Below are 72,089 nucleotides of genomic sequence, written 5' to 3'. Positions count from 1 at the left end.
CCCTCCCAAGCACTGGTGTGTGTTCGCATTACAGTGCTTTTCAAACCACTTCTGGCCTTGTGTATTATTTGTGTCCGAGTGCCGAGGGCCTGGAATGCCTGAGACAGTGTGAGGGAGCTGGATGAGCACTGGTACCATGGGGAACAGGACAAACCTGTAACACATGCCAGGCAGGGAAGTGTCCCTTTATTGCGTGTGCTCAGAAGCAATTGCCCATCCTTGTTAGCTCTCTCTGCATGTACCAATTTGTCTCTAAAATGTTGGCCCCTCTTGAAGGCCATCATGGTAGGTCTTGGGAAAAAGTTAATGTAGTGTCGGGTCGTGCTGCAGCATCACTCAATTTTTCCTGATGATATTGCTTAACTGAAAGCTTTGTCTAGTAAACTTAGACACAAATAACAATGGGATATCCATTTTCAGCTGCTGTTTGTTAACCAAGGTTTCTTTCGATACAGTATCTGCTATTCCCTTCCCAGTCTTGAAACTTATGAATAAGGTCAACACATTCCATCTCCAATGTTTTAGGATCAGAGGTCATTCTTTTCACCCGAAGCATCTGGCTATAGGTTAAGCTCTTGACCATGGCCCGTGGGTGATAACTCGAAAAGTGTAACAGACTGTTAGCATCCGTTGGTTTGTTGTACACTGACGTACAAATACTGTTGTCCTTCAAACAAAGGTTTACATCAAGAAAATCTAGAAATGATTCTCCTATGTCTAGGGTGAACTTAATCCGGTCATTGATATGGTTGAGATATTCCAAAAATGTAAGTAGCTTCTGACGTGATCCACACCAAATCCCAAAAATGTCATCTATATATCGTTTCCTGAGGAGGATCTTGTTAGACCATTCTGGTTTGACTAGAATATGTGGTCTCTCAAAAATATAAATAAAGATATTGGCATAGCATGGGGCCATGGCTGAATTACAGCTTCATCTGGTGATTGTCTTCTATTTTGATTGTAAATACACAAGTAGTCAACTTTGTCTTTGCGTGCACCTAATGTCCTTTTGATAAGTCACAGAAAATATGTGTTTAGCATTTGGTTCTTACTTTCTGTTGTAATACAGTTTTGTTTGGCTTTAATCCACAGTATGTATTGCTCTTGAAGAAGGGGTTTTGCCCGAAACACATTGAGCTAGATTGGATTTGTTTCTGGCCTCTGCATGAATATTCATTTTGGAATATTGTTTTGAGTATTCAATGTATTAAACCTTTGTTGGTTCAGGAACATTGGGCCTTATTATGACTCCGGTGGTAGCCATGCCGGTAAATACAGGAGTCATGAATTTACCGGCACCCGGCAATGGGGACTTACCGGGTCATTCCAGCCCCAGTGGACCCGGTAAATCCCCATTGCTTGGTGCCGGTAATGATTACTCCCCATTCCCATATTAGATGTGCACCAAAAGGTGAATTTTCATTCCTTTTGTTTATATACAGCAACAGAGGAGACATATTGGACACTTTTTCAAAACCATATCTGCATAAGACAAAGTGGGCCCATTTACTCAGTTAAAGCGGGCCAGTCCAAGGAGTTACTACACTGTGAAGCTGGTAGTTTGGACAAATGTCACAGACCACATATGCTTTAAAATATACTATTTGCCTTTCAGTTTGACACTAGCCACAGCACTGCATTACACACTCACACACACAATAGACAAACAGACACACACACACACACACATATACACTTATGAAATGACTACTACCATGCAGAAGTACAAGCATGAGTAGTGGCTAAAATGCCTACTCAGCCCTCACGCTACTAAAAACGAACTGTGATCCCACTTATTAAGGTGAAAAAGGCACAGTCAAAGATAGATCTCCTTCAGCTTTTGAAGCAATGTAGGACAAGGGCAGGATGTGGGATATATTGACTCACTCAACGGCATTTCCTTACATCACTGAGTAGCCTTTGCGCAAGAAACAGTAACCTGGCTGTGCTGGCTGCTGTGCGCACCAGGACCTCAAAACTGCTTTGGCAGCAACAACAGAAAAATGGCTGCACCATTTTGCCTCACACACTTCGGGCAAAATGGAACAAGGGGACACACTGAAGAATAGGCCAGTTTGTTCTGAAACATATATGGAATCAAGTGAAAAGGAAAGCCTGCCAATGCTACAAAAGCCAAAATCCGCTTCAAAATGAAACCGTTTTCACCCTTTCAAAATGCTGCTTTGATGCCAATTTCATCTGTCATTCTGAAACCACTGTGAGTAAAAAGGCCCAGTTAAAACCAACTCTCAGAGAAATCAAAAGCAACTTTATTTTCACTCGCACAGGAAACACGCATTTATTTCTTGACAAAATGTATCCAGGTGCAGCAGTTCAAAGAGACTTTTTACCCTCTGAGCCAGGTCAAGGAGAAATGTATCTATACTTTAGATAAGAGTCCTGCTGTAAGGAAAATGACTACAGCTGCCAAGACAGTGGCAATCTGAGGAGCTGCAAACCGAAATCAAAGAAATCAAACAATTTAAAACACATAGGCTGGAGTTGCAAGCTCTGAGAAACCTGTAATTCCAGTTGCTAGCTATCAAACTCCTCCTAGGAAGGAAGTTACACCCTAAATCCAGGACACTTAGGTGCGAAGTACCAGCTTGAAAAACTTTGAATGGGATAGGACAATGACAGTTCACATGCTCATCAGACATTCATCTTTGCTCCAGGCTGGGGCAATAGCAGTCCTGGGACACTCACCTGTCAAGTGTGAAGGGCAATAAAACCTTCAATTAAGAGAGAGGCCCCCCCATCCTGCTTGGAAGAAACTGCCAGTTGGTGTTAGCTGGGAAGAAAAAAATGACAGACAATGACACCCATTTGTCTTAAGACTATTTTAGAAAGAACTTTAAAAAGACTTATATCTCAGCTGTCAGAATTGGTAAAAATGTGGAATTTTCACGTAAAAGTAGAGTTGAGGGCTGTGTTTGAAAACTGGGTAGAATGTTGTGGCACACTCTGGACAGAAATGATGATATATGTTGTATTACCAGAAAAGCATCCATGTTGCAAGTGTCAAATTTTGTACATACATTCCTGGGGACAATTCACATCTGTGCAAAAAAATGGGGAATTGTTTTCCAAATCTTTAATGTATAAAATTACCAAAATGTGTCAGAAAGATGAAACAAGGTCGCACAGACTGGTGGTTTGGACTAAATCATGCTGCACAAAATATGTAACCTGTGTATCTGATTTACTAAGAGGTGGCAACTGCATAAATATCTGTTCTTGGCAAAATTGGATTTTCAGTAAAGAAAATGTGGGAGTTTCTAGATACAGTAAAAATCACCTCATAAACATGACATCACTTTTCTGATATCCTATGAATTGTGAGCAAGGCAGAGACTATGCCCTTGTCCAATTCTATTGTTAGGGGGTGGGTAGTGAATCCTGCCCCTGTCATATACTGCAATTATGTCATCGGGCATTATAAATAAGGGCCCCTGACTAGCACTCGAGACACACACTGATTCCTGATTCCTACGCCAGCGTCCTGTTCCTGTCTGTTCCTGTCTTCATCCTGCATCTATACATCTAAACTCCAGGTCCCAACCACAAGGCCAAGCAATTGCTGATCTTGCTTCAGCTAACTCCAGGTCCCAACCACAAGGCCAAGCAATTGCTGATCTTGCTTCAGCTAGGCTTCAATTCTAAAATAATCCCCATAACCAAGGGAAGCACTGTGGGTTTTGGGGAAGCATCCTGAATTTACCTGGCTTGCTGCCACTCACTGCATCCTGCTATCCTGATGCCCTATAGTATCCAGTAACCAGAACTGCCAGTCCAGAAGAACTATCCTTTGGTATCCAGTCCATGCCTGCTGATGTTGTCCGGCTGTCCTGTGTTAGACCAGATCCGTGTGGTGATCCAGAGTGCTGACTGTCCAAAATCCAAACTAAAAGTGGACTGTGAGTATCAATAGGAACCATAGAAACATGGTAAACCTTGCCTTGCTTTGTTTCATCCCAATCTCTAAATCATCCAATCCTTATCCTGATAACTGTAATATTGTCACAATCATTCTTGAAACCCTGCCTTTGATTCCTTGCACTAGTGATAACTTCTTTAATAATTTTGTCTTGTGAAATCCTAAACCCTTAGTCCTCCCTCGGGTGATCGGACTGGATCCGCCAGGGCAGGCGCGGAGGTGCTAGGGTTGATTCCGCGGATCAACACCGGAGCTTGCTGTGTCTCAAGCTGGTAGCCTAGCCTGAATGCCTTAGCGTAAAGTAAAACTGTCCTTGTCAAAATTGATTTCTGTTCCTTTTTTGCACCTTTATTTTCCCCAAAACGTACCTCATTCTATCTGGCATAACTCACTCAAATTAACAGCTAGATACCTCATTTCACTTTCATATTGTACCTAGAATCCATAGCTACCCCCCAATACAATATGTCACCTGTTTTTATTAAAACCGTTTTGGTAAATTCAGGCGGGATTTGCAAAAGTGTGTAATTTTACAACGTGTCATTTTGGTTATAAACGGTTTTCAATCTTACATTCAATTTCGAATTGTATGCTTTTGCTCAATCCAATTTCAAGAGTTTTAGACACATTCATTGTTTATCCATCCATTTCCGAGTGTCATTTTAGCATTACCAGGGTTGTTAACGGCTTCAATTCAACACTACAGCTAAGTCAATGCCTAGTCTGGGATTGCTCAAGGGAAGCCCTTATTTATATATTTTTATGACAAGTTATAATCTGGATGATGAACCCTTGTATAACGCCCCTCTCTTAGAATCCCCCTGACCCCACTGAGCCAAGAACTAGGTTTGTTTTGCAAATTAAAAAGGTTTATTTGAAAAAATTAAACAATAGATATATATCATGCTTTGATAATACATTAATATTTGATATCACACTTAAGAATATGATGTTGATCAACAATGGATAATCTTACACTATCACACTTATTTTATTACTTAGGAGTTGGTATGGAAAGAGCAAGGTAGCTGGGAATGCTTTATGGTTTCAAGGAGATGCAAAGATGAATAAAAGGCAGTACAGAAATAAACTTGATATGATTTCAGCAAAAGACAATATATATGATTACTTTTTCTCTGACAATTCACTCCCCCCCTATGCAATGTAAGGAGATGGAAGTAACACACACGGTCTTCAGGAATACAATCACAGTACAATCCGAATTCAGTTCCCCCCTAGCAAGCTTAGAGAAACAGGGATGATTTTAAACACAGGCAAAGTACTTTAAATGTGGTATACAAAGAAGGGAAAAATTTGTTAAAAATGATTTTAATTCCCGATAAAAGATTCAGGGTGGGTGATAGCTACTTTAAATTAGTTCAGGATCACTTTAGCAATGCTCTATGAATTATTGTCAGGTTGCAAACGAATTTCAGCAAAGGAAAGCAAGAAGCTGCTATTTTGACAAGTGAAGAAATTTGAACCAAATCGCAAATCGCAGCACTTTTTCCGAGTGCGTCGAGCGCGATTACGGAAAATGTATAATGAATAGAAAGTTTAGAGCTTGTTGCAAAGCTGGGAATCTTAGCTTCCAAATGAAAGTTAAATCTCGTTCCTAGCACAAACGGTTCAAGAGATACGGACAATTTAGTGAAGGTAGTTTTTCAGAAATTAAATAATGATTCAAAATGGCAAAATGACACTTTACAGGTTTAAATCAGAGAGGGAACACACGATTCCTATGATGCAGTTCTGGATACAGGTTCAAATGTTTTGAATCAGATTATTTTAAGCTAAGAGATGGGTTCTGCAGAGTTCTAGCTGGGTACTCACGCTATAAATTTGAAAGGAATGGCCTTGTCATGGATCTGGTCAACACGTTTAGCAGCGGTTCTCTCTGCTCGGCGGGTCAATCAGGCACCGGTTCTGTTCACAGCGGTCTGGTCTGCGGTTCTGGATACACAGGACTCTTAGCGAGCAGCAAACCGCACAGCCCTGCGGTTGAATAGTTTGCAAAAGATTTTGAGGCCTGCTGAAGAGTTCAGCTCTCTGGAGTTTTTGTTCTGGAGTTAGTCTGGATCTCTGGAGTTCTGAGTTCTGGAGTTCTGGATTCTAGAGTTCTCCGTCAGCGTGCTGCGCAGGAATTCAGTTGAAGGTTGGGAAATGAATGTCCCTGTCTGGCTTCCAGTGGCTCTTTTTATGTCTTTTGAAAATGGGTGTGGATGCTAACTTTCTTTGCCCAACCCACTCACGATTTGATAGGTCAAGGATTTCTCTTTGACCTGATTTGAGAAGGGAGCAGTGAGTCAGAGTGAGTCAGAGTCTTACAGTCTATTGAAGAAACGCCCCTTTGCTTTTACTTAGAAAATTATTTTTTCATAACTAACAGGTTTCCTAGATACACACGTCGTTGACATTAATGTACATATCATATATCACATAAGGTAGTCTCTGTTCCAACTCTGATATTTCTAAGAGCCAGGGTTAAAAAATGGCAACTTATTTTCGTTTTTAGTTGGTTTACCAATATTGGATTTTTACCAAAAATTACCCAGATGTACACCATCTCTCTACACATATTCCAGTAAATGTTTATTTTTCTAGTGTGAACCCTGTGTCTGCAATCTCCATAATTCATGGGGTTTTGCCTCAGAACATGATACAGAGTTCTAACACCTCTTAAAATGTGCACAGGGAAATCACAAGAATAATGATATTAATTATATAATTTTGACAAGTCCGTACTATGAATTATCCATCTTTTTAAAATTATGCTCTGGCCCAGAGGGGTGTGGTTTCCCAAAGCACATGGTGGAATTTCTGGTTTGTCCACTTCCTCCAACTCAAGTTGCTCACAGAGGCACTGCCCCTCCCCGTTTCTCTCAAGAGGAAGCCATTTACGACCCCCCTAATTTAACATTTGCCTGAGCCAAGGAAGGCTCATTGTTCAGTTTCTGCAGTCCCCAGCTGCTCCTCCCCTAATCCAATCAGAGAGGTGTCATCTCCCTTTGGTGAGGGCAGGAGAATGCAGGCCAGGCCTGGGAACATTTGTTGAGCAAGTTTCAACTCCAGTCGGGTGTAGTTGTCAGGCAGAATTCAATCTCTTTAAGCCAGGCTTCAGCTAAATGTCACTTTTGTTCCCAGTTTTTCTTCATCCAAATCAAACTTACAATTTTTACACATGCAGCTAGAACGCTGATTCTAAGTTCAAAACTATGACATTTAGACATTTAACAGTTGCAAACTATGTGACACTCAACAGTAGGTCACTCATTTATTTTAAACATTTATATTTTGGCGTCTTCCAGTCCAATTTAACTCAGGCTGCTGACATCCACAGCTCAGCCAGTTTCATTATGAACATTATTTTAGGCTCTTTCTCTTTCCTGATTTTGTATGCACACAAGTCTATCTTCTGCCAAATGTCTGCTGGTGTTCATTGAGATTTTTGAATATCTTGCAATGTTTAAAATAGGATTTTTAGCTTGCATTTCAGAGGAACAAAGGTGATTTCAAAGTGCTTTTTGAGCTAACAGGTACTGCTGTTTTTCCTTTGGCACGCATTCCACTCATGGCACTCCTGGCCCATCACGCTCGCACTGGTGGGTGGTAGGTTAGGTGACCATTTTGGTGTGCGCAAAACTGCACGGATTTCCTGGATCCTGGCGCAAATGTGGGCTTTTCCGCCATCTTGGATTTCCTAAGCCCACAGCACCAAATGTTGCAGCATAATAACTCGAACATGGGTCAAAACCCCTCACAAGCCCCCCCACCTGACTGCACTTTGATTTCGAGTCGAGGGGGAGTTGGGTGCAAAGGATGTTTTGATCCACGCGCTGGTATGTCCGCATTATCTTCTTCCAATTCCGTAGATGGCACAGTTCAGCATCTTTTCCTCCATCCAGTTGGATCGATCGGTTCTCCTCGCCGGTCCTGATGGGAATATTGGGCGGTACCCCGGGCTCCTTGGATCTTTGCTCCCGGTCCCCAGGTTGTTCTCCTTGGCCAGTCTCCATGGTTTCATCTCTCCTAGGATGATAAAGCAAAAGCGGCAATACTTATTCGTAGACATTTCTCCCCCACTATTGATATAGTGGGGTAGCATATACATTTTATAAATCAATAAACATTTACATTCTTATTTTAAAAACAAGATATAACAGGGAACATTGCATTACGTTACTATCTTTTTGATATGTGGGATATTTTAGAGTTGGAACTGACTTACTCTGGAGCGGCCCCCTCTGGTATTGCAGAGGACTCCCCCAGTTGCTGCAGGGTGTGCCTGGGATGGCAACACTTTAACTGATTTATATGGACCCACTTGTCTTCCCCTTCCGCCAAACTACCTTTGGGGATGCGGATCTTGTATGCAACTGGGAAGATCTTGTCTATAATTTCAAACGGTCCCTTCCATGTAGGCAAACATTTTCACTGTTTGGCCTGGTTCCTTTGGAAATTGTATAGATAGACCCGGTCTCCCACATTATATTGCTTCCTGGTTGTCTTCAGGTCGTAATGGGTCTTCATGCTATCAGCTGATCTTTCTAGATTCCGCTGAGCATAGGCAAAAGCATGTTGAAGGTGTTTCCTTAAATTCTCCACATACTCATGAGTGGTGGAGGCATTTATCAATGTCTGCTCTTGGGTCCTGTAGAGCAAATGCTGGGGAAGCACCATCTTGCGTCCAGTCATCAGCTCAAATGGTGACATTTTAGTTGCAGATGAAGGGGTAGATCTGATGGCCATTAGGACCAGAGGTAATCGGATATCTCAAATTGGCCCAGAATCTGCCACAAACTTTTTTTAATATGCTCACAATGGTCCGGTTGTAGCGTTCTACTGCCCCAGAAGGAGCTGGCCGGTAAGCAATATGTAGCTTCCTTTTGACCCCCAGTATCTCCCACATCTTTGTCATTACCTCGCTGGTGAAATGGCTACCTCTGTCTGACTCAATCCTTTGAGGTAGACCAAAACGGGAAAAGATGTGGTTAATCATCAGGGCAGCTGCTGTTTCTGCCTTGCAGTTTGGGGCCGGGAGACATTCCACCCACTTGGTAAACAAGCATGTGACCGTCAACATGTACTTGTTTCCCCTAGACGAGCGAATCACAGGGCCTACGAAGTCGATTTGTAAATCTGACCACGGCAGTGTCATCCCCCTCTTTTGGAGAGGCACCCGGTGTGTGAGGGATGTTGGCTGAAATTGTGCACACACAAGACACCCCTTCAAGTATTGGTCGAGGTCCTGCCCCATGTGTGGCCAGTATGCAACCTCTCTTAAGATCTCAAGTGTTGTATGAAACCCCCTATGACCGGAGGTGGCCGCATCATGGGCGTGACTTAACATCAGGCTCCGGAATGAGGTAGGGACCACCCACTGATCATGGCCAGCTTGGGATTTCCTTACCAACAAACCGTCTTGGATTCGGAACATCTTTGGACATTTCATCAACACTCTGAGGTCCTCTTTCCCAATGTAATCGGTATCCGTCAGGGGAAAGTTCTCAGGGTCCTCAATGTGTTGGTAAAACTTACCAATTATTGGATCCCCCTTCTGAGCCGTAATTAAATCAGCATCAGGGGTCTCCTCACTCCATTGTGCAGTTGAAAGATCATTGTGAGCATTTGTCTGGGACCTAGTGATAGCAGTGACCTGGATTTCCCCCAACAGGGACTCTATTTCTATTAGATCCCCTTGGATGGCCCCGGTTTTGGCCAGCTGATCAGCTAAGTCATTTCCAGTTTTGTCTGGTCCCTCTACTTTGGAATGACCCTTGATCTTTTTCCAGTAGATGGTCATCCCATTCGAGGTGACCAGATCATCAATATTTTGGATTAACTTCCCATGTTTCAGGGGTTTGTTATTAGCACATAACATGCCTATGGTTTTCCAATTAACCAGGTGCTCCACGAACCCGTTACGTACATAATACAAATCTGTGATTATGACCAGTTCGTGGAGTTGATGTTGGACAGCAGTGAGGATGGCCTGATGCACAGCCATCAATTCTGCCACCTGACTACTTCGGGGACTGATTTTGTACCCAGCGGAGGGTTCTGGGGACTCCTTCACCCATGCATTCCCTACGCCGGCCACCAGTTTCCCCGTTGTTGTCAACATGGTAAGAGCATCCATCCACATAGACAGTGGGCATTCCCTCACACTTGTCTTCTTCAAAGACTTTGTGTGGGAATTAAGGTATGCCTCCATGTTGTCCTTGATTTTCAGACATTTGTCCTAGAGACAGTTTTCTCTGGCACAATCATGCAAGTCAGCCAGACCTTGCGCGAGGGGACTCTTTTTGTTTTGGCCATATCTGACCTCCACAGGAAAGCTTTGCATTGACAGAATCCAGGAAGTAATTCGGGAATTACTCACATTTCCGGCCCGGATTCTGTCACTTTGGAGATATTGCAGAGGCTGGTGTGGAGTCTCCACTATGATGCGTTCCCCCTGGATGAACGGGCGGTAATTCTTCAATGCCCACACCGTTGCCAGCAGTGCCATCTCACAATCGTTGAATTTTTCCTCCACAGAGGATAAAGTTTTGCTCGCATAGGAGATTACTTTATTGACCTTGTCATGCTTTTGGTATAATACTGCCGTCAAGCAGGTGTTAGAGAACCCTGTCTCCAGGAAGAACTCCTTGTTTCTGACAGGGTAAGCTAGGCAAGGCTCTTGTCAGAGGCTTCTTTTGAGTTGTCTTACTGCCTTGGATTGTTCTGGACCCCATTCCCACTTGACCCCCCCCTTCAAAAGATGAATCAGGGGTCTTGTGATCTCTGCGTAGCCCTCAATGAACTTTCTGCTGTAATTAGTCAGTCCAAGGAGGCTCCTTAGTTCCCGCAGAGTTGTGGGATCCTTCAGTTTCTGAAGTGCTTCCACTTTCTTTTCTTGGGGACAGAGACCCTGAGGAGTAATATCATGCCCCAAGAAATTAACACAGGTTCTACACCACTGTGCTTTCTGAAAGGAAAGCTTTGCTCCAGCGACCCTCAACTGTGTCAGAACATAATGGATCTCCGCTATGTGTTCTTCCACAGATGAACTTTTGATGAGGACATCATCTACATAAGCCAGGTTACCTCTCGCACCCAGGTCGGGCATGGCCTTATGTAGGAAAATGTTGAACTCATGGCCGGAGTTGAGGTATCCAAAGGGAGTCCGGGTCCATGTGTGCTGCTGGCCCCCAAGGGTAAAAGCCAGTTCGTATTGGTCCTCCCTCCTGTCAGGCATGGTCCAGTATCCATTGGTCAGGTCTATTGCAGTAAATACCTGTGACCCCAGCTGGGTGGAGAAGTCCCTGGTCAGAGTGCTGATTTGGACTGGAGGCTTCAGGTGGGAAAGGCAGCCCTCATGGACCTGAAAAATCACCTCATCCCTTCTGAAGTCACAAGTCACATCTTCCTTACCATAAGGGCAGGAAGTGTACACCAGGAAGTTCCCCCATGCCGGGTAAAGATCCTGTCTGGTGTTGTATTGTCATCACTGTCAAAACAGTCCTTGGGGATTGGTCCTAGCAGTTCATTTCCTAAATCAATGGAGAAATGCCGGTCATCAACCGCCATTCCAATAATGGTGCCTGCGGCTAGAGTAATACTCTTTAAGTCGCTGTTATCCACCTCTATTGGAATGGTGTAATGTTCTATGTTTACTAATGGTGTTGGGTTTACCCCTAACCCTTGCTGTTGGAGGGAAGCATTTAGATGAATATAGGCATCAGGGTTTTTCAATTTTGTCCTCTTTTAACTTTCACTCCCAGGGAGAATGGTTGGGTCCTTTCTGGGATGGTGACTTCCTCCTTAATCTGAATTTCAACTGCATATGGTAGCAATTGAGCTGACCTAAATGTTTTTTCTGGATCATCAAAGCCCATGGGCTTATCCGCTAATCGGGACCAAGCTTTGAAGTTTATTAGGTCCAAACTAATGGCAAAGCGATTGAGAATGTCACTGCCTAAGTAAAAGGCAGCAGTGACGTCTCGCACGACCCAACAATTATGGACTATGCTCTTGTTGCCAATGGAGATTTTGAGCATACACCTGCTTGGCAGGAGATGTTTGGAATTAGGTGCTTCCAGGTCCATTTCCCATTTGTCTATCAGTTTGAATGCAGGAATGGCTGGATCTTTCGGGAGTTGGCGGAACATGGCTTCGCTGATGAAGCTCTTACTGTTGTTCACACTCACTCGGGCGAGAACAGAGTCCTTCCCATCATTTAACTGAACAGGGATGAACAACTGCTCTCCAATTTGCTGAAATTCAGCCAGGCTCTGAGCTGATTTCACATCTTTCTGGACTATCGGAGTGGGAATGTCTGATTGTGGATTAGTAAAGAATTTCAGAGTGTTTCCTTCCACTGTGGAATACCACCTTAAACTGGAGGGAAGGTTGATTTTCAGAAATAGAGAGGACCCCCCATCACCAGTCTGTTGTCCTACTGCTATTACTGTCACATCTGGAATTTGGTTATTCTGAAAGTGAAATTCTACTTGATCAGATTTTTGTTCAACCATGTGGCAGGTGCCGTTTAAACTAACATGGTTGACACTCTGTTTTAATTTTATTGGTCGGCTAGTCTGGGTCCAGAGGACCTTGTTTACGCAATCTATTAGGGGTGACAACCTTCTCGGGAGGTCATTCCCTAGTAAACAAGGGGTGCCCTCTGGAGTCACTACTATGACTGGGTGTTTCACCTTGTGTCGCCCAATTTTGATGTCCAAATCCGCAGTCCCCTCGACAGGAATTTCCTTCCCGTCAAAGTTCTGGAGTTGTCCAGGAAGAGAGGTGAGAGGAATACGGTAATTCTCCCCCCTTCCTGCATTTAGTTCATCAAAGGCCCTTTTGGACAGAAGGGTAGCTTGGGATCCAGTGTCCACCAGTGCCAAAATTGTACCCTGCCCCTGTACTTGAACCGGGGCATAGTATCTTCCCTCCTTCTTTGTAAGGGGGCACAGATAATGCACATTTTTGGACAACTGGTGGGCTAATTTTCTGGTTTTGGACATTGCGGGAGAAGAGATTTGGGCAGAATTTTGTGGAGAGTCATGGGAATCTGCAAGAAAAAGTTGGCAACTTGAAAGAGGATATTCAAGTTCCCCTGGTTACGGTCCTGGGCCGCCCCCCCCTTTTTGGAGGCAGTCACCAGGATGGGTTTGAACCAGGGGTTTTTGGTATTGTTGGTTCTGGGATAGAATGATGGGCGGCGACAGCTCAATCCCCACATCTACCCAGTCTATTGATTCAGTTTTAGGTTCCCCTGGTTCCGGTTCTGGGCCGCCCCCCCCCCTTTTTGGAGGCAGTCACCTGGATGGGTTTGAACCAGGGGTTTTTGGTATTGTTGGTTCTGGGGTAGGATGATGGGCGGCGACAGCTCAATCCCCACATCTACCCAGTCTGGATTGGAATCCCTTGGGACCCATTTTTCCTTGGGAGGAGTTCCCCCATCTCTGAAGGAGAAGATCCTTTCCCCAGGATCCTCTTGGGATCCCTCTCCCTCAGATTGGAAGATCTATACCTCCTCCTCAAAGTGGGTCTGTTTGGGTACTTTGTTTCTCCTACCCCCCCTCTGCTCCTTGGGAGGCAGACTTTCAGGGGAAGGAGATTTTGTTTCCGGTTCCTGGGCTTCCAGGGGCTGTTTACAAGTGGGGAAGGCAGCTTCCTCCAAGGCTGGACACCCCCCTTCCTCTTGTGCCTCCTCCCTGGGGCATCCCTGGGGCATTCTGCGCTGGCGTACCCATCTGAGGGTTCTGTTGAACCCTCAGTATGTGACCCAGATCCCGGGCCATATTTTGGACCTGGCGCTCAAGTTGGGAAACCCGCTCAGGCTGATACAGGGTTCTGTTTTCTCCCCTGCACTGATCCCGGGAAGGGTAGCTATCTCTTCTCTGGTAATACCCTGGGTTGGGAAGATTTGGGTACCCCTCCACCGTTGGCCTCCCCGGTCCCGGATTCGGTGGTCTGGGCTCAGGGAATTGGGGAAAGAAGGATGGATGATTTTGGGGCTGGAAGTTGGGTGGATGCCTGGGGAACAGGTTCTGCCCAGGATTTGGTGAATTTCTGCCCTCCTGGGGGAACTGCGGAGGGAAGTTCCCTGGGTTGGGCGCTTGGTTGGATCCCCCCCTTGGGCAGGAGGAGTCCACACTTAACCCAGGATTGGACTGTTTCCCTATAGCGGGGACTTACATAGTCAGCGGAGCGAGGGACCCCATTTGTGGGACTACCTCATCGACTCCCTGTCTGTGACTGGCCCGAGGGCCTTCTGGGCTTAGAATTATTTGGTGCCGGCAGGTTTTTAGGTCCCCACATCTCCAAATCTAAAACGGGGGAAACCTTCACCTCTGCCACCTTGGCAGCAGCAGGGGTGCTGTTGGTTTTGGGGTTTTTGGGCTGATTCTTATTTTCCACCGGTTTCTGCACCTCATAGATGCGGGTGGCTTGCTCAATGACCCAGTCTAAAGATCTTTTCTCATGAAAGTCTCTCACGTGTTGGGTCATTATGTATTTGGGTAAGGCATGGAAAAACGTATTAACAAATTCTTTACTGTCCGTGCGTACCCTTTTGTAGTCTGCGCAAAAGAACGCTTTAACTCCTGCACAGATTCTTGTGGGGCCTGATCCTCCCCACATTGCAAATTGTAGGCTGCCTTGCGAGCCTCTTGGGGATTTCTGTGAACAGAAAATTTTTTCAAGATGGCCGCCCTGTAGGTGGACCATCTTGAATGATTTTGGTCCTCCAGCCCCGCAAAGAAACTGGAGTATTCTGGGGAGGATGTCCATTTTACATACTGAATGCAGCTACTGCTGTCTTTCAAATGGAAAGTCTCCATCATTTGCTCATAAAGCTCCAAGTGTTCCCAAACAGAATACTTGGCGTTCTTGTGATAAGGGGTGATGACACTCCTTATTGCCTTGATCTGCTTAAAGGGGTCTTTAAGCAAGGCCCTTTTTGCCTTATTGGCCTTTTTGGTTCAGGTAACCCTGGTCCACTCATCCTCTGACTCAGAGGCACTGCTCCCAGAGGTGCCCGTCTGATCTTCCAGGTTTTCCCGGATTCTGCGGGCCTGGGAATGGCTGGCAGAATGTGGGGACCTAGTCTCCTGTGTACTGGGCCGCTCAGAGGAGTCTTCAGATCCCTCCTTGCTGCCAGGATTTGATGGGTACCCCCCCCTCTGACCTAACTGGGCAGAGGTTTTCAGGATGCCCTTAGTGGGCCTAGTCTCCTGGGGTTCTCCACTAAATTGCACTGTGCTTAGGTGCCCATACCCGGATGCCCGCCCATCCATTCCTGGGAGGTACTGGCCTATGAACCCCATACTTTTGGCTGGATAGTAATCTGCCCTCCCTGTGGCCCTGTGCTCATGTGCGCCAGGGGACTTGGGGGTGGCAGAGTCCAAGGACTGGGAGAGATGAAGGCCTCTGGTACTAGGGCTCCTGAGGTTATGCTCAGGTGTTTCCCTTTCCCAGCAAACTTCATCTCTGTCAGCCCCTGCTCCCTGTTGCAATGCAAGAGCCTGCACTTTCAGTTCCTCGTTAAGGCCTTACTAGACTCTATCAGTCTCTCCTGCATGGCTACCTGTTGCTGGAGCCTATCATTGTGCTAACAGAGAGCCTCATTTTCTCTCTGCGCTTCCGGGTTGGTCCTGGAATACTGGGCCAGTCTTTGCTGCAGGAGGGTTACCTCATGAGTCCCATCCCTACTGGCCTGTTCCTTTCTTGCCAGAGCATCTTCCACCATCCTGGTGTGCTTTAACAAGTTCTGATGCTCTTTTTGGAGGTCACAGTCCCTGGAGGGCCAAGTGATTTTCTTAATTTTTTTCTTTTAATTGGCAGACTTCCTGGCCTAGGGCGTCCCTTTCCTGACTAAGAGCCTGCATCTGTGCCGCCAGGTCGTCCCTCTGCCTTTGAAAGGCACTAGTTTTCTGGCGTTCTTGTTCAAACTCTGCCTGGGTATCCAGGTCTTTCAAAATCAGTTTATTGCTCTCTGTCTTCTCCCTATCTAGGTGGCTTTGCAGGGTGACTACCTGCTCTGCGCATGCCCTATTGAAGTCCAGTTGTTGCTCCAGCTTTTTCTGGCTCTGCAGTAGGGCGTCCAAACCTTCTTGGTACTCCTTCTGCAAGGCCAGAAATCTGTTATCCTGGTCAGACTTTTCCTGTTGCAGGATATCCATATCCTCCTTTATTTTAATAATATACTGCTACTATCATTTTCTGACTCCTGGCTCCTCTGCAGCCTCTGCTCAGAAGAGACCAGGTCAGATTGGGCCTTCTCTAATGCCATCAGTTGCCTATTTGCCAGATCTTGGCCTTCAGCATATTTGTCCTGTATGGCTCCCATATGTAAATATAAATATGCCGCTACCCTGGCAATCTTGTTGTGCTCATCCTTAGCCTTAGAGGCCATATATAGTTCACTCAGGGCCACATGCAAAGGACCCCGATCTCTCCATATATCTGACCCTGTTTCATTGATCTGGGGTGCGATTGCCTGCAACCAGACCGCCTGGTCCTGATGAGCCCACTCACCTCTCACAAATAGCTTATGTAAGAGGTGTTCTCTGGCTTTTTTGATATCTACCAAGGTCGTCATTCTGGAACTTGATTTCCTTCCTGACTTACAGAAGTTTGTATTTTATTTTGCAAAACAGACCGTTTCCTTAGAGCGTTCCTTTGAGGGGTGTTTTTACAGTGTAACACGGCGTGGTGATCCAACAGAATTTATATATCCTGTCAATTAGCACACTGTATTAATCTGCACAAGTGATAGATCTAATCCAGAATCCCGGCTACGAGCCCCCACTCTATTAACGGCTTCAATTCAACACTACAGCTAAGTCAATGCCTAGTCTAGGATTGCTCAAGGGAAGCCCTTATTTATATATTTTTATGACAAGTTATAATCTGGATGATGAACCCTTGTATAACGCCCCTCTCTTAGAATCCCCCTGACCCCACTGAGCCAAGAAGTAGGTTTGTTTTGCAAATTAAAAAGGTTTATTTGAAAAATTAAACAATAGATATATATCACACTTTGATAATAAATTCATATTTGATATCACACTTAAGAATATGATGTTGATCAACAATGGATAATCTTACACTAGCACACTTATTCTATTACTTAGGAGTTGGTATGGAAAGAACAAGGTAGCTGGGAATGCTTTATGGTTTCAAGGAGATGCAAAGATGAATAAAAGGCAGTACAGAAATAAACTTGATATGATTTCAGCAAAAGATAATATGATTACTTTTTCTCTGACAATTCACTCCCCCCCTATGCAATGTAAGGAGATGGAAGTAACACACACAGTCTTCAGGAATACAATCACAGTACAATCCGAATTCAGTTCCCCCCTAGCAAGTTTAGAGAAACAGGGATGATTTTAAACACAGGCAAAGTACTTTAAATGTGGTATGCAAAGAAGGGAAAAATATGCTAAAAATGATTTTAATTCCCGATAAGAGATTCAGGGTGGGTGATAGCTACTTTAAATTAGTTCAGGATCACTTTAGCAATGCTCTATGAATGATTGTCATGTTGCAAACGAATTTCAGCAAAGGAAAGCAAGAAGCTGCTATTTTGACAAGTGAAGAAATTTGAGCCAAATCGCAAATCGCGGCACTTTTTCTAAGTGCGTCGAGCGCAATTACGGAAAAAGTATAATGAATAGAAAGTCGGTTTAGAGCTTGTTGGAAAGCTGGGAATCTTAGCTTCCAAATGAAAGTTCCTAGCACAAACGGTTCAAGAGATACGGACGATTTCATGAAGGTAGTTTTTCAGAAATTAAATAATGATTCAAAATGGCAAAATGACACTTTACAGGTTTAAATCGGAGAGGGAACACACGATTCCTATGATGCAGTTCTGGAGACAGGTTCAAATGTTTTGAATCAGATTATTTTAAGCTAAGAGATGGGTTCTGCACAGTTCTAGCTGGGTACTCACACTATAAATTTGAAAGGAATGGCCTTGTCACGGATCTGGTCAATACGTTTAGCTGCGGTTCTCTCTGCTCGGCGGGTCAATCAGGCACCTGTTCTGTTCACAGCGGTCTGGTCTGCGGTTCTGGATACACAGGACTCTTAGTGAGCAGCAAACCACACAGCCCGGTGGTTGAATAGTTTGCAAAAGATTTTGAGGCCTGCTGAAGAGTTCAGCTCTTTGGAGTTTTTGTTCTGGAGTTAGTCTGGATCTCTGGAGTTCTGGATTCTGGTGTTCTGGATTCTGGAGTTCTCCGTCAGCGTTCTGCGCAGGAATTCAGTTGAAGGTTGGAAAATGAATGTCCCTGTCTGCCTTCCAGTGGCTCTTTTTATGTCTTTTGAAAATGGGTGTGGATGCTATCTTTCTTTGCCCAACCCACTCACGATTTGATAGGTCAAGGATTTCTCTTTGACCTGATTTGAAAATGGAGCAGTGAGTCAGAGTGAGTCAGAGTCTTACAGTCTATTGAAGAAATGCCCCTTTGCTTTTACTTAGAAAATTAATTTTTCATAACTAACAAGTTTCCCAGATACACACGTCGTTGACATTACATGTACATATCATATATCACATAGGGTAGTCTCTGTTCCAACTCTGATGTTTCTAATAGCCAGGGTTCAAAAATGGCAACTTATTTTCGTTTTTAGTTGGTTTACCAATATTGGATTTTTACCAAAAATTACCCAGATGTACACCATCTCTCTGCACATATTCCAGTAAATTTTCATTTTTCTAGCCTGAACCCCGTGTCTGCAATCTCCATAATTCATGGGGTTTTGCCTCAGAACATGGTACAGAGTTCTAACACCTCTTAAAATGTGCACAGGAAAATCACAAGAATAATGATATTAATTATATAATTTTGACAAGTCCGTACTATGAATTATCCATCTTTTTAAAATTATGCTACGGCCCAGAGGGGTGTGGGTTCCCAAAGCACATGGTGGAATTTCTGGTTTGTCCACTTCCTCCAACTCAAGTTGCTCACAGAGGCACTGCCCCTCCCCGTTTCTCTCAAGAGGAAGCCATTTACGACCCCCCCTAATTTAACATTTGCCTGAGCCAAGGAAGGCTCATTGTTCAGTTTCCTGCAGTCCCCAGCTGCTCCTCCCCTAATCTAATCAGAGAGGTGTCATCTCCCTTTGGTGAGGGCAGGAGAATGCAGGCCAGACCTGGGAACATTTGTTGAGCAAGTTTCAACTCCCGTCGGGGGTAGTTGTCAGGCAGAATTCAATCTCTTTAAGCCAGGCTTCAGCTAAATGTCACTTTTGTTCCCAGTTTTTCTTCATCCAAATCAAACTTACAATTTTTACACATGCAGCTAGAACGCCGATTCTAAGTTCAAAACTATGACATTTAACAGTTGCAAACTATGTGACACTCAACAGTAGGTCACTCATTTATTTTAAACATTTATATTTTAGCGTCTTCCAGTCCAATTTGACTTAGGCTGTTGACATCCACAGCTCAGCCAGTTTCATTATGAACATTATTTTAGGCTCTTTCTCTTTCCAGATTTTGTATGCACACAGGTCTACCTTCTGCCAAATGTCTGCTGGTGTTCATTGAGATTTTTGAATATCTTGTGATGTTTAAAATAGGCATTTTTAGCTTGCATTTCAGGGAAACAAAGGTGATTTCAAAGCGCTTTTTGAGCTAACAGGCACTGCTGTTTTTCCTTTGGCACGCATTCCACTCAATACACTCCTGGCCCATCACGCTCGCACTGGTGGGTGGTAGGTCACGCGACCATTTTGGTGTGCGCAAAAACTGCACAGTTTTCCTGGATCCTGGGGCAAATGTGGGCTTTTACGCCATCTTGGATTTCCTAAGCCCACAGCACCAAATGTTGCAGCATAATAACTCGAACATGGGTCAAAACCCCTGACAGGGTTTAAATCCGTTTTTCTCTCTTGTTTGGGGAAGGAAAGTCAGATTTCTATTCTGTTTCTTATTCGTCAGTCCTAATTACCTGCTGATTCTGTTTATCCACTTAAAATTGATTATTTATGGGTTGAGGGAACATTGTAGGGGGAGATTGTAACTCCAGTGCTATTTTTTCCAAAAATTCAAAAGTATCTCTATTCTCTGGTGTTTTCTATCTGTGTTGCTAAAGGGTTAATTTAAATGCATTGTTCACATTCCTATGTGTTATTGTCACCAAATTGGTGATTGCTGCCCCATATATTAAAACGTGTATGATTTTCTTGAATTTTAAATACATAAATAAATATTAACTTTACCAACAAGCCTGGTTCCTGGTCCACTGTGACCCGGGGTATTTGAATAAGGGGTGTGATATGAGTGGAGTATCTCTCAAATATTGAACCTATATATAACAAAATAAGCATTTTAGTTGTGTGCTGCATACTAGACCAGGGTGTATCGCCTGATTGAAATCCTTAACAAGGTTATATTCTTAAGAGGGGTGTGAATGTGCTAACAGTAGCAACACAAACAGAAATAGTACAACATTCCAAGTTAAGGAATGTCCTTGTTTATAAAAATATATTTATATTAATTAAACACCCCAATGTTCAATAATAACTGTCTATGAAAACACTATCAAAATTCCACCTCTGTGGAAAGAACATAGAATATGCAGAATGTAGATGATGCTAGAACTCTTGGGTTGAAGCAGAGGGAAAGGCAGGAAACTGCGAACAATGTCACCAAAAAGGATATCTCTTGATTAAAATGGTGCAAATGAGGGGCTTATCAGTTAATAGGGTCCCATTCTGAACCAAGGCAGCTGGAGCCTCTCAACAGTACCTTTATCAGTTCTTGACCGATTTCACAGCATCAAAACAGATTTTGGGATGCTGTCTTTGCTGGTCGATACAGGTTTGAAGGAAGCATGTTTAGCTGTTTTAGGGAGACATCCTGGTAATTTAAAGGTGGCATTTGATTGGTGCAGGTCAGAGGGCTCCAGAGGACCGGTTTGAAGCTCGAGCCGGTTTGATACATCGGTAACAACTGGGTCAAGTTGACACAATGCTTCTAGCGATTTGAGTCGAGGTCTGGGGGGTTCAAAGCTGTGATCTGCATGGTCAAATGCGATGTTCAAAGAGGCAGCATTTTGAAGTCATCCAAAGCAGCAAACTGTTCATTCCAGCCAAACAGGTAACGCTCTCTGCTTGGTACAATGCAGTGTCAAGCCAGTTGGATGAATGCAACACAGCGAGTCGAAGAAGAATACAAGAAATGCCAAAAGCGGCACTACAGGTCCTCGTGGTTACGAAGGCATTCAAACATGTTTGGGTCTTGCTTGAGGATTGTATGAAGCTGCAGAATGCAGGAATCCAGCTGCTTTGTATCTTCTAGTGCTGTGAGACCCAATCCTAAGGGGCCCAGGGACAAGATTTGTCCTTTTTCTCTTCACTTCCACTGGGTGGAGGCTAGCTGGCACCAGCAGGAGTCCTTCACCTCTAGTGAGGAGCCTGGGTACCAGTGTTTCTGGCAAAGATTGTAGGTGTTGGTCCAACAGAAGGTTACTCTAATGGTGGGTAGGGAGCAGAGCTTGCCTCTGCCTGGGAGCAACTGTCTCCACCTCCGGTAGAGGGCTTTGGAGAGGACTTCTCTCCAAAAAGGGTTAAACCAAATTCTTCTGTCCTTTAGAGTCCAAGATGAATCAACAAAGGAGTGGAAAGGCCTTCCTAATAAAGGTAAAAGTCAGCGGGGGATTGGATAAAATCAAGTCTTCTTTAAGTGGTCCAATCACTGTCAATGCGAATAGTGTCCATTGCCTTTTTGCATCATATCCAAAGTGCTTTGCTCTGCAGGAAGTGTAGGGGAAAGAAAACAACAAGAAGTCCACCAAAACCCAAGATGGAGGAATGCTTCCTCCAGTTCTTCTGTTCTGTCTGACTGCCCTACCTCTGACCCCCCTTTCTAAGCCTGCACCTTCAAAGGCCCTTTGATATGAAGCACCCGAGTGTGAGGTTGGTCTTTTGTTATGGGTGTGCCCCTTTGAAACCTGGTTCTCAGGATTCCTCTGATGGGGGTTTCCTGGGCTGGAGAGGTGTTACCCAAACTTTCAAAGGATCAAAGGAGACACAGCCTTCTTGCCTATTGTCCTGCTGGCTTGAACATAGACAGGCAGTCTGACTAGAATCCATATGGTCTTTACATGGCTAGCCTGGGCTCAGTGTTGACATGAGTATGCTACAAATAGGATGTGACTTTAATAATTTTGTAAACTACCAGTCACCATACCAAACCCAGGGGATGGCATACTATTGGAGATTAGCCTGCCACCAGACTATTATTTAGGTGTTTTTTTGGATTTGGGGTGCAGATGTAAATGCCGCCTCTGTCTGCAATGACATTTCTGTCACTGCAACTGTCAAACGGGGCCACTGTGACCTTTGAACTTGCTCTTTTTCAGCGCTGCAGATCAGGAGGCTGATTCAGCAAAGCACAGGTGTACATTATGCTTTCCTTATTAGGGATTTCTGAAAAAGTGCCTGTTCAGAAGAACACCCTTTCTGAGATGGAACCACCTTCATCATCATACAATCCCCTATTCCCCCTCCCCCTCTCTCTTTCTGACAGCCTCTCTCTCTTTCTTTCTCTGTCACACGCACACCCTGCTCCAGCATTGCCATGCTTATACACACACACACGCACGCACGCACGCACGCGCTTCCCGTGGAATCTGGCCATCTGATACTAACTACGGCCGCTGCAATTTGGGCTTACTGTGCTTAATGTGAGCTATAATAGTTAGTTGCTTTACTGTGATAACACAGTGATGGATTGTGACCTTCCAATGCTAAATAATGGGGCATACATGAATTAGACTTTGCTGTGCTAAGGGGACATAATAGTGTTTGGTGTTACTCTGCTAAATGCGCATATTGAAACCTCTCATTGTTCTCCTAACATGCCTCAAAGAATTAATACTAGCTTGGCGTATTTGTTCCTGATACTTCTTTGTTAACTGAACATAATGGTTTCTGGCACTATTTTGATAACTGGGATTAATGGAATCTGGCAATGGTGTGATAACTGGGCATAGATAAACGTGTCTTAGCTGTGCTACCTGCATAACATTGCAATGGTGTCAGTACCTAGGCATACCTTTGTTACCGTTTCATCCTTCCTGTAAACCCCTGGGTGTCAATGCACAACACTATGTTGCTTCCCAGCTAGGTTTTATTTTATGAATCTCATACATAAATACTAACATACATACATACACTGGTTGTTAGCACCATATGTATCTGCAGTCTTGGGAGTTGGGTTGCATCAAGCCAGCTCTAATTTAATTTGAACCTACTTAACTGAGTTTCTATTAATGCAAACCATTTTGAGATGAAGCGTGAAATGATTCAATAGATTCTAAACCTGTTTTGAGCGCTCAAACACATAAGAGTTCTTGTTGGCTTGACCCACCTCAAAGTTGTCTCAAATTAATTTTAAAATCTCAATGGCATCACTGAATATTAGGATAGCTGGGCTAAAAGGATATTTTCTGATACAGCTATAATTTCCCACATCCATCACTTGCATTGCAAAGGATAGAGGGAGATTTCTATGCTACCTACTAGCCTAAATCCTGGTGAATTCACTCAATCTACTATTAAAGTCACTAGAGGAAATATTTTGTGAGCTTGTGCCGATTTGTGTCAAATCAGCTCAAGCTCATATAATAGCCCCTAGGGGACATTCTTTACAATTTCCCAAAGATTCGATACACTGTGTGCCAACTGTTGCTCACTGGCTTAAAGAGAGTCAGGCAGGATAGGCTGGAGCTGGGAATATCAATGGATGATGTTCAAAGAACGATATTATCCATGACTTTAATATCTCCAACCAACTAAACATACATCAAGTCAATTGGTGCCTATTCGCTCAAAGCAGGCTAGATCGGATCAAGCTGTTAATTTCACTGAATGACCTACTCCCACCATGTTTACTTTCTGTATTTGAGTCAAATAAGGCTTTATACAAGTCAAAGCAGGCCTTTTCCAGCTCGCTTCAAATCAGGTCACGAGTCATCCTGACAGTGTCTCAACTGATTCAAGATGATACAAATAATGTTTTAACAAGTCTGACCAAAATACAAGTCCATCACGTTAAGGCGTTGCAACATGCAACCCCTGCACTGCCTCTGAGACCTACTGCCTCTGCGACCCCAATTGAGGGGTCGCAGAGGCAGGGAAATCGTAACCAAAGAGGGCTCGGACAATAGCCCACTTTAACATTCAGCTGAAAGCTCTGCCCTGTCGGTACATGTCGTGGGTGCGGGGTGGGGCACACTTGAAAAAGAAGTAATTTCTTTTTGAAGTCACTCTGACTTCAGACAGAAAGAAATTATTTCCGTTAAGGTTTCCTTAACGGGAATCATTTATTTTTGAAGTCAGTCAGAGTGACTTCCAAAAGAAATTATTTATTTCTGAAATAGGAAACCCCATTCCCAAAGGACATGAAAGGCTGGCACCTCTGTTCGGCGCATGACAGGAGCCAGAGCTGGTTCCTTGCGTACCTGTAGCATGGGAGTCAGAGGCCTACTTGCTGAGGAGTTCCTCAGAGTAATTTAAGGTTTGGGGAAAAGGTAAGGACATGCATTTTATTAAGAGTGTGTGTGTGTGTGTGTGTGTGTTATCAGTGGAAGAAATACCAGTACAATGTGTGTGAACGGGTGAGTGCATTACACATGGGTGGCTCGGTATGTGTGTGCGTGTTTGTGAATGGTGAATGGTTGCAGATGGAAATGAGTAGGTGAATGTGTGTGAATATATGCACTTGTTTTCCGTGCCTGGATTACTTACCAGCAATCTTTATTTCTCCTAGCCCTACTCTTCCTTGTCCCAGTACTTGCCTATGAAGTAACTTGCCTCATACGTCAGTACTGGGATAAGGAAGAGAGATGTGGAGGGAATGCTGGGGCGAAGAGATGATTTTGGGGGTTAGCGAAGGAGAGTGCGAGGGAGAGAAAAGGTGTGGGACTGGGTGGGGCAGGAGGGGGGGTACACTCAAATGTAATGGGCATCCATGCTAGAGCAGGCATGATATATGTTATTAGTGGTTAGACTGGCATTTTGGTACAGTCATTTCTTACTGTGGCATTTTTACTGGGCATCTATAATAAAGTAAACATGATAAGTGTTATTACCTGTCTAGAGTGTCATTTGGGTTCAGCCAGTCTATCCATTTATTAGTGGGCCATGACATATTTTTCTTGGCATCTATAATGAAGTAAGCATTGAAGTAAGCATCACAAGTGTTATTACATGGCTAGATTAGCATATTTGTGCAGCTAGTATAGCCATTTCTTACCGTGGCTTGACATTTTGTACTGGGCATCTCTGATACAGAAATCATGATAAGTGTAATTACCTGCCTAGACTGGCATCTGGGTGTAGCCAGTCTAGTCTTTCCTTATTGTGGCTTTGCATATTGTTCTGGGCATCTATGCTAAAGTAAATATGATAAATATTATTACGTGGTTAGATTGCCATTTTGGTGGAGCCAGCTTAGGTATGTCTTACTGTGGCATGATATAATTTATTGTGCATCATCAAGGCTGCAGGAAACATGACAAGTGGTATTACGTGTCTGGCCTACATTGTGCAACCAGTTTTGACATGGTTTCTGATTGTGGCATTGCATTTTTAATAGCAAAGCAGTAACAAAGTTAAGTGGGTAGAGCGTTTGCTGCTGTGATCTATGTGTGATCTGCAGGTTCGAATCCGGCCAGGGCCAACTCATCCTTTGATTCACCAAGGTTGATAAATGACTACCTACGTCGGTTGGTTTCATAATTGTATGTGCTATGTATAGTGCTTTGATGAAAGCGCTATATAAGTAACAACTCATTGGGGGTCATTCCGAGGTAAGGGATTACCTGTAAGGGCACCGATGGCGGTAATCCCTTACCTCCGTATTCCGAGTTCCCTTTGCGGGTCCCTCTTTACCTCCTGCTTTTAGCAGGAGTAAATTACGGGTCCCGCAAAGTGACCTTGGAGTAAATTACAGCACCGTAAGTTACGGTGCCGTAATTACCTCCTTTCCCATTCCCATTGAGCCCTATGGGGGCACAAATGGGGATGGGGAAGGGCTATGGTGAATGGGGAATTACCGGTCCATCCAACCTTGGAATGGACCGGTAATTACTCCATTCACCATGCCGGTATTCCATGGAGTAAATAGCTCCATGGTTGCCAACCATGGAGCTATGTACTCCATGGTGTAGTCCTAACTCGGAATGAGGGCCATTATCATTAATTAAAGCATGACTGCTCTTGTTCTGCTGGTGACTTGACCCTATTGGATTTTTGAATGCTGTGTTATCCCAGCAACTGGTGATGTAGGGGCCTCTACTTATCATTATAATAACAATATCTGACATGCAGCTCTAACTGGCATAGCATGGAGGTAACTGGCCATACAATTGTGAAGTGGCATATCTATGGCAGTGCCTTAGCCTGTGCTGATTCTTTTGGGTCTAAGCCTTTAATATCATGACCCCATCCATGGCATATTAAGACAGCACCCTTGTTAAAATGTGGTTGGTAACTAAAATATTCTTGTCGGTTTTAGTACCTATCTGTGATTTTAAAAATGGTACATTTATGTACCTTTTTTATGCCTGCAAGAGACTTCTGGTGATGTCACCAGGGTTAAAGAGGAGCTGATGCCATCTGGATCACAGGGTATGTGACATCCTTCCTGTAATGTCATCAGGTGTGTGATGACACTTCCGCTACCCCTGGCATTTTGGTCAATCGACGTCCCTGCTCCTAGTGCCAGTACTGCAGATGTTCAAAACAATACCTTGAAATATGTGAGTACCAGGGTATTCAATGGTATTCCTTGGTACAAGATAGCAACAAACATATATGCCTGCAATGGCTGGCATATACAATGAGGACCACAGAATTTAACCAGACATATGATGTCACTTTTTCGCAATATGATGGCAATAGCTGGTGAAGCTTTTGGGTAGGTGGGGCTATGCATTGCATGCATTTTTTGCCACGCTTTCACTAATGCATAGCTAATCCTCATCTATGGGCTTTGCCACTACTTCCACAAGTGAAACAAAGCACCTTTTGGCCCCATACAACAACACCATACAGAATACGTAAATAGACTTGTGCAATGAGTTGTGCGGCTTCACACATGTAATTTTCAGCACAGGCCATGGCGCATGGCATGCTGACTAATGTTTTGTTGCAGTTCGTCCGCTGGGGCATGCAGGCGCTGCTCTGGCTTAATGTAGCCAAACAACAGGGGGGGTCCTGGGCGTACTGGTTACGAGAGCCTTACCCAGAGTCTTTAGCTCACTATCTTTCACAGACGAGAAATATCCCAAACATATGAATCTTTGTCCTGCCCTGGGGAAGTCCAGCACCGAAATGCTAGGCAATACTCCTCTGAACAAGAGTACCAACAGCAACCCCAGACACGTGTTTCGGGTGTGGTTGGACCTCATCAGTAGGGTGGATCTGTGTCTCTGAGAGTAGTGAGCAAGGGGTACACGTCTGGATTCCCCTAGTAATTTAGGGTGAGACCCAAAGTTACTTAAATATGCAAATTAACAGGGGGGTCCTGGGAGTCTCTCTGCCAGACATGAGTCCTGGTTACAAGAGCCTCAACCCGAGTCTTTAGCTCACTATCTTTCACAGAGGAGAAATATCCATAAAGCAGCATGCCCTCGTGTGCTTGTTGCTGGAGCCCAGCCCCAACTACAGCACTGCTTGCATATATGGCAAAACGCCTCTTTTTTAGGGGGCAAATAAATCTGAGCTGTAGGAAGAACTGCGGCTCAGGTTTACTGGGCTGCCGGTGGCATCAGTCTGGTAATGTGCTCCATGTGGCACTGCCCAGCAGCGGCATAGGGGCAGGGCCTCCTTCAAACACTCAGCGTGCTCGGATCAGAGTAATGGAAGTGAAGTGGATGTCTTCGCCTGCACCCTCCCGTTCATTTCTTTAGAAGCCATTTCTCCGGGGCCCCTTATGTATTCAGATAATTCAGCCTGGCAACGTAAATATAGCCTCTGCCAGCTTCAATCAACAGTGGTGGACTTCGTTCGTAATGCACGAGAACATAATAAAGGGCTTTATTGAAGCCGATATACGAGTGCAGGTGAATGAGGTTGGCGCAGAGTGGAATAGGTGGAGAACACATCTAAAAGTGGAAGGGGAACATGTTCGAGGGGGGCTGAAGAGATCTGCACCCCGCGTCCATTGTACTCCTTCCATTCATGCCTCACTTTCAATGCCGCCTGCGGCTTTCTAAAAGCTTCTAGTGGGCAGGCCCTACCGGAGCTCTCCTGCTGGCCCCGCCAATTTTATTTCTCCTGCTGCTGCGCGAAATGAGTGCCTTTTAAGATTGGTGCCCTCCCCCTCAACCCTCGTCCCCAGACACCCCCCTTTCAAGCACCCCTGGAGGAACAGCCTGTGGGGAGAAGCGCCAGCCCAGTGGGAGAGGAAACACGTTACTATTCATGAGGGGAGGGATGCAAACAGGGGAGCGGTCAGTGAATGTCAACATGGGCCGAACGTGTGGCTACCATAGGTCACAGGAATTGGGCAGAACAGCACTGGACCTGGAGCCAGAGAATCCTTCCCTAAAATCCTAGCTCTGATGCGGATCCTCCATGTGCCTGTGGCCAGGGAACTGTCCCTGTTCAGTGTCCTGCCAATACAAGGCAGCGTTAGGGCCCTTCCGGAGAGGGCAGTGTAAGGAGCAACCCTTAAGGCAGTACAATGTTTCACCCGATAGGAAAGACCAGCTGCTCCAGCAAACCGGTCAGGCTTACTGATGGGCGAGAGGAAGGCTGGCAGTGAGGCACAGGTGTTCTTAATAGTCACCCCCAAAGACTACACTACACTGGTAAACTGGTAAACTGAAAAATATTCACTTTTATTACAAGGTCATGCATAGAATATCTATCAAATGAGAATAATGGGTTAAACACAATGCACAGAGAAGCATAGTGTAGATATGAAAACAAGCAATGACCTGATCGCTCACCAGTAATCGTCATTAGACCAGCTGCCTCATCAGGAGTCTGGCGGTATCCCGGCGGTAGTACCCGGAGTGTGCACTCTGGCCCTGTCTTCTGCAACAATTGACACCCTCTGACAATGCTTGACACTTGAGGAAATTGTGAGACTTTGGTGTCATGATAGTCCTTGTGGGGAGAGTAACATCTGAAAACTCGATTGAATAAACCTGAGAAATGATCTAGAAAACCCAGTCATCTGAAATCCCATTCTGCCAAATGGGACAACAATCTTTAGTCGAAGCCCTTCCTGGTTGCGGGATTCTTGCATTTAGATAGTAAGGATTTTTTTTTTGGGCTGCATTGAAGTAGATGTGAAAGATTGGGCCTTGTCTGCTGGAGGGAACCTCTGACCTCAACAAGCACATTTTACTTGACCACCAGTTAAGGTGCCTACTCTACTGTTTGGAAAAAATCTGTGCCAGTTGGTCCGATCGGATTGACAATATTTCTATTCTCTGCAGATTTCCATTTGAGGGCCGAAGAGCATGTTCTCCTGAAGGGGTGATGGAGCAGCAATGTCTTTTGGGTCGCGACCCTCCTTCAAAACCTCATTCAAACCTGGTAACGCCCTGCCAACACAGACCTTGACGCTACTGCAGATGCACCTATGCCATCACAGGTGACATTGAACAACAGCTTACATTGTAATCCTATATCCATATGAAAAGCTGATGGATCTTCTTGATTCTGAATGGTATCAACACCTGTTTAAAGTCTCTGACTAATGTTTGGGCCACACTGGGCAAGCATCCTCCGGGGTGACCTAGGTTTTTGACGACATGTTGCAGGCACAATGAGTCCACTTTGGGCACCAGTGTGAATTCGGTTTCAAATCCTGTGAGCGGAAATCAGTAGATATCAATACAGGGTAACGCAGGGTGATCAAAGTTCTCCCACCTCTTTAACAGGAGCGCTCTAAAGGCCTTATTAATATGGAGGTCCTCTGGTTCTGCAGTTGTATATTGTCTTAAGAGGTCTTCCATCACTTGTTCTGTGGGTACTGGGCCAGGAAAATAGATCTCCTTTCTGATATGGCATAGGGCCTCAGCCACATCATTACCTTGCAGACACCTTGCTTTCTTTTGTGAAGATTCTGAAAACAGATGGCTGCCCTATGGATGAAGAGAAGGAGATGGGGCGAGAGGCCGAGTAGTTGCTGACAGCCGGGGAGGTGGAGGAGGACCTGAAAGCTCCAGATGCTCCCTCATTTCCACACTTTTCCTTGGTGCCACATTTCCCAGGGTCGCTTGGTAACCCATAACTGCTTGCGACTCTGAGGCGGTCCATCTAAGCTTCCGTTACCCAGGGTTGTTAATTAATTAATTAATTCATTAATTAATTTTGTCATTTGTATAGTGCCTTTCACCATAATCATGGTCTCAGCAAGCTGTTGGTTCAATGCCCTCTGAGGGACCAGAGTGCAAAACGGGAGAATTAGGATATGCTGTTAAACGTGTGTACAATTCAGCCTTTAAAGTTATGTGAGGATGGCCAAGACCCTGTTAGTCACCAATGTCTGAATGGCATGTGGATGGGCACAGCAGAGGTAAACCATAAACTAAACAGGGTGGTTTGTGTTTAAGGAGATAGAGAATTTGGTGGGAAGCAACAGTTCGACTTTTTGTCATTAAAGATAGCTTCATTCTTATGGCAGAGGAGTTGTGCAATAGTGTTTGTGTTATATGTTAGTCCAGGCTGTGTGGAATGAGTCTGTGCCTTCCGCAATACAAAGGTGCTGTGTGTGAGGGGAGAAATTGGGTAACTATACAAAAAACAATGTTTACATCCTGGGTTCCATCTGTGTACAAAGAGCAGTGCTACGTATCACCTAGATTCAAAATGGAGAGCAGGGCCTTAAGTGCGCAGAAAGATGAAATGTGAACAAAATTTGAAAGGGGAGCAGGGCATAGAATGGCTACCTTATACTATTAGGCTAGATACCGAATATGGCTACCTCTCACAATTAGGCTAGATGCATGTAGCTATATGATAATAGATAATATGAGTGGAGGGGTTTTACTGGTGTACTGTTATGGCTGTATCCCTGAGCTGCACCACACTTACCTTATCCGTCACTGTAGTTGTCTGTGTTAGGTGTCCTGGGCGAACACAGCCAACACAGAGTGGAGATGCTCATTAAAGAGCTACGCTTTGCCTCTGGCCCATAGCTGAAGGCTGTCCGGTCAAGGCAGTCTGGGGGGGGCATTGTTAAGAGATGGCTTCCTTGGAGACAGCAGCCGTTCACAGGCCCAAGAGGTGGGTGGGGGTGGGTGGGGGACATGGGAGAGGTTGCACACCAAACACAGTTGCGACAGATGCCAGAAAAAGGAGAGAAAAAGCAGAAAGCACAAGAAATAAGATAGCAAAAAGGAGGCGGGGCACAGAGAGCAAGAAAGGGGTCACCTACCTCGCCAGGCCAGGATGCAAGATGGAAAGATCATCCTGGTCCTGGACTCAAAAGGAGGCTTTGGCTTCACTTGAGGGAGCAGCCAATCAAGGGGGAGGGTGGCAGGCTGGGCGTGGGTAGGAGGGCAGGGGAGGGGTCGCACAACAAACACAGGTGTAGCAAAGGCTGGAAAAGGGAGATAAAAATCAGAAAGCACAAGAAAAGAAGAAGAAAGATAGCAAAATGGAGAAGGGGGCACACAGAGCAAGACATCGGTCACCTAGCTCACCAGGCCAGGACGCAAGATGGAAAGAGTGTCCTGGTTCTGGACTGAAAAGGAGATTTTGGCTTCACCCGAGGGAGCAGCCAATCATGGGCATGGGTGGTGGGCGGGGCTGAGTGGCGGCCAGGGGAGTGGTCGCACAACAAACACAGGTGTGGCACAGGCCTGAACAAGGATACAAAAAGCAGAGAGTGCAAGAAATCAAGAATAAAGATAGCGACATGGAGGAAGGGGCACAGAGAGCAAGAAGAGGGCAGTGGAGGGGCCGCACAACAAACATAAGTGTGGTAGAGGCTGGAAAAAGCCAAAAGCACTAGAATCCAAGAAGAAAGATAGCACAATGGAGGTGGGGGCACAGAGAGCAAGAAAGGGGTCACCTACCTGACCTCCCTCATGGTGGCTCGCATGGGACAATCATGCTTGCGATTAACCTATGCCTGGCTCAGACCAGACCACGCTCCCACCCTATGTTGTGCATCAATGTGATGTGTGTCTAGAGGGTGGACAAGTCAGCAGTAGTGGACTGTGGGAGTGCTCCAAGAGAAAATTGACTACTTCACTCAACAAGCCCACTTTGTGTAGCTTGAATGGGTCGATCCTGTTCCCGGTCCTGAACACCAGAAACCATGAGAATTCTAAACAAAGTGAGCTTGATCTGGCATGCACATGTGTGACAGTTTGTCCTGCAGCACTGTGCACTGTCTCTCTTAAGCAGCGAGCCCAGCATTACCTGCTGTATTGTATTTTATTGTAGTTGATATTTATATAGCGCCTTTGACCAGTAGTATAGTCTCAATGCGCTAATGGTGGGAACGCCCTCAGGGAACAAAGTCCAAAATGTGTGAAATTACAGAGTAGGTTTAGAATGCATGTGTGCATTTGACCACAATAAAGACAAGCAACTCTGGCTGGGCTATGGTAAAATGCAACACACAAGGTGAGGCATGTGAGGGGGTGCTGAGAGAGCTCAGGAGACAGCGTAAGTGCAAGAGACTTGGTATGTGTCCTGCTGGTCCCAATTTGACATAGGTCTTCGCTGCGTACTAATGGTGTTGAGTCGCTGTCTGATGGCACAGGCTATCCTTCACAAATGACCACTATTAGAGCAAGGACTGTACTTTTAGTCTCTCCCGGGTGGAGTGCATGGCAAATCTTCACAAATAGTGTGCTTGTGCTGAACCTTCACAATTGTCACAAGTACCATGAGTGGCTAACCCAAACAGTTAATCCAAGTGCGATACTTGGCCCCCCTCACGTCCTTCAAAGGTGATTTTGACAGAGCGATGAAAAACCAGTTAGATTCCACTAACTGGTTTAGAGAGTTTGAGAGAAGGCAGAATGGTGAGTTTTTATTATGGTTAGTTAGGAGCATCACATTTCCTAGCCCCAACAATCCATCTATGTGCAATACATTAATCAAAGCACACTATACCCAAAGAAAGATCCTTTTTGGTATTCCAATCTAAATACCCTTCTCAATCCCAAGGGTGCAATGCAAAGGATTATGGAAATGTTGCCTTCTTTAAAGCATCTTGCTCGGTAAAAGCTAAATTGCACAGCCCCTCTGTTATGAACCTCAAGGGAACTAAACCTACCCTTCCAAGTAATTCAGAAGTAGAAAAACGTAACTTTTTGGAAAAATATTTCATGTCCCAGAATCCTAGAGGTACTGAGACGAGGAAGAGGGCTGAAGAGGTATGTAGATCTAGCTTTCAGGCAATTAAGCCCAATACCCATTGTAGCAGTCAGTCAATTAAGGCTAACAACTTGCACCTGGAGCCTATTGACAAACCTGTGAGGCATATAAGGACCCAGCAGGAACACAGGAGTAGAAGGAGCTTGAACAGGAGTTGGAAGGTTGGTAGTAGTAGCAGAGGAGAAGCAAGAGGCTGGCAAGTCATAAGGAAGTGGGTGCACCGAAGGAACGCCGGAACGCCGGAACGTGGAGGTGGCAGATTTCACCTGTAAGTTCTGAGGGTGTCCTGTTCTCTGAAAACCTGAATTGCAGAGGCTCTGTGGAAGAAGTCATGCTGGAAGCTGAGTTTTCCCCATGTGAGCCACGGTGCTATTATTGCAGAGCTGTCACCATGCTGGAACCCAAGGCAAGAAGCAGAAGGCAAGTCGAGGGTCTGGGGAGAAAAGAAAACTCTCAATTGAAGTGGCCGGAATAGAGACACTGGTGTTGGAGAAGGGTGTGGGTCCCAAGTTCGCCAGAAGTAGTAGCAGTGGTCGAAGAAGTCTCAGAAGCAGAGCAACCCGCAAACGCAGTGTCCCTGAAGCCAGTGAGTGAAGCACGGCATTCAGTTATACGTCCCAAGCCTTGCTGGTAACTGTAGCCAGCTCCTAATGGACTTGCATAATGGTTAAAGCAAGCAAAAGCTTTTCCATATACTTGAAGTTCGGTTAACAATGGAATTGTAAAACTCACGTTTCTAGTGAAACTTTAATACTCGTGTGAGAAGCCAAAAGTGTTTAAACCCATTGTTGAACTTCTAAAGTCAGCTGCAGACTAATGGAGTGGTCGCGTGTCCTTCATCAAGAGGGAGGAATGCTTGTCAGACCATTACAGAATACTGAACATTGAAGTCTTACAAGTAACTAAGAGTGAACTCTACATCAAAGGAAGGCCCAATTGGGTTTCCCGAAGGAAGTCAGAGCTGCCTCCTTTAACGTTGAATACAATTCTCTCCACATCTTTAAACTTACAAATCTACTTTGAAGAGTGGTTCAATGTGTCCATTTGTGCTTTCACTAAAAAGGCTAAATCCTATACTTCATCCAGAATTGAAATTCTTTCTAAATCCAGTAAGTAAGGCGTCTAAAATACTGAAGAGAAGAACAATCATTAACCAAGCCAAGTGGCGACCCATTTTCATAGTGAAACCAGTCTTGTTAAGAGTCAAAAAATTATCCACCTGCACTGCGAAGTTGTTAACTGTCAAGTGGCCTATACTAGAAGTGTGGCATTGTTACCTGAAGCTGAAAGAATGGCACTATGGCTTCTGGGTAAATACTTGGGCAGAAAAGGTATGAGTACATCTGGAGAAGGGGAGCTAAATGCTTCTGAAGACTCAGAAGTAGATTATAACCTGTGGTGCAAAAGACTGCTGAAGCTGAGAAGAAGTGAGTCTTGTGGGCAGAAGCAGGTTGTTCTTGTGACAGTCAGACAGACGGAAGAGGCATAGAGGTTGCCCCTTTTTAGGACATTATTAAAAGGAAGATTGCCTTGCCTATCAGAAGAGGTTGACATGTCTTGTAAATAACTCATAATAACTTAAAAGTAGAAAGCAGTGGTAGTATTACTTGAACTGTGGTGGTATACTAAGTTGTCAGCGGATGTCACATTGAAGTGGTTTGAAGAAGCAGCATGTTGTGAGTCAAATGTGACTGCTCTCAAAGTAACAATAGTAGAAGGGTGGTTATTGACAGGGAAACAGCAGCCCAAAGAAAAGCAGAAGTGCTGCAGAATAGTGTATTATTGTCATTGAGGAAATATTGCACTTTCTTTGGAAATGTGACAAACTATCCTGAAGAGACAATTTATGATTATATAGGATTACCATTGGTGCTATTTTCTTTGCTGGCAATTGGAAGGGGGTCTTTTCATCCAGGAACAAAGAATTGTTACCAGTGGATTTTTGTTTGATGAACTTTTTGCTTTGATTTGGAACTGACAAGCAACTGGTTCAAGACTTTTCTTTTCCGTTGACCTTTTTTAACATTTTGAAGTTGACTTTAAGATCTGGGGAAGGGATTTTCCCCAGGGTAGGTAAAGGTCATTCAGATATTGTTTAATATTGTTGACTGCTTTACATTGATATATAATTCCCTTTGTATGTTTTGTTGTTTAGAGTGAGGGTCAGGTTACACATGCTAGAGATTGTTGCCTTAGTCATTAGACTAGGTAGGGAATTCCTCGGTAGAGTAGGGCAAGGAAGGCTTTGTTTGAAAATATTTACTTTAAGAAAATGTCATATTTTGAGAAAATTCCAAGCAGTTGTCAACATCGCATTACTGACCCCTTACTCAGGGGAGTTTGGAATACTGCTAAAGGAGCTTATTAAGCTGATGGATGAGCTAGGGGGTGCCACTGGCAGTGGAGAAGACTGAGGGCCCAGTGACTGTCTTCATTCCTTGGGCATTGGTTTTATTCCATTACTATGACATTGAAGCTTTCTTCAGAGAAGACAGGGAAGCTAATTGGTTTGCTGTCAACTGGGAGTGAAGGACAACAGCTAATGGGTCACTTAAATTTTACATGCAAGGTGATATGCATGTAAAGACGCATATTCGGGGCCAAGGGGTTGCACCAGTGAGTGATGTTGTTTGGTGCGGTAAGGGAAGATTTTAAGGCATTTCTAGCAGGGCACAATGTTTTGTTGAAGTGGTGTCTGGGGGGACCTGGAGTATTGGGAGGTGCAAATATTTTTAGATGTATCAGCACTGTGTGGTTGTGGATTGTATTAGAAGGAACGATGGTGCATGAAGAAGTGGCGGGAGCGGTTACAGGGGGAAGGGTGTAGGATAGAGATTTGGGATTTGGGAGTTATTTTCTGGGTGATGGCCCTGACCCTCTGAGGGTAGATCTATCTAACAGGAAGGTTTATTTAAATATGGACAACAAAGGAGTGGTTGAAGTGGTGAACAGAAAGTCAGCAAGGGATTAGATGGAGTGCTCATTCTTGCAAGTTTTTGTGCTGAGGTGTTTCGACAACAACATTGGGTTTATAATAAGCATGTACCAGCGGAGGATAATGGTATTGCAATGTCTTGTTTCATTTCTAGTGGCAGAGGCTCTGCGGGTTGACTCTGGGGGCAGATCAGAAGGGATTGCAGATTCTGCAAGGACAATGCGCCTCTGAGATTGAGGAAGCTCGAGGTGGTGAAGTCGCACTTGGCAAGTTCACGGGGGTGGGTGAGAGAGTGAAGATAGGGAGGGCAAAGAGGAGAGGAGGAGAGATGACGCGGTAGCATACATGCTAATGTTGATGGAGAAAAATATGTCATGAGCGACAACTGCATCTAAGTTGGCTGGCATTTCCTTTTATGTTAATTGGGTCTGGGGTTTTAAGCCGAGTGGGGTGAAATGGTGAGGAGGATGATTGGGGTGGGGGCTAGGGAATCCCCAACAGCTGAAAGGTTACTTCTTTAGTGATGGTACACATATTTGTAAATTTGGGCCTGTTACATTAAAGAGACCTTTTCCACTTAATATGAGTCTTGGGTGCCTTTTGTGCAGTCTAGCACAAAGTATTCCACTCTGCTGCTGCACAATCCTCATGTTATGGTCAATAGGAAGTTCCCATGCATCATGCCTGAGGATTGTCATCAAATCAAGAGACATTTCTTGATGAGAAACATGCTTGAGGCATAACACCTTAAGTAAATTATGTGCTGATCAGTCACACACACACACACACACACATACACACAAGCGCGCACAATGGGAGAGCACAGTTAAACTGTGTTTCAAGTGGTGTGTCAGTGGGTAGAGTGACTGTGATGGGCACTCCAGATAATATTATCAATGGGAGCCCGGTTCATGGGAAAAGTGGCACACTGATAGTTTTAGAGGTATAGGCAGAGCAAATGAAACTTCCCCTCTGGTGGCAGTGCATGCCATACAGCTTCAGTGATTGGCCTCATTGTAAGCTTGCGAATGAGGAAGACTTAGGAAGATGTAGGACCCAAAGAACTCAATAACATGGACATCCCTTTCCCACAGTCGCACAGTCCCCCATTAATCTCCTCCAAAAAAACCTAGCACTGCCCTTTTCATCCCAAAAGTGAGTGTTCCTCCATTCAGCATGGCAACCTTAACCTTTTTTCTGTCAAGTAGTAATATTCCTCCGTGGCTGATTCTCCTATCAGATGCCATGGACTGCTTGTTCCATCATGGGCCAACTAGGGTGGGTGAGAAAGCAACCTCTCTGCCCTCCCGATCACTCTATCTCATCCACAAAAGCTTAAAGGTTTCTTCTTTCGTGCTGTGTGCAAATGATTTATTATCCAGGTGAAACATGAGTTGGAAAGAGTAACTCCAACAATAAGCAACCTGAGATGTATCCAGTTCCTCAGTTATTGGTCGCATTTCCCTCTTCTCTTAAAGTAACTGGGCTCTGGTTCATAGCCTCCAGAAAAGTATCCTCCTTAACCTTGAAGAAAAATAAACATATTTCAGTAAGCATGTCAGGAATGAGGACCGCCTTCTGCTGGAACACAGAGAAGACACAGTGAGTGATGTCCAGTTTCGCAATGAGGGTCTTCTGGGTCCTGCAAATGTAGGTTGAAGAGGTCACACACGTATGTCTCAAGCTGGTGTGATGTGACATTTCTGGCCATACCACATATCCTAATGCTGTTTTTCCTTGACATATTCTCTGCTTAATCCTGACTATCCTCCAGTGCTGCCAACCTGTTTCCAAGGTCACTCAACCCATTGTCAGCTATGCATTATCCTGGCCCAGTTCTGTCTAATTTGACTCTACACCATTCATATGCTGTTCCAGTGTCTGGATGTTCTTCGTAATTTTTAATATGAGATGTAGTGCCTGGGGTATGAACTTTGTGGCTGGAGCCACATTTAGCTGCATGGCCTGAGACAGTTGTGAGATGACTGGTGAGGGGCTGAAAGTTCAATCCAGTGGTGCCTGAACCCCTACTTCAAATTGCTTTACTGCTGGGTCTCTATGCACTCAAGGGTCACTCCGCTGGTTCTCTTTTTAGTGCTAGAGTAGAGGACAATCTTCCTGTCTGACAAGACTTGCCTGGCCCATGCCCTCAGCTTCAGCTCTTCCCAAAAGCAGTGCTGGTGAAATACCTCAGGCTGTAAGATTGAATGTACTGCACTGATGGGGGGTGAGGATCCTGTGAAGAGATTTCTCCAGTCACCCCTTAGACAGGTAATAGGTGAAAATGCTGTCTTGAGTTGTTTTAGTTAATACGTAATCTGGACTATGTAGATTGGATGCAATGGCACGGCAGTGCAACACCAAAGAATCTGTTTTAGGTCAGGTATGGAATTCTCTATGATTGCCCCACTCATTGGATCAGCAACCCAGAAGGTACAAAGAAAATGGGCGGGGGCTCACCCCTCGTTGTCAGGTCACTGCTTGTGGTCTCTGCAGTTCTCTTTGGTGATTCCGGGAGGGTGGGCTGGTGGTGGTGAGGAGAATAGATTGCAGCGAGCCACCATAGGAGTTAGACTAGGATCTTCTCGGGGGTCCTCTCACAATTCCTCACCCAGGCTGCCCGCTACCAATACCCTGTGCTCCCAGTCACCCTCCCTAAAGTATACACAGAGACGGGGGTGTTGCTAGATCTGCAAAAGATCTGGGGCTACACTAATGTTGGGTCTGTCGGGACTCAGGGCTAGGTAGCCTTTTGGTTGTAGCCTCTCAGCTTCTATCCCGGGCTACAACCAAAAGACCCAGGGCTATGGCCCAGTTGGCCCCCCCTAGCAGCGCCTCTGCACAGAGATGTCCCGGTCCAAATAGGGTGCAAAGATATAGTGTTGGCAGAGGGGTTTGCCATTAGGGACCACACTACACCATGAGGCCTCTCACTGGGCTGCTCCTCAAGATTGCAGAGATACCACTGTGAGTCCTGTTCCCCCTGTTCTAAGTGCTTATGGGCACTTTGGTTCGTGACTTCAAGTTGCAGGAGCTTCCATGAGGCTCTGCGCTAGTTCGGTTCGAGGGTATCGTGATTCCCATGCAGGAAGGCACCCAAGGGCTGCATGACATCCTATGGACTTGGGGGAGGGAAGGAGGACCTCTACCAAACAGGGCTCTGGAGCTCCACTCCTAGATCGAAGAGAGGCTGGACCCTGGAGCATTGCTGCTCTGAGTCTCAATGCTGAGGGCCACCATGTGTAGTCCTCCTCCTCACTGTTCGGGAGTGTGAAGGAAGTCAGGCCAGTTTTTCAGTGATTGCAGCATTCGCATCCTATGCTCACTCCACTTCTTACCCAGTTTCTCATTGATCTGGGCTTGCGGTGAGTGGGTGGGTCCCAAGGCTGCAAGACGACTGGGGAGCATGATGAGATTTTCACCACTCCAGTCTGCATAAGGCTTGAAGCCCCTCACCCTTCCCTTTTCCTAATAATGCCTCCAGTCTCCAAAGGCAAGCCCAGACATGCTTCTCAAGCCTGCTGTTCGAAGAGACCTAAGCTGTCCTCAATGAGGTAAAAACATGTCTGTGGTCTAATGCAGAAGGGAGGCGACCTAGGATGGGCTGCCTCCTTTTGGGGTGGGGCTCGGCCGAAATTGCATGTGGTCTTTCCTCTTCTGTATTGGCATTGAAAGCTGACCATGGATGGTCTGGGGGGTTGCCTGAAACAAGGCTAGGGCTTACGCTTAATTCAAACCCTTCAATTCATTACCCTTCAGTTTTAGATAAAAGTATAAGAGGCCATGGCAAACCCTTGTTCCTTCCCTTTAATGGTGTAGCAGCCATGTTGAGTAGTAATGCTATTGTTTCCAAAGGTTATAGCTGCACCACTGAGTGGTTCTGAGACAGTCTTATGAAAAGTGTTGCAGTACAGTTGAGAAGCACTGATAACATCCAACATTTGCCACAAAGGCGCATTATACCCACGTGAGGGGATGAGCAGTGGCAAGGTGGGAGTGCAACCTCCATGATAAATCAATCCTTGTCATCTCTGCTGGGACTACACTTTATCCTTTTCACACCCACAGAAATAGAAACAATCCACGCATACAACAACTCATCACACTCAAGACACACAAGCTTTTCAATGAAAGAAACAGACCTGTAGCCTTTCTTACTGCTGAATGAACAGTCACATTTCACATGTATCAGAGTGACCCGCAGTTCATCATTGTACCTTCATGTCAACTTTCTACTTCCCCCCTGCTCTTTCCCTCTCGTCATCTCCTGCTCACATAGAGAAATGGCTAAGCATGCTTAAAAACAACATGCAAAAACAGGGGAATGCCATTCTCGCAGTCCCCACACGGATACCAGGCATGCCATGTTCACAAAGCTTCCAACACTTTTGGAATGATATTACAGTGCATCTTAGTTAGTGCAGGCTGTGTGGAATGAGTCTGTGCCTTCCGCAATACAAAGGTGCTGTGTGTGAGGGGAGAAATTGGTTAACTATACAAAAAACAATGTTTACATCCTGGGTTCCATCTGTGTACAAAGAGCAGTGCTACGTATCACCTAGATTCAAAAAGGGCAGGAGGGCCTTAAGTGCGCAGAAAATGAAATGTGAACAAAATTTGAAAGGGGAGCAGGGCCTAGAATGCGTAGACAGACTTTTTAGAAAACACTGTATGCAATATATGGCTTCCTTATATTATTAGGCTAGATACAGAATATGGCTACCTCTCACAATTAGGCTAGATGCATGTAGCTATATGATAATAGATAATATGAGTGGAGGGGTTTAACTGGTGTACTGTTATGGCTGTATCCCTGAGCTGCACCACACTTACCTTATCCGTCACTGTAGTTGTCTGCCTTAGGTGTCCTAGGCGAACACAGCCAACACAGAGTGGAGCTGCTCATTAAAGAGCTGCCCTTTGCCTCTGGCCCTTAGCTGAAGGCTGTCCGGTCAAGGCAGTCTGGGGGGACATTGTTAAGAGATGGCTTCCTTGGAGACAGCAGCCGTTCACAGGCACAAGAGGTGGGTGGGGGTGGGTGGGGGACATGGGAGAGGTTGCACACCAAACACAGTTGCGACAGATGCCAGAAAAAGGAGAGAAAAAACAGAAAGCACAAGAAATAAGATAGCAAAAAGGAGGAGGGGCAGAGAGAGCAAGAAAGGGGTCACCTACCTCGCCAGGCCAGGATGTAAGATGGAAAGATCATCCTGGTCCTGGACTCAAAAGGAGGCTTTGGCTTCACTTGAGGGAGCAGCCAATCAAGGGGGAGGGTGGCGGGCTGGGCATGGGTAGGAGGGCAGGGGAGGGGTCGCACAACAAACACAGGTGTAGTAAAGGCTGGAAAAGGGAGAGAAAAATCAGAAAGCACAAGAAAAGAAGAAGAAAGATAGCAAAATGGAGAAGGGGGCACACAGAGCAAGACATCGGTCACCTAGCTCACCAGGCCAGGACGCAAGATGGAAAGAGCGTCCTGGTTCTGGACTGAAAAGGAGGTTTTGGCTTCACCCGAGGGAGCAGCCAATCATGGGCATGGGTGGTGGGCGGGGCTGAGTGGTGGGCAGGGGAGTGGTCGCACAACAAACACAGGTGTGGCACAGGCCTGAACAAGGATACAAAAAGCAGAGAGTGCAAGAAATCAAGAATAAAGATAGCGACGTGGAGGAAGGGGCACAGAGAGCAAGAAGAGGGCAGTGGAGGGGCCGCACAACAAACATAAGTGTGGTAGAGGCTAGAAAAAGCCAAAAGCACTAGAATCCAAGAAGAAAGATAGCACAATGGAGGTGGGGGCACAGAGAGCAAGAAAGGGGTCACCTACCTGACCTCCCTCATGGTGGCTCGCATGGGACAATCATGCTTGCGATTAACCTATGCCTGGCTCGGACCAGACCACACTCCCACCCTATGTTGTGCATCAATGTGATGTGTGTCTAGAGGGTGGACAAGTCAGCAGTAGTGGACTGTGGGAGTGCTCCAAGAGAAAAATGAATACTTCACTCAACAAGCCCACTTTGTGGAGCTTGCATGGGTCGATCCTGTTCCCGGTCCTGAACACCAGAAACCATGAGAATTCTAAACAAAGTGAGCTTGATCTGGCATGCACATGTGTGACAGTTTGTCCTCCAGCACTGTGCACAGCCTCTCTTAAGCAGCGAATCCAGCATTACCTGCTGTATTGTATTTTATTGTAGTTGATATTTATATAGCGCCTTTGACCAGTATTATAGTCTCAATGTGCTAATGGTGAGAACGCCCTCAGGGAACAAAGTCCAAAATGTGTGAAATTACAGAGTAGGCTTAGAATGCATGTGTGCATTTGACCACAATAAGGACAAGGAACACTGGCTGGGCTATGGTAAAATGCAACACACGAGGTGAGGCATGTGAAGGGGTGCTGAGAGAGGTCAGGAGACAGCGTGAGTGCAAGAGACTTGCTATGTGTCCTGCTGGTCCCAATTTGTCATAGGTCTTCGCTGCATACTAATGGTGTTGAGTCGCTGTCTGGTGGAACAGGCTAGCCTTCACAAATGACCACTATTAGAGCAAGGACTGTACTTTTAGTCTCTCCCGGGTGGAGTGCATGGCAAATCTTCACAAATAGTGTGCTTGTGCTGAACCTTCACACTTGTCACAAGTACCATGAGTGGCTAACCCAAACAGTTCATCCAAGTGCGATACTTGGCACCCCTCACGTCCTCCAAAGGTGATTTTGACAGAGCGATGAAAAACCAGTTAGATTCGACTAACTGGTTTAGAGAGTTTGAGAGAAGGCAGAATGGTGAGTTTTTATTATGGTTAGTTAGCAGCATCACATGTCCTAGCCCCAACAAGCCATCTATGTGCAATACATTAATCAAAGCACACTGTACCCAAAGAAAGATCCTTTTTGGTATTCCAAACTAAATACCCATCTCAATCCCAAGGGTGCAATGCAAAGGATTATGGAAATGTTGCCTTCTTTAAAGCATCTTGCTCGGTAAAAGCTAAATTGCACAGCCCCTCTGTTATGAACCTCAAGGGAACTAAACCTACCCTTCCAAGTAATTTAGAAGTAGAAAAACGTACCTTTTTTGAAAAGTATTTCATGTCCCAGAATCCTAGAGGTACTGAGACGAGGAAGAGGGCTGAAGAGGTATGTAGATCTAGCTTTCAGGCAATTAAGCCCAGTAGCCATTGTAGCAGTCAGTCAATTAAGGCTAACAACTTGCATCTGGAGCCTATTGACAAACCTGTGAGGCATATAAGGACCTAGCAGGAACACAGGAGTAGAAGGAGCTGAAACAGGAGTTGGAAGGCTGGTAGTAGTAGCAGAGGAGAAGCAAGAGGCTGGCAAGTCACAAGGAAGTGGGTGCACCGAAGGAACGCCGGAACGTGGAGGTGGCAGATTTCACCTGTAAGTTCTGAGGGGGTCCTGTTTTCTGAAAACCTGAATTGTAGAGGCTCTGTGGAGGAAGTCATGCTGGAAGCTGAGTTTTCCCCATGTGAGCCACAGTGCTATTATTGCAGAGCTGTGACCATGCTGGAACCCAAGGCAAGAAGCAGAAGGCAAGTCGAGGGTCTGGGGAGAAAAGCAAACTCCCATTTGAAGTGGCTGGAATAGAAACACTGGTGTTGGAGAAGGGCGTGGGTCCCAAGTGCGCCAGAAGTAGTAGCAGTGGTCGAAGAAGTCTCAGAAGCATAGCAACCCGCAAACGCAGTGTCCCTGAAGCCAGTGAGTGAAGCACAGCATTCAGTTATACGTCCCAAGCCTTGCTGGTAACTGTAGCCAGCTCCTAATGGACTTTCATAATGTTTAAAGCAAGCAAAAGCTGTTCCATATACTTGAAGTTCGGTTAACAATGGAATTGTAAAACTCACGTTTCTAATGAAACTTTAATACTCGTGTGAGAAGCCAAAAGTGTTTAAACCCATTGTTGAACTTCTAAAGTCAGCTTAAGACTAATGGAGTGGTCGCGTGTCCTTCATCAAGAGGGAGGAATGCTTGTCAGACTATTACAGAATACTGAACATTGAAGTCTTACAAGTAACTAAGAGTGAACTCTACATCAAAGGAAGGCCCAATTGGGTTTCCCGAATGAAGTCAGAGCTGCCTCCTTTAACGTTGAATCCAATTCTCTTCACATCTTTAAACTTACAAATCTACTTTAAAGAGAGGTTCCATGTGTCCATTTGTGGTTTCACTCAAAAGGCTAAATCCTATACTTTATCCAGAATTGAGATTCTTTCTAAATCCAGTAAGTAAGGCATCTAAAATACTGAAGAGAAGAACAATCATTAACCAAGCCAAGTGGCGACCCATTTTCATAGTGAAACCAGTCTTGTTAAGAGTCAAAAAACTATCCACCTACACTGCGAAGTTGTTAACTGTCAAGTGGCCTATACTAGAAGTGTGGCATTGTTATCTGAAGCTGAAAGAGTGGCAATATGGCTTCTGGGTAAATACTTGGGCAGAAAAGGTATGAGTAAATCTGGGGAAGGGGAGCTAAATGCTTCTGAAGACTCAGAAGTAGATTATAACCTGTGGTGCAAAAGACTGCTGAAGCTGAGAAGAAGTGAGTCTTGTGGGCAGAAGCAGGTTGTTCTTGTGACAGTCAGACAGACGGAAGAGGCATAGAGGTTGCCCTCTTTTAGGATGTTATTAAAAGGAAGATTGCCTTGCCTATCAGAAGAGGTTGACATGTCTTGTAAATAACTCATAATAACTTAAAAGTAGAAAGCAGTGGTAGTATTACTTGAACTGTGGTGGTATACTAAGTTGTCAGCGGATGTCACATTGAAGTGGTTTGAAGTAGCAGCATGCTCTGAGTCAAATGTGACTGCTCTCAAAGTAACAATAGTAGAAGGGTGGTTATTGACAGGGAAACAGCAGCCCAAAGGAAAGCAGAAGTGCTGCAGAATAGTGTATTATTGTCATTGAGGAAATATTGCACTTTCTTTGGAAATGTGACAAACTATCTTGAAGAGACAATTTATGATTATATAGGATTACCATTGGTGCTATTTTCTTTGCTGGCAATTGGAAGGGGGTCTTTTCATCCAGGAACAAAGAATTGTTACCAGTGGATTTTTGTTTGATGAACTTTTTGCTTTGATTTGGAACTGACAAGCAACTGGTTCAAGACTTTTCTTTTCCGTTGAACATTTTGAACATTTTGAAGTTGACTTTAAGGTCTGGGGAAGGGATCTTCCCCAGGGTAGGTAAAGGTCATTCAGATATTGTTTAATATTGTTGACTGCATTACATTGATATATAATTCCCTTTGTATGTTTTGTTGTTTAGAGTGAGGGTCAGGTTACCCATGCTGGAGATTGTTGCCTTAGTCGTTAGACTAGGTAGGGAATTCCTCGGTAGAGTAGGGCAAGCAAGGCTTTGTTTGAAAATATTTACTTTAAGAAAATGTCATATTTTGAGAAAATTCCAAGCAGTTGTCCACATCGCATTACTGACCCCTTACTCAGGGGAGTTTGGAATACTGCTAAAGGAGCTTATTCAGCTAATGGATGAGCTAGGGGGTGCCACTGGCAGTGGAGAAGACTGAGGGCCCAGTGACTGTCTTCATTCCTTGGGCATTGGTTTTATTCCATTACTATGACATTGAAGCTTTCGTCAGAGAAGACAGGGAAGCTAATTGGTTTGCTGGTAACTGGGAGTGAAGGACAACAGCTGATGGGTCACTTAAATTTTACATGCAAGGTGATATGCATGTAAAGACGCATATTCGGGGCCAAGGGGTTGCACCAGTGAGTGATGTTGTTTGGCGCGGTAAGGGAAGATTTTAAGGCATTTCTAGCAGGGCACAATGTTTTGTTGAAGTGGTGTCTGTGGGACCTGGAGTATTGGGAGGTGCAAATATTTTTAGATGTATCAGCACTGTGTGGTTGTGGATTGTATTGGAAGGAAAGATGGTGCATGAAGAAGTGGCGGGAGCGGTTACAGGGGGAAGGGTGTAGCATAGAGATTTGGGATTTGGGAGTTATTTTCTGGGTGATGGCCCTGACCCTCTGAGGGTAGATCTATCTAACAGGAAGGTTTATTTAAATGTGGACAACAAAGGAGTGGTTGAAGTGGTGAACAGACAGTCAGCAAGGGATTAGATGGAGTGCACATTCTTGCAAGTTTTTGTGCTGAGGTGTTTCGACAACAACATTGGGTTTAGAATAAGCATGTACCAGCGGAGGATAATGGTATTGCAATGTCTTGTTTCATTTCTAGTGGCAGAGGGTCTGCGGGTTGACTCTGGGGGCAGATCATAGGGGATTGCAGATTCTGCAAGGACAATGCGCCTCTGAGATTGAGGAGGCTCGAGGTGGTGAAGTCGCACTTGGCAAGTTCATGGGGGTGGGTGAGAGAGGGAAGATAGGGAGGACAAAGAGGAGAGGAGAAGAGATGACGCGGTAGCATACATGCTAATGTTGATGGAGATAAATATGTCATGGGCGACAACTGCATCTAAGTTGGCTGGCATTTCCTTTTATATTAATTGGTTCTGGGGTTTTAAGCCGAGTGGGGGTGAAATGGTGAGGAGGATGATTGGGGTGGGGGCTAGGGAATCCCCAACAGCTGAAAGGTTACTTCTTTAGTGATGGGTACACATATTTGTAAATTTGGGCGTGTCACATTAAAGAGACCTTTTCCACTTAATATGAGTCTTGGGTGCCTTTTGTGCAGTCTAGCGCAAAGTATTCCACTCTGCTGCTGCACAATCCTCATGTTATGGTCAATAGGAAGTTCCCATGCATCATGCCTGAGGATTGTCATCAAATCAATAGACATTTCTTGATGAGAAACATGCTTGAGGCATAACACCTTAAGTAAATTATGTGCTGATCAGTCACACACACACACGCGCGCGCACACAATTGGAGAGCTCAGTTAAACTGTAAGTGTCAAGTGGTGTGTCAGTGGGTAGAGTGACTGTGATGGGCACTCCAGATAATATTATCAAGGGGAGCCCGGTTCATGGGAAAAGTGGCACACTGCTAGTTTTAGAGATATAGGCAGAGCAAATGAAACTTCCCCTCTGGTGGCAGTGCATGCCATACAGCTTCAGTGATCAGCCTCATTGTAAGCTTGCCAATGAGGAAGATTTAGGAAGATGTAGGACCCAAAGAACTCAATAACATGAATATCCCTTTCCCACAGTCGCACAGTCCCCCATTAATCTCCTCCAAAAAAACCTAGCACTGCCCTTTTGATCCCAAAAGTGAGTGTTCCTCCATTCAGCATGGCAACCTCAACCTTTTTTCTGTCAAGAAGTCGTACTCCTCCGTGGCTGATTCTCCTATCAGATGCCATGGACTGCTTTTTCCATCATGGGCCAACTAGGGTGGGTGAGAAAGCAACCTCTCTGCCCTCCCGATCACTCTATCTCATCCACAAAAGCTTAAAGGTTTCTTCTTTCGTGCTGGGTGCAAATGATTTATTATCCAGGTGAAACACGAGTTGGAAAGAGTAACTCCAACAATAAGCAACCTGAGATGTATGCAGTTCCTCAGTTATTGGCCGCATTTCCCTCTTCTCTTAAAGTAATTGGGCTCTGGTTCCTAGCCTCCAGAAAAGTATCCTCCTTAACCTTGAAGAAAAATAAACATATTTGTGTAAGCATGTCAGGAATGAGGACCGCCTTCTGCTGGAACACAGAGAAGACGCAGTGAGTTATGTCCAGTTTCGCAATGGGGGTCTTCTGGGTCCTGCAAATGTAGGCTGAAGAGGTCACACACGTATGTCTCAAGCTGGTGTGATGTGACATTTTTGGCCATACCACATATCATAATGCTGTTTTTCCTTGACATATTCTCTGCTTAATCCTGACTATCCTCCAGTGCTGCCAACCTGTTTCAAAGGTCACCCAACCCATTGTCAGCTATGCATCTTCTTGGCCCAGTTCTGTGTAATTTGACTCTACACCATTCATATGCTGTTCCAGTGTCTGGATGTTCTTCGTAATTTTTAATATGAGATGTATTGCCTGGGGTATGAACTTTGTGGCTGGAGCCACATTTATCTGCATGGCCTGAGACAGTTGTGAGATGACTGGTGAGGGCCTGAAAGTTCAATCCAGTGGTGCCTGAACCCCTACTTCACATTGCTTTACTGCTGGGTCTCTATGCACTCAAGGGTCACTCCGCTGGTTCACTTTTTAGTGCTGGAGTAGAGGACAATCTTCCTGTCCGAGAAGACTTGCCTGGCCCATGCCCTCAGCTTCAGCTCTTCCCGAAAGTAGTGCTGGTGAAGTACCTCAGGCTGTAAGATTGAATGTACTGCACTGATGGGGGGGTGAGGATCCTGTGAAGAGGTTTCTCCAGTCACCCCTTAGACAGGTAATACGTGACCATACTGTCTTGAGTTGTTTTAGTTAATACGTAATCTGGACTATGTAGTTTGGATGCAATGGCACGGCAGTGCAACATCAAAGAATCTGTTTTAGGTCAGGTATGGAATATGGAATTCTCTATGATTGCCCCACTCATTGGATCAACAACCCAGAAGGTACAAAGAAAATGGGGGGGTCACCCCTCATTGTCAGGTCACTGCTTGTGGTCTCTGCAGTTCTCTTTGGTGATTCCGGGAGGGTGGGCTGGTGGTGGTGAGGAGAATAGATTGCAGCGAGCCACCATAGGAGTTAGACTAGGATCTTCTCGGGGGTCCTCTAACAATTCCTCACCCAGGCTGCCCGCTACCAATACCCTGTGCTCCCAGTCACCCTCCCCAAAGTATACACAGAGACGGGGGTGTTGCTAGATCTGCAAAAGATCTGGGGCTACACTAATGTTGGGTCTGTCGGGACTCAGGGCTAGGTAGCCTTTTGGTTGTAGCCCCTCAGCTTCTATCCGGGGCTACAACCAAAAGACCCAGGGCTATGGCCCTGTTGCCCCCCCCCCTAGCAGCGCCTCTGCACAGAGATGTCCCGGTCCAAATAGGGTGCAAAGATATAGTGTTGGCAGAGGGGTTTGTAATTAGGGACCACACTACACCATGAGGCCTCTCACTGGACTGCTCCTCAAGATTGCAGAGATACCACTGTGAGTCCTGTTCCCCCTATTTTAAGTGCTTATGGGCACTTCGGTTCGTGGCTTCAAATTGCAGGAGCTTCCATGTTAGAGGCTCTGTGCTAGTTCGGTTTGAGAGTATCGTGATTCCCATGCAGGAAGGCACCCAAGGGCTGCATGACATCCTATGGACTTGGGGGAGGGAAGGAGGACCCCTACCAAACAGGGCTCTGGACCTCCACTCCTAGATCGAAGAGAGGCTGGACCTTGGAGCATTGCTGCTCTGAGTCTCACTGCTGAGGGCCACCTTGCGTAGTCCTCCTCCTCGCTGTTCAGGAATGTGAAGGAAGTCAGGCCAGTTTTTCAGTGATTGCAGCATTCGCGTCCTATGCTCACTCCACTTCTTACCCAGTTTCTCATTGATCAAGGCTGCAAGACGACTGGGGAGCATGATGAGATTTTCACCACTCCAGTCTGCATAAGGCTTGAAGCCCCTCACCCTTCCCTTTTCCTAATAATGCCTCCAGTCTCCAAAGGCAAGCCCAGACATGCTTCTCAAGCCTGCTGTTCGAAGAGACCTAAGCTGTCCTCAATGAGGTAAAAACATGTCTGTGGTCTAATGCAGAAGGGAGGCGACCTAGGATGGGCTGCCTCCTTTTGGGGTGGGGCTCGGCCGAAATTGCATGTGGTCTTTCCTCTTCTGTATTGGCATTGAAAGCTGACCATGGATGGTCTGGAGGGTTGCCTGCTAGGCTAGGGCTTACGCTTAATTCAAACCCTTCAATTCATTACCCTTCAGTTTTAGATAAAAGTATAAGAGGCCATGGCAAACCCTTGTTCCTTCCCTTTAATTGTGTAGCAGCCATGTTGAGTAGTAATGCTATTGTTTCCAAAGGTTATAGCTGCACCACTGAGTGGTTCTGAGACAGTCTTATGAAAAGTGTTGCAGCACAGTTGAGAAGCACTGATAACATCCAACATTTGCCACAAAGGCGCATTATACCCACGTAAGGGGATGAGCAGTGGCAAGGTGGGAGTGCAACCTCCATGATAAATCAATCCTTGTCATCTCTGCTGGGACTACACTTTATCCTTTTCACACCCACCGAAATAGAAACAATCCATGCATACAACAACTCATCACACTCAAGAAACACAAGCTTTTCAATGAAAGAAACAGACCTGTAGCCTTTCTTACTGCTGAATGAACAGTCACATTTCACATGTATCAGAGTGACCCGCAGTTCATCATTGTACCTTCCTGTCAACTTTCTACTTCCCCCCTGCTCTTTCCCTCTCGCCATCTCCTGCTCACATAGAGAAATGGCTAAGCATGCTTAAAAACAACATGCAAAAACAGGGGAATGCCATTCTCGCAGTCCCCACACGGATACCAGGCATGCCATGTTCACAAAGCTTCCAACACGTTTGGAATGATATTACAGTGCATCTTAGTTAGTGCAGGCTTTGTGGAATGAGTCTGTGCCTTCCGCAATACAAAGGTGCTGTGTGTGAGGGGAGAAATTGGTTAACTATACAAAAAACAATGTTTACATCCTGGGTTCCATCTGTGTACAAAGAGCAGTGCTACGTATCACCTAGATTCAAAAAGGAGAGCAGGGCCTTAAGTGCGCAGAAAGATGAAATGTGAACAAAATTTGAAAGGGGAGCAGGGCCTAGAATGCGTAGACAGACTTTTAGAAAACACTGTATGCAATATATGGCTTCCTTATATTATTAGGCTAGATACAGAATATGGCTACCTCTCACAATTAGGCTAGATGCATGTAGATATATGATAATAGATAATATGAGTGGAGGGGTTTTACTGGTGTACTGTTATGGCTGTATCCATGAGCTGCACCACACTTACCATATCCGTCACTGTAGTTGTCTGCGTTAGGTGTCCTAGGCGAACACAGCCAACACAGAGTGGAGCTGCTCATTAAAGAGCTGCCCTTTGCCTCTGGCACTTAGCTGAAGGCTGTCCGGTCAAGGCAGTCTGGGGGACATTGTTAAGAGATGGCTTCCTTGGAGACAGCAGCCGTTCACAGGCACAAGAGGTGGGTGGGGGTGGGTGGGGGACATGGGAGAGGTTGCACATCAAACACAGTTGCGACAGATGCCAGAAAAAGGAGAGGAAAAGCAGAAAGCACAATAAATAAGATAGCAAAATGGAGGAGGGGCAGAGAGAGCAAGAAAGGGGTCACCTACCTCGCCAGGCCAGGATGCAAGATGGAAAGATCATCCTGGTCCTGGACTCAAAAGGAGGCTTTGGCTTCACTTGAGGGAGCAGCCAATCAAGGGGGAGGGTGGCGGGCTGGGCGTGGGTAGGAGGGCAGGGGAGGGGTCGCACAACAAACATAGGTGTAGCAAAGGCTGGAAAAGGGAGAGAAAAAGCAGAAAGCACAAGAAAGAAGAAGAAAGATAGCAAAATGGAGAAGGGGGCACACAGAGCAAGACATCGGTTACTTAGCTCACCAGGCCAGGACGCAAGATGGAAAGAGCGTCCTGGTTCTGGAATGAAAAGGAGGTTTTGGCTTCACCCGAGGGAGCAGCCAATCATGGGCATGGGTGGTGGGTGGGGCTGAGTGGCGGGCAGGGGAGTGGTCACACAACAAACACAGGTGTGGCACAGGCCTGAACAAGGATAGAAAAAGCAGAGTGTGCAAGAAATCAAAAATAAAGATAGCAACATGGAGGAAGGGGCACAGAGAGCAAGACGAGGGCAGTGGAGGGGCCGCACAACAAACATAAGTGTGGTAGAGGCTGGAAAAAGCCAAAAGCACTAGAATCCAAGAAGAAAGATAGCACAATGGAGGTGGGGGCACAGAGAGCAAGAAAGGGGTCACCTACCTGACCTCCCTCATGGTGGCTCGCATGGGACAATCATGCTTGCGATTAACCTATGCCTGGCTCAGACCAGACCACACTCCCACCCTATGTTGTGCATCAATGTGATGTGTGTCTAGAGGGTGGACAAGTCAGCAGTAGTGGACTGTGGGAGTGCTCCAAGAGAAAATTGAATACTTTACTCAACAAGCCCACTTTGTGGAGCTTGCATGGGTCGATCCTGTTCCCGGTCCTGAACACCAGAAACCATGAGAATTCTAAACAAACTGAGCTTGATCTGGCCTGCACATTTGTGACAGTTTGTCCTGCAGCACTGTGCACTGCCTCTCTTAAGCAGCGAGCCCAGCATTACCTGCTGTATTGTATTTTATTGTAGTTGATATTTATATAGCGCCTTTGACCAGTATTATAGTCTGAATGTGCTAATGGTGGGAACGCCCTTAGGGAACAAAATCCAAAATGTGTGAAATTACAGAGTAGGTTTAGAATGCATGTGTGCATTTGACCACAATAAGGACAAGGAACACTGGCTGGGCTATGGTAAAAAGCAACACACGAGGTGAGGCATGTGAGGGGGTGCTGAGAGAGGACAGGAGACAGCGTGAGTGCAAGAGACTTGCTATGTGTTCTGCTGGTCCCAATTTGTCATAGGTCTTCGCTGCATACTAATGGTGTTGAGTCGCTGTCTGGTGGCACAGGCTAGCCTTCACAAATGACCACTGTTAGAGCAAGGACTGTACTTTTAGTCTCTCCCGGGTGGAGTGCATGGCAAATCTTCACAAATAGTGTGCTTGTGCTGAACCTTCACAATTGTCACAAGTACCATGAGTGGCTAACCCAAACAGTTCATCCAAGTGCGATACTTGGCCCCCCTCACGTCCTCCAAAGGTGATTTTGACAGAGCGATGAAAAACCAGTTAGATTCGACTAACTGGTTTAGAGAGTTTGAGAGAAGGCAGAATAGTGAGATTTTATTATGGTTAGTTAGGAGCATCACATTTCCTAGCCCCAACAACCCATCTATGTGCAATACATTAATCAAAGCACACTATACCCAAAGAAAGATCCTTTTTGGTATTGCAAACTAAATACCCTTCTCAATCCCAAGGGTGCAATGAAAAGGATTATGGAAATGTTGCCTTCTTTAAAGCATCTTGCTCGGTAAAAGCTAAATTGCACAGCCCCTCTGTTATGAACCTCAAGGGAACTAAACCTACCCTTCCAAGTAATTTAGAAGTAGAAAAACGTACCTTTTTTGAAAAGTATTTCATGTCCCAGAATCCTAGAGGTACTGAGACGAGGAAGAGGGCTGAAGAGGTATGTAGATCTAGCTTTCAGGCAATTAAGCCCAGTAGCCATTGTAGCAGTCAGTCAATTAAGGCTAACAACTTGCACCTGGAGCCTATTGACAAACCTGTGAGGCATATAAGGACCCAGCAGGAACACAGGAGTAGAAGGAGCTGGAACAGGAGTTGGAAGGCTGGTAGTAGTAGCAGAGGAGAAGCAAGAGGCTGGCAAGTCACAAGGAAGTGGGTGCACCGAAGGAACGCCGGAACGTGGAGGTGGCAGGTTTCACCTGTACGTTCTGAGGGGGTCTTGTTCTCTAAAAACCTGAATTGCAGAGGCTCTGTGGAGGAAGTCATGCTGGAAGCTGAGTTTTCCCCATGTGATCCACGGTGCTATTATTGCAGAGCTGTGACCATGCTGGAACCCAAGGCAAGAAGCAGAAGGCAAGTCGAAGGTCTGTGGAAAAAAGCAAACTCCCAATTGAAGTGGCCGGAATAGAGCCACTGGTGTTGGAGAAGGGTGTGGGTCCCAAGTGCGCCAGAAGTAGAAGCAGTGGTCGAAGAAGTCTCAGAAGCAGAGCAACCCACAAACGCAGTGTCCCTGAAGCCAGTGAGTGAAGCACAGATTTCAGTTATACGTCCCAAGCCTTGCTGGTAACTGTAGCCAGCTCCTAATGGACTTGCATATTGTTTAAAGCAAGCAAAAGCTGTTCCATATACTTGAAGTTCGGTTAACAATGGATTTGTAAAACTCACGTTTCTAGTGAAACTTTAATACTCGTGTGAGAAGCCAAAAGTGTTTAAACCCATTGTTGAACTTCTAAAGTCAGCTGCAGACTAATGGAGTGGTCGCGTGTCCTTCATCAAGAGGGAGGAATGCTTGTCAGACCGTTACAGAATACTGAACATTGAAGTCTTACAAGTAACTAAGAGTGAACTCTACATCAAAGGAAGGCCCAATTGGGTTTCCCGAAGGAAGTCAGAGCTGCCTCCTTTAACGTTGAATACAATTCTCTCCACATCTTTAAACTTACAAATCTACTTTGAAGAGTGGTTCCATGTGTCCATTTGTGCTTTCACTCAAAAGGCTAAATCCTATACTTTATCCAGAATTGAAATTCTTTCTAAATCCAGTAAGTAAGGCGTCTAAAATACTGAAGAGAAGAACACTCATTAACCAAGCCAAGTGGCGACCCATTTTCATAGTGAAACCAGTCTTGTTAAGAGTAAAAAAACTATCCACCTACACTGCGAAGTTGGTAACTGTCAAGTGGCCTATACTAGAAGTGTGGCATTGTTACCTGAAGCTGAAAGAGTGGCAATATGGCTTCTGGGTAAATACTTGGGCAGAAAAGGTATGAGTAAATCTGGGGAAGGGGAGCTAAATGCTTCTGAAGACTCAGAAGTAGATGATAACCTGTGGTGCAAAAGACTGCTGAAGCTGAGAAGAAGTGAGTCTTGTGGGCAGAAGCAGGTTGTTCTTGTGACAGTCAGACAGACGGAAGAGGCATAGAGGTTGCCCCCTTTTAGGATGTTATTAAAAGGAAGATTGCCTTGCCTATCAGAAGAGGTTGACATGTCTTGTAAATAACTCATAATAACTTAAAAGTAGAAAGCAGTGGTAGTATTACTTGAACTGTGGTGGTATACTAAGTTGTCAGTGGATGTCACATTGAAGTGGTTTGAAGTAGCAGCATGCTGTGAGTCAAGTGTGACTGCTCTCAAAGTAACAATAGTAGAATGGTGGTTATTGACAGGGAAACAGCAGCCTAAAGGAAAGCCGAAGTGCTGCAGAATAGTGTACTATTGTCATTGAGGAAATATTGCACTTTCTTTGGAAATGTGACAAACTATCTTGAAGAGACAATTTATCATTATATAGGATTACCATTGGTGCTGTTTTCTTTGCTGGCAATTGGAAGGGGGTCTTTTCATCCAGGAACAAAGAATTGTTACCAGTGGATTTTTGTTTGATGAACCTTTTGCTTTGATTTGGAACTGACAAGCAACTCGTTCAAGACTTTTCTTTTCCGTTGAACATTTTGAACATTTTGAAGTTGACTTTAAGATCTGGGTAAAGGATCTTCCCCAGGGTAGGTAAAGGTTATTCAGATACTGTTTAATATTGTTGATTGCATTACATTGATATATAATTCCCTTTGTATGTTTTGTTGTTTAGAGTGAGGGTCAGGTTACCCATGCTAGAGATTGTTGCCTTAGTCATTAGACTAGGTAGGGAATTCCTCGGTAGAGTAGGGCAAGCAAGGCTTTGTTTGAAAATATTTACTTTAAGAAAATGTCATATTTTGAGAAAATTCCAAGCAGTTGTCCACATCGCATTACTGACCCCTTACTCAGGGGAGTTTGAAATACTGCTAAAGGAGCTTATTCAGCTAATGGATGAGCTAGGGGGTGCCACTGGCAGTGGAGAAGACTGAGGGCCCAGTGACTGTCTTCATTCCTTGGGCATTGGTTTTATTCCATTACTATGACATTGAAGCTTTCGTCAGAGAAGACAGGGAAGCTAATTGGTTTGCTGTCAACTGGGAGTGAAGGACAACAACTGATGGATCACTTAAATTTTACATGCAAGGTGATATGCATGTAAAGACGCATATTCGGGGCCAAGGGGTTGCACCAGTGAGTGATGTTGTTTGGTGCGGTAAGGGAAGATTTTAAGGCATTTCTAGCAGGGCACAATGTTTTGTTGAAGTGGTGTCTGGGGGACCTGGAGTATTGGGAGGTGCAAATATTTTTAGATGTATCAGCACTGTGTGGTTGTGGATTGTATTGGAAGGAAAGATGGTGCATGAAGCAGTGGCAGGAGCGGTTACAGGGGGAAGGGTGTAGCATAGAGATTTGGGATTTGGGAGTTATTTTCTGGGTGATGGCCCTGACCCTCTGAGGGTAGATCTATCTAACAGGAAGGTTTATTTAAATGTGGACAACAAAGGAGTGGTTGAAGTGGTGAACAGACAGTCAGCAAGGGATTAGATGGAGTGCACATTCTTGCAAGTTTTTGGGCTGAGGTGTTTCGACAACAACATTGGGTTTAGAATAAGCATGTACCAGCGGAGGATAATGGTATTGCAATGTCTTGTTTCATTTCTAGTGGCAGAGGGTCTGCGGGTTGACTCTGGGGGCAGATCAGAGGGGATTGCAGATTCTGCAAGGACAATGCGCCTCTGAGATTGAGGAGGCTCGAGGTGGTGAAGTCGCACTTGGCAAGTTCACGGGGGTGGGTGAGAGAGGGAAGATAGGGAGGACAAAGAGGAGAGGAGGAGAGATGACGCGGTAGCATGCATGCTAATGTTGATGGAGAAAAATATGTCATGGGTGACAACTGCATCTATGTTGGCTGGCATTTCCTTTTATGTTAATTGGTTCTGGGGTTTTAAGCCGAGTGGGGGTGAAATGGTGAGGAGGATGATTGGGGTGGGGGCTAGGGAATCCCCAACAGCTGAAAGGTTACTTCTTTAGTGATGGGTACACATATTTGTAAATTTGGGCCTGTCACATTAAAGAGACCTTTTCCACTTAATATGAGTCTTGGGTGCCTTTTGTGCAGTCTAGCACAAAGTATTCCACTCTGCTGCCGCACAATCCTCATGTTATGGTCAATAGGAAGTTCCCATGCATCATGCCTGAGGATTGTCATAAAATCAATAGACATTTCTTGATGAGAAACATGTTTGAGGCATAACACCTTAAGTAAATTATGTGCTGATCAGTCACACACACACACACACACACACACACACATACACACGCGTGCGCACAATGGGAGAGCTCAGTTAAACTGTGTTTCAAGTGGTGTGTCAGTGGGTAGAGTGACTGTGATGGGCACTCCAGATAATATTATCAAGGGGAGCCCGGTTCATGGAAAAAGAGGCACACTGCTCGTTTTAGAGGTTTAGGCAGAGCAAATTAAACTTCCCCTCTGGTGGCAGTGCATGCCATACAGCTTCAGTGATCGGCCTCATTGTAACCTTGCCAATGAGGAAGACTTAGGAAGATGTAGGACCCAAAGAACTCAATAACATGGATATCCCTTTCCCACAGTCGCACAGTCCCCCATAAATCTCCTCCAATAAAAACCTAGCACTGCCCTTTTGATCCCAAAAGTGAGTGTTCCTCCATTCAGCATGGCAACCTCAACCTTTTTTCTGTCAAGTAGTCGTACTCCTCAGTGGCTGATTCTCCTATCAGATGCCATGGACTGCTTTTTCCATCATGGGCCAACTAGGGTGGGTGTGAAAGCACCTCTCTGCCCTCCCGATCACTCTATCTCATCCACAAAAGCTTAAAGGTTTCTTCTTTCGTGCTGGGTGCAAATGATTTATTATCCAGGTGAAACATGAGTTGGAAAGAGTAACTCCAACAATAAGCAACCTGAGATGTATGCAGTTCCTCAGTTATTGGCCGCATTTCCCTCTTCTCTTAAAGTAATTGGGCTCTGGTTCCTAGCCTCCAGAAAAGTATCCTCCTTAACCTTGAAGAAAAATAAACATATTTCAGTAAGCATGTCAGGAATGAGGACCGCCTTCTGCTGGAACACAGAGAAGACACAGTGAGTGATGTCCAGTTTCGCAATGGGGGTCTTCTGGGTCCTGCAAATGTAGGTTGAAGAGGTCACACACGTATGTCTCAAGCTGGTGTGATGTGACATTTTTGTCCATACCACATATCCTAATGCTGTTTTTCCTTGACATATTCTCTGCTTAATCCTGACTATCCTCCAGTGCTGCCAACCTGTTTCCAAGGTCACCCAACCCATTGTCAGCTATGCATTATCCTGGCCCAGTTCTGTCTAATTTGACTCTACACCATTCATATGCTGTTCCAGTGTCTGGATGTTCTTCGTAATTTTTAATATGAGATGTAGTGCCTGGGGTATGAACTTTGTGGCTGGAGCCACATTTAGCTGCATGGCCTGAGACAGTTGTGAGATGACTGGTGAGGGGCTGAAAGTTCAATCCAGTGGTGCCTGAACCCCTACTTCAAATTGCTTTACTGCTGGGTCTCTATGCACTCAAGGGTCACTCCGCTGGTTCTCTTTTTAGTGCTAGAGTAGAGGACAATCTTCCTGTCTGACAAGACTTGCCTGGCCCATGCCCTCAGCTTCAGCTCTTCCCAAAAGCAGTGCTGGTGAAATACCTCAGGCTGTAAGATTGAATGTACTGCACTGATGGGGGGTGAGGATCCTGTGAAGAGGTTTCTCCAGTCACCCCTTAGACAGGTAATAGGTGAAAATGCTGTCTTGAGTTGTTTTAGTTAATACGTAATCTGGACTATGTAGATTGGATGCAATGGCACGGCAGTGCAACACCAAAGAATCTGTTTTAGGTCAGGTATGGAATTCTCTATGATTGCCCCACTCATTGGATCAGCAACCCAGAAGGTACAAAGAAAATGGGGGGGGGGGGCTCACCCCTCGTTGTCAGGTCACTGCTTGTGGTCTCTGCAGTTCTCTTTGGTGATTCCGGGAGGGTGGGCTGGTGGTGGTGAGGAGAATAGATTGCAGCGAGCCACCATAGGAGTTAGACTAGGATCTTCTCGGGGGTCCTCTCACAATTCCTCACCCAGGCTGCCCGCTACCAATACCCTGTGCTCCCAGTCACCCTCCCTAAAGTATACACAGAGACGGGGGTGTTGCTAGATCTGCAAAAGATCTGGGGCTACACTAATGTTGGGTCTGTCGGGAATCAGGGCTAGGTAGCCTTTTGGTTGTAGCCTCTCAGCTTCTATCCCGGGCTACAACCAAAAGACCCAGGGCTATGGCCCAGTTGGCCCCCCCTAGCAGCGCCTCTGCACAGAGATGTCCCGGTCCAAATAGGGTGCAAAGATATAGTGTTGGCAGAGGGGTTTGCCATTAGGGACTACACTACACCATGAGGCCTCTCACTGGGCTGCTCCTCAAGATTGCAGAGATACCACTGTGATTTCTGTTCCCCCTTTTCTAAGTGCTTATGGGCACTTCGGTTCGCGGCTTCAGATTGCAGGAGCTTCCATCTTAGAGGCTCTGTGCTTGTTCGGTTCGAGGGTATCGTGATTCCCATGCAGGAAGGCACCCAAGGGCTGCATGACATCCTATGGACTTGGGGGAGGGAAGGAGGACCCCTACCAAACAGGGCTCTGGACCTCCACTCCTAGATCGAAGAGAGGCTGGATCCTGGAGCATTGCTGCTCTGAGTCTCACTGCTGAAGGCCACCTTGTGTAGTCCTCCTCCTCGCTGTTCAGGAGTGTGAAGGAAGTCAGGCCAGTTTTTCAGTGATTGCAGCATTCGCGTCCTATGCTCACTCCACTTCTTACCCAGTTTCTCATTGATCTGGGCTTGCGATGAGTGGGTGGGTCCCAAGGCTGCAAGACGACTGGGGAGCATGATGAGATTTTCACCACTCCAGTCTGCGTAAGGCTTGGACCCCCTCATCCTTCCCTTTTCCTAATAATGCCTCCAGTCTCCAAAGGCAAGCCCAGACATGCTTCTCAAGCCTGCTGTTCGAAGAGAGCTAAGCTGTCCTCAATGAGGTAAAAACATGTCTGTGGTCTAATGCAGAAGGGAGGCGACCTAGGATGGGCTGCCTCCTTTTGGGGTGGGGCTCGGCCGAAATTGCATGGGGTCTTTCCTCTTCTGTATTGGCATTGAAAGCTGACCATGGATGGTCTGGAGGGTCGCCTGAAACAAGGCTAGGGCTTACGCTTAATTCAAACCCTTCAATTCATTACCCTTCAGTTTTAGATAAAAGTATAAGAGGCCATGGCAAACCCTTGTTCCTTCCCTTTAATGGTGTAGCAGCCATGTTGAGTAGTAATGCTTTTGTTTCCAAAGGTTATAGCTGCACCACTGAGTGGTTCTGAGACAGTCTTATGAAAAGTGTTGCAGCACAGTTGAGAAGCACTGATAACATCCAACATTTGCCACAAAGGCGCATTATACCCACGTGAGGGGATGAGCAGTGGCAAGGTGGGAGTGCAACCTCCATGATAAATCAATCCTTGTCATCTCTGCTGGGACTACACTTTATCCTTTTCACACCCACAGAAATAGAAACAATCCACGCATACAACAACTCATCACACTCAAGACACACAAGCTTTTCAATGAAAGAAACAGACCTGTAGCCTTTCTTACTGCTGAATGAACAGTCACATTTCACATGTATCAGAGTGACCCCCAGTTCATAATTGTACCTTCATGTCAACTTTCTACTTCCCCCCTGCTCTTTCCCTCTCGCCATCTCCTGCTCACATAGAGAAATGGCTAAGCATGCTTAAAAACAACATGCAAAAACAGGGGAATGCCATTCTCGCAGTCCCCACACGGATACCAGGCATGCCATGTTCACAAAGCTTCCAACACGTTTGGAATGATATTACAGTGCATCTTAGTTAGTACAGGCTGTGTGGAATGAGTCTGTGTCTTCCGCAATACAAAGGTGCTGTGTGTGAGGGGAGAAATTGGTTAACTATACAAAAAACAATTTTTACATCCTGGGTTCCATCTGTGTACAAAGAGCAGTGCTACGTGTCACCTAGATTCAAAAAGGAGAGCAGGGACTTAAGTGCGCAGAAAGATGAAATGTGAACAAAATTTGAAAGGGGAGCAGGGCCTAGAATGCGTAGACAGACTTTTAGAAAACACTGTATGCAATATATGGCTTCCTTATATTATTAGGCTAGATACAGAATATGGCTACCTCTCACAATTAGGCTAGATGCATGTAGCTATATGATAATAGATAATATGAGTGGAGGGGTTTTACTGGTGTACTGTTATGGCTGTATCCCTGAGCTGCACCACACTTACCTTATCCGTCACTGTAGTTGTCTGCCTTAGGTGTCCTAGGCGAACACAGCCAACACAGAGTGGAGCTGCTCATTAAAGACCTGCCCTTTGCCTCTGGCCCTTAGCTGAAGGCTGTCCGGTCAAGGCAGTCTGGGGGGACATTGTTAAGAGATGGCTTCCTTGGAGACAGCAGCCGTTCACAGGCACAAGAGGTGGGTGGGGTGGGTGGGGGACATGGGAGAGGTTGCACACCAAACACAGTTGCGACAGATGCCAGAAAAGGAGAGAAAAAGCAGAAAGCACAAGAAATAAGATAGCAAAATGGAGGAGGGGCAGAGAGAGCAAGAAAGGGGTCACCTACCTCGCCAGGCCAGGATGCAAGATGGAAAGATCATCCTGGTCCTGGACTCAAAAGGAGGCTTTGGCTTCACTTGAGGGAGCAGCCAATCAAGGGGGAGGGTGGCAGGCTGGGCGTGTGTAGGAGGGCAGGGGAGGGGTCGCACAACAAACACAGGTGTAGCAAAGGCTGGAAAAGGGAGAGAAAAAGCAGAAAGCACAAGAAAAGAAGAAGAAAGATAGCAAATTGGAGAAGGGGGCACACAGAGCAAGTCATCGGTCACCTAGCTCACCAGGCCAGGACGCAAGATGGAAAGAGCGTCCTGGTTCTGGACTGAAAAGGAGGTTTTGGCTTCACCTGAGGGAGCAGTCAATCATGGGCATGGGTGGTGGGCGGGGCTGAGTGGCGCGTAGGGGAGTGGTCGCACAACAAACACAGGTGTGGCACAGGCCTGAACAAGGATAGAAAAAGCAGAGAGTGCAAGAAATCAAGAATAAAGATAGCGACATGGAGGAAGGGGCACAGAGAGCAAGAAGAGGGCAGTGGAGGGGCCGCACAACAAACATAAGTGTGGTAGAGGCTGGAAAAAGCCAAACGCACTAGAATCCAAGAAGAAAGATAGCACAATGGAGGTGGGGGCACAGAGAGCAAGAAAGGGGTCACCTACCTGACCTCCCTCACGGTGGCTCGCATGGGACAATCATGCTTGTGATTAACCTATGCCTGGCTCACATCAGACCACACTCCCACCCTATGTTGTGCATCAATGTGATGTGTGTCTAGAGGGTGGACAAGTCAGCAGTAGTGGACTGTGGGAGTGCTCCAAGAGAAAATTGAATCCCTAAAATACAAATCTGGTCGGTCTTGTGTTTATATGTTGATATTTCTAGCTAGCTGGGTTGGCACTATATAGACCCAATATATAATTCATAGATACCACCCCGCCCCTGACTCCCCATCTTCCAAACGAATACAGATCCACGCCGGAACAGGCTGCTGCTGTAAGGGCTGGGGCCAGTCAGTAACATGCCGGGCAGGGGCTGATCAGCCTACCTTAGAGGCCATTAGGGCGGGGAAGAGGAGCAACGGAGCGATCAAAAGAAGCGAGTACTGGTGTTTAAAAAAAATATGCATCTATTGTTTTCTATGCTTTACAACAAGTAAATGAACCGTAACTTAACAGGGGGCGTGCACGTGAAACAGCAAATTAGTTTAATTATTTAAGTCTAAATTGCTTCATTTCAAGAGATGGTATTATCACTGTGCAAGGTATGCTCACTTCTTGTTGTCAACGAGCAAGACAATGAAAAAAACAAGCACTGGCAATGCCAATAGTTTTGCGTTTAATGAGGTTTTTTGCATCTCTAGGTACCAGGGTGCAAGGAGGAGGGTGCACATTTCTAAAGGCGGATGCGATAAGGGGCGCGGGTGTGCAAGAAAATAAGAAGGAAGGAGAATAGAGCGATAGCCCAACATGAAATAACTGTTGCTGGGAAATGGAAAGCCAGGTGCCTGACTTGCTTCTTACAAAGCTGCTGATTAGAGCACACATTGTTAGGAAACTTCTCAAGTGGTGCACATAGCACATATTCACATATATCTTCCATTTAAACTTCATGGTTTTCTTTAATCGAGCTGGCTTTAGGATTATGTTGGATTTTTGCACATTTATTTGCAAATATTTTTCCTCTGCATAGTTCTGCAAGGCGTTCAGTAGACTCTGAGGTCCTGGGGGTGTGTGGTCCAGTAGGACCAGATCATCAGCCGTTGTGCCGTACAAAAGCCAAAATAACATACCCTGCAACAAGAACTGTTTTTATTTCATTATTTTTATTTGAATAGGTTGTATTGCGCTACTGGCTCAGTACGTTATATTTAAAAGTTATGTCAGAAGTGAAAAAGTAAAAAGATATTTCGGTATAAATGGGGCCCTTGTGCTGCCGAATAATGTGACATGCCAGATATTGTAGTGTCAGTTAGCCAGCCTTGAAACAGAATAAAATGCCTGAATAACAGGGCTGACTGGGACTCAAAAAAGGCCCGGGAAATCATTTTCAAAGTGGCCCCATATTACACATTTTCTGCAAGCCCAACCCATTTCCTATGGGAACGTTTGGAAATACCTCACAAAAGAGTCCCAGGGTGCAGAGGCCTACTGGGAAAACTCCAGAGTTCCCTAACGGCCAGTCCACCCCTGCTGAATAACAAAGCTTCCGGACCTGGTGGCGATGAAAAGCAGAGCGTGAGTTAAACACAGCAAAAGGGGCAGGGAAAAGTGGGCTGCCAAAGCCACCTGAACACTGTACAAGGTCATATCATGCTGCGCTTACAAGTGGTGCAATTTAGAGCACCATGTACGAAGAAGCAGTGGCAATGCCAAGGGGTTTGGCTGGTTTATGGGCATTGTATGATATGATATGACATTTATAACGTGCCTGTACACAAATCTTTCTAGGCGTGAGAAGACAAGGAGGGGGAACATAGGGAGGACAAAACAACAATCGTACTAGGTAGGCCCTGTTTCATTCAGATCACGCAAGTGCATGGAAGCGGAAAGGGAGAAGTACTGAGGGGTTTGGGGTCGGGTGGAGGGAGAAGTGCAGGTAACTCAAAAGTGCAGCGAGCATGTGGCTCAGTGCAGGTAGCTAAAGAAGTGCAGCCAACGGTTGGCTCATAAGTGCAGAGAGAGGGACTGTAGGGTTGCAGATACAGACCACAAGTGCTAGGGGAGCCGGGAGGCAGTGTGAAGTGTATCTGGACATGCAGGAGCCTGGATCCAAGTTCAGAGGGTAACCATATGATCAGTGCGTGGAGCAGTCGGGACATCAGCAGGGGATAGGAACAGAGAAAGCGGAAGCAAAGAGGAAAGTCTTGCTGTGCTTCCAGAGGTGGTTCTGCTCAAGTTTGAGAGAGGTAGGGAGGCTGTTCCAGAGGGACGCCCCAACCGAAGATAGAGCTCTGCCCCCAACTCTCTGCTTAGAGAAGCGACTGACCCTCAGAGAGTTGGTAGTGAATGAGCGGAGAGCTCAAGAGGGTCTTGAACTTGATCCTTGCCACCATTGGGAGCCAATGTAGAGATTTCAAAGCAGGAAAGATACAATCCCTGGGATTGAGGCCAAGGACAAGTCTTGCAGTCCTGTTCTGGATATGTGACAGAGGTTAGAGAGTAGAGGCAGGAAGATTTAGGAAGATGCTGTTGCGGTAGTCCAGCCTAGAGAGGACTAGAGCTCTGGAGACAGTGAGCCTCTGGGGGAAAGAGAGGAAAGGAAGAATACCTCTGAGGAGGTGCAGCTGATAGTTTCACTTCTTAGAGACATCACGCATGTGAGGAGAGAAGGAGAGGGTGGAGTCGAAGAGGACCCCAAGGTTCTTAGCCTCACAGGTAGGAGCAAGAAGAGGGCCCAGAGTGGGCGGCAAGAGAGAGAGAGAGAGAGAGAGAGAGAAGAAAGGAGGGAGCTGGTGTTTTCCAATGCAGAGGATCCGAGTCTTACTTGCATTATGGCAGAGATATTTGGCGACACATGATTTCTGAATTGTGGTCAGACAGTATGGAATGAGAGAAGGAGAAGAGACGGCTGAGGGGAGCCTGAAGGAAAGCTGGGTGTCATCCGCATAACACTGAAAGTTGGAGCAGAAGGAAGCAATGGGGTGGGCAAGGGGTGCCAGGTATTGGTTGAAAAGCCAGGCAGAGAGGTTGGACCCCTGGGGAACACCAGAAGTGGAGAGAGGGATAGAAGAGAGGAAAGACCCCAGTTGGACCTTTAGGGGTCAGTCAATGAGAAAGGAGGTTAGCCAGGCCAGGGCCTGATCAGCGATACCCACGTTATCATGGAGGCAATTGAGCAGGATGGCATGGTTGACCATATTAAAGGCAGAAGATAGATTGAGGAGAATGAAGAAAGAAGGTAGTTTAGGATCAAGGTTTGAGAGCAGATCTTCACCGGTGTTATGGAGAGCAGTTTCCATGCTTCTGGCATCTCTGAAGCCAGACTGGTGGTCTTGGAGACAACCAACAGAGTCAGTGTGCAGATTAAACTGGGAGATGGCCAGCTTTTCCAGGAGTTTGCCCAGGAAAGGTGTGATGGAGTTTGGGCAATAGTTAGCCAGAGAGGAATGATCGGCAGAGGACTTCTTTAGCAGAGGGTGCAAAAGTGAGTGCTTAAAGGGGGAAGGGAAGGTTCCAACGGCAAAGGAGTGATTGCAAAAAACAGCCAAGGCTGACGCAAGGATGTTACTGTGGTCCTTGATGGTTCTGGATGAACAGGGGAGAACCTATTTTGATGAGACTTTCATAGATCAGACTTGTCTAGAAACAAATTCAGGGGTGAACAAGGGAAAGAAAGAGAAGGGAGGAGGAGAGATGGCCATAGGTGGGCCAGGAGTGGTGGAGGAGGATGAGGAGGAAGAAGAGTTTTAGTGATGAAGTGAGAAGCCAAGGCCGTACAGAGGCCCGGGAAGGGACAGGAGAGGTAGAGACTGCAGCAGGATTGGCCAGCTCCTTGCAGATTTTGAAGAGTTCGGCCGAGTTGTTAGATGCCGCAGAGACGTATGCTTGAATGTGGGCTCTCTTCTTCGCGAGGACAGAGAATCTGTATTGCCGTTGGAGCAGGCGACAGGCCAGTTTGTCAGAGGGAGCGCCTGATGCCCTCCACTTCCTCTCAGCCACCCTGCACTTGCGTTTGAAGGTGGCGAGGTTGGAGTCGTACCAAGAGTTGCACTTGGATTTGGGCTTAAAGCGGATCCTCACGACATGGGCAAGTAAATCAAGAGTGTTAGAGATAGAAAGATGAAGGTTAGATAGGGCTGTGTCAGCAAGAGGTGCTGAAGGAGGAGAGAAGGTAGCGTCGAAAGCCTCAACGGACACGCGCTTCATGAGTCGGCTTGGCCTGAGGGGTAGAGAGAGAGAGATGTGGGAGGAAGGGAGAATGTGATCAATCCAGGAGAGAGGAGTTTTGAGAGGGTTGGAGAGGGGGAGGTCTGAGGAGATCAGAACATCCAGGTTGTGCCTTGCAGGGTGAGTCAGGCCAGAGGGAAGAATAGAGAGAGAGAGAGAGTCACAGAGGTTGCAAACGAGTCTTGAGGAACGGCAGGTAGCATCCAGGGGGAAGTTAAGGTTCTTCCAGGTGGCCTGTAGATAGTGGCCACAGTGAGAGAAAGGCCAAGAGAGAAAGAGAGGCTGCAGACCAGGCATTCAAAAGTGGAGTAGTACTGAGTAGGAGTGAAAGCTGCAGGGATCCACTTTTGGAAGATCAAGACTACACCCCCACCAGGATGGTTGGTTCTGGGTTTTGAGAGGATTTTGTAGCCATCAGGAAGGAGGGTGTCAAAGCTTGTGACAGAGCTGGCCGTGAACCAAGTCATGGTCAGACCGAGTAGCTCCAAACCAAGTTTTTCCAGGAGACGGCAGATGTCAGAGGAGCATTTGAAAGCTGAGTGAGTTTCACGAGTAGCAATGTGGAGCCGGTTTCCCCCTATGAAGGACTTCCCTGGATGGGTACATGTCAGAGGTACACCCTGCAGAGGTGTTGCAGGTGCCAGAGGATAGATAGAGGAGGAAGGAGGCAAAGGCACTCATAGCCATGGAGGAGGAGGTGGTGGGTGCCAAAGGGGTGGCGGAGGAAGAAGGCAACAGGGTGGCAAGAGAGGCAGCTGAGGTAGCCGTAGAGAAGCCAGAGAGCGGAAAGAAGGAACAGCAGGAGAAGAAAGAAAGTTGATAAAGCGCGGAAAGCATCTATCAAAAAGGAGGAGGTTGGCCTGAGGGCCTTGGACCAAGACAATGCCATTTAGGTAAACATTTATGATGATCTTGGAGGAGTGGAAGGGGGCCAGAAGGGCCTCACAGTGGTGTGCCACTATTAATGGGTGAAGAAGAAAAAAGAGAGAGAACAGAGAGGGAACAACAAAGAGGATGTCGGTAAGGGTCTGTCTGGAGGAAGCACTGGTGCAGGTATCAGCGATAGGAAGGCCTGGGTTGGAGACCAGGATATCCCTCTTCATCTTCTTCCTGTCAGATGTAATGAGAGGGATAGGATAGTTAATAGAAAAGCAGTTAGAGAACATAGGTGAGACAGAGAGCACCATAGAGGATGCAGAGAAGAGGAGGGGGGAGCGGGGAGGGGCTTGAGGGGGAACCCAAGCAGGGAGGACGGTGTTACTGGGAAGCAGACAGGCAGGGGGGAACACCCGGAGGGGACATGGATGGAGAGGAGGCACACAGAGGACAGAACATGGACAGAAAATCAGATGCAATGCATGAACAAAGTCAATCACCAAGGAACCTGGATGTAAGGAATGATCACACATGAATGCAGGCAGAACAATGTAAAGCAAACAACCCTGGAGAAACAAAAACAACAAGGAACAGAGCAATCACCAAAGGTACCTAGAATCAAAGGATGAACAAAGCAGGAATGCACGCAGTAAAAGTAAGCAAACAACCCTGGGGAAAGAAAAACGTCAAAAACAACAATGAACAAAACAATCACTGAAGGAACCTTAAAGAGGGGGATGAACACAGCAGGAATGCAGGCAGTACAATGTAAGCAAAACACAATGAAACAAAAATGTCAAGAACAGTACACAAAAGATCAGGGGGGAGCTAAGAAGAAGGGAGGGAAGGCCCATGGGGAATGCGGGGAGCGAAGCGGCAGAGGGAAGGAGGCGGGTGCACGCATCCAAGTAGAGAGAGAGCTCACATGGCCTAAGAAATGCACTGGGGTACATGCAGCCTAAGTAAGAGGGAGCACATGCGGTCTAGGTTGCGAGGGAGTGAATGCAACCTAAAGTAAGAGGGGACACACGTGGCCTAGAGTTGCGTGGGAGTGCACGCAGCCTAAGTTTCAAGGGATTGATCGCAACCTAAAGTAAGAGAGGGCGCACGCGACCTAGAGTTGCGCAGAAGAATACAAGGCCTAAGATTCAAGGGAGCGCAAAATGCAGGCGTGGTGGTGGTTCGAGGAAAGGGAGCAGGAGAAAACACGCGTGCCCAAGAGTGAGAAGGGGCACCAAGTCAGGGAGATGCGTGGAGTGTAGCAAGCTAAATCTCCCTGCACCTTCTTACCTGGCAGCCGCAGACAGGAGGGTGAGGTCATCAGCACTCACTGTCTGCGGCGCTACCCCATCTCCGCCAAACACCTGCGTTGCTCAACACCGCAGCCTTGTCCTGTGAGGGCTTTGCCACAGAGGGTCAGTACCTTGGTTCTTATAGGCACGGAAGCATGGATATAGTGAAGCGTGCTAAGAAATAGCTGGGCAGCATCTTCTGCGCACCTGTGTCGTTCAACACCACGGCCTTGTCCTGCGAGGGCTTTGCCACAGAGGATATTTGTATGGGCATTTGTATGGGCATTCAGCATGTGCTACTGCTGGTATTGGTATTATATGCCAAGACACTACCACTGTTTGCTCTGCTACTTGTAACAGATGCCAAGTGTACTATGACTTATCATCCATTGGCATCAAATGCGCAGGGTGCTGTGGGACACTGACCTGAACCTAAATGCTTAAGTGCAAATAGTGATAGTACCAGCAAACTTCCAAATTCCATTGCATCACTGCTAACATATTGCCCCCTCACTATGGCAGTGTTCTTTGTGCTGGACTCTGAGCAGGCCACACCAAGGGAATGCAGGCAGAAAAATCTCCCATCAGACCCCTCTTCGGCCTCAAGTGCCATCCAGGAGCCAATCGGGTAAGCAGCATTCAGTGGCAGTCAGTAAAGAGAGAGTAGAATTCAAAACCTGAAGCCTCTCCTAAAATTAGTTACAACCCTCAGTCAACAAGTATCTCTAGGCCAATGGCACAACACCACACCATGCAGGAACTGCCTCTGAGTCCCAATGACGGCCTGTAAGCAAACAGCAGCAGCAGGCCTAGGAAGAACTTTGTGTCAGCAATAACACCAAAGTGATGTTTGGAAGATGGACAGGTGCTTCGCATGTCAGAAACGAACAGCATTGACAGACTCTACTGACCTAGAGCTTGTGGCAGACATGCATACATGGGCAGTCTGGTACACACAAAGGTAATCTAAATGTATTTTAGAGCCTAGTGCAGCTTAAAGGGATGAAAACTGATCCCAAACCAAGATGCAGTCACTTTCAACAGCCCCCGCCCAAGGAACACCATGTCACTGACGACAACAACAACACGAGATGAGCGGACAGCTCCGACCTCAGTGTACATGGTGAGGCAGAGGAGGGGTGCGGCTGGGCAGCGCCCTGGAACTTCAAGCTGGGAGACTGACTCTGGATGCTGGTATGGCGCTAAGAACAGTCCAGAGGCTGGCGAGGCAATCTTTGGCTGCACTCAGTACTTTCAATCTTGTTGCCTTTCTTGGTTGCTTCCTCCTGGCCCTCCTCCTCCTCGGCTGGCTCTGCTCCCTGCTCCTTGGCCGCAGACGGGCTGTGAGCACAACAGAAGTGACGACTGATGCTGAGGGATAAGGGGGGTGAATGTCATGGGCGACCCTCTTGGATTAGACCCAGAAGTGTCCGGTGGGATGGATGCTTGATCGGGGAAAGGGTGTCATCAGAGCACCAGGCACATAGTAAAGGCGGGGAAGAAGGGTTCTGTGAACGGCAGTCTCCGTCTCGAGTATAATTCCTACCTGCAAGCTCAGAGGTCCCAGTAGGAAGTAGCAGTGCCATCCCTAGATGGAGGCGATGATACATCAAGCAACCATCTTGCAGCGGTGAATTCTTCTTGTCTTACAAGCAGAGCTACAGAGAAATAACTATTATTTGGAAAGTTTTTAATGATTATAAAATGTATTTTTGATAAATATATCCTTTCTAATAAAATGTGTGTAATGGATTCCTTTTTTACAACAAAATCAAAATTATGTTAAAAAGCAGTACAATTGTATACGTTACTTTTATCAAAACGTAACATTCTAAGTTTTGATGTGATATACAAATCTAAAACTGTAAACAACTACAGTTCAAGATGGTGGCTCTGGAGGAAAGAAAAATGGCTGACAAATTAGCAAGCTAAAGAGTGCAAAAAGGGGTGTGATTTGAGGGCAGATGGGTTGGAATGGGAGGAAAATCATATATATTTTTCTTAGAGATGGGCGTCACCTAATAGCCCAAAATAATAAGGTCACAATTACAAACTCCAAACAACTTACCTGGGCTGAGCATGATGTTGTCTCAGATTTCGTGGCCTTTAACGTCACTATCTCCTTTTCTTTTGAGGTCTCTTGTGTTTCATGGTTGGCTTCTGACATCCCATCTGTGGGTCACTGATGAATGTGAGCTTTCATGGAATGGTCCATGCTTGATGTAGAAAGCATTGCTCTCCATTTGGAGATTAGTGCTGTCAAATTGGATGTGTGTTCAGAAGTGAACCAGCAGCAAGAGGGCTCTAGCAATTCTCTCCCTTGTATGTGAATGCTGCACAGACCATTGTCATGGCATCAGAGGCTCTATCATACAAATACCTCATTGTTTTTGATTGAAATGCTGCCATACTATGGCAGGGGTTCACCACAAATCACATCCCTTTGTGTGGATTTAATCACCTTAACCTAAACAGGCCCACCACTTAAGAAGCAAGTGCATGTTTTGTACGTAAAGCAAGTTTATTGTAAAATCATGGGTGGAGCTGGTAGATTAGCCATTCGAGCCAAACTAACCCAAATCTCAGTGACACATAATATGCATTTTTTCAACAGTTAAAACACTCCCACATATTTTATTACAATCCACCCCCCACATGTGATTGGATAAAACCTATACAAATAAATCTCATATTTTTCCAATTTCTCCATTCTGATTGGAGGTCGTTATCTTAACTACCATTTCCAACTCATGTGTAGAACACACCTCTTCTTGGGATTCGTCCATGGTAGGTCATGACATCATCAAACAGTTAAACATTTGTGTGCAAACAAAATTCATTACTAGTAACAACTGACCTGAGCCCGTTAACCTTAATCGTAATTGCACATGGTTCGCATGGATACTCCAAAAACACGAGAAAAGCAGAAAAAACAAGTTCCCTTTGAACTGGCTATAACCATCTCATCCAGCCCAACTTTTACTGGCACCCTGGAACATTCTAATCTAAATGACTACCATTTCCACATGTAAAGCACATCTGAAAATACAATTAAAATTCCTAGGTATCAATCACTTTTGCCCATGGCATTATTTTACCGCATATTTATTGCTGGTTGAAAACAAATGTCTGGGTCCCTCTGAAAAACATCAATGCACTTAAAGAGATTACATCTGCCTCCTGTGGAACTGCCACACCATAAACATTGTGTCCTGTTCGATGGCTAACCCTCTGCTTGGTTAATCATTGTTCCTTTTTTAACCTTCAATCCTGCAGAACTAGATTTCCTAGCCACCTGAAATTCACTGCACAAAGTGCTGGCTGCAGAGTTTAAATGAATTTATAAAAGCTCTCTACATACTGATGTATACATTCCCTTTGTATGTTATTCAGTGTGCATGCATGCTTAATAAATATTATCTTCCTAAGTATCTCCCATCTCGAGCTCTCTGCTCATCCACCTCCAACTCTCTGAGGGTCAGCCCCTTTTCCAAGCAGAGAGTTGGGGGCAGATCTCTTTCTTCAGCTG

The sequence above is a fragment of the Ambystoma mexicanum genome, chromosome 6p (genome assembly GCF_040938575.1).
Source record: "Ambystoma mexicanum isolate Mex_15411 chromosome 6p, UKY_AmexF1_1, whole genome shotgun sequence".
Classification (NCBI taxonomy): domain Eukaryota; kingdom Metazoa; phylum Chordata; class Amphibia; order Caudata; family Ambystomatidae; genus Ambystoma; species Ambystoma mexicanum.
The sequence above is the reverse complement of the archived record's forward strand: the minus strand, read 5'-3'. Positions refer to the sequence as shown.